The sequence below is a fragment of the Hemitrygon akajei genome, chromosome 11, assembly GCF_048418815.1.
Source record: "Hemitrygon akajei chromosome 11, sHemAka1.3, whole genome shotgun sequence".
Taxonomy (NCBI): Eukaryota; Metazoa; Chordata; class Chondrichthyes; order Myliobatiformes; family Dasyatidae; genus Hemitrygon; species Hemitrygon akajei.
This window is the reverse complement of record NC_133134.1, coordinates 71,980,344-72,052,432: the sequence shown is the minus strand read 5'-3', so window position 1 is coordinate 72,052,432 and position 72,089 is coordinate 71,980,344. Positions and strand designations below refer to the sequence as shown.

At 45.9% G+C, this 72,089-nt stretch overlaps 1 protein-coding gene across 1 annotated transcript; it reads left to right on the top strand.

Annotated features, from left to right (window-relative positions):
- The first annotated feature begins 26,803 nt into the window (after nt 1-26,803).
- On the top strand, nt 26,804-70,439 carry selenbp1 (selenium binding protein 1). The gene is made up of 12 exons (XM_073061084.1): nt 26,804-26,921; nt 35,238-35,294; nt 38,014-38,126; nt 43,656-43,841; nt 44,933-45,053; nt 47,641-47,823; nt 49,989-50,170; nt 51,259-51,337; nt 59,824-59,945; nt 62,261-62,353; nt 64,440-64,558; nt 69,910-70,439. Exons 1-12 carry the CDS (start codon nt 26,918-26,920, stop codon nt 70,070-70,072), a joined length of 1,422 nt encoding a protein of 473 aa, XP_072917185.1. The 5' UTR covers nt 26,804-26,917; the 3' UTR covers nt 70,073-70,439.
- Nucleotides 70,440-72,089: the final 1,650 nt, after the last annotated feature.

Sequence of the window (72,089 nt, the reverse complement as noted above, 5' to 3'; positions counted from 1 at the left end):
CCAGAAGTCACAATGCTGAACACCACTGGGATAGTTGAGAGATCCTGGCAATTAAGAAATGAGCATGCTTGCTTATCTCCATAACTCAGGATTTACCAGCTTGAGCTGAGGAAAAAATAAATAATAATAATTATTACAAACAACACACACAAAATGCTGGTGGAACACAGCAGGGCCAGGCAGCATCTATAAGGAGAAGCGCTGTCAAAAATAAATTACAAAAAAAAAGAAGCACTGTTGATGTTTCGGGCTGAGACCCTTCGTCAAGACTAACTGAAAGGAGAGATAGTAAGAGATTTGAAAGTAGTTGGGGGAGGGGGAAATGCAAAATGATAGGAGAAGACCGGAGGGGGTGGGATGAAGCTAAGAGCTGGAAAGGTGATTGGCGAAAGTGATACAGAGCTAGAGAAGGGAAAGGATCATGGGATGGGAGGCTGGGAGAAAGAAAGGAGTGGGGGGGGGAGCACCAGAGGGAGATGGAGAACAGGCAAACAACTAAATATGTCAGGGATGGGGTAAGAAGTGGAGGAGGGGCATTAACGGAAGTTAGAGAAGTCAATGTTCATGCCATCAGGTTGGAGGCTACCCAGCCGGTATATAAGGTGTTGTTCTTCCAACCTGAGTTTGGATTCATCTTGACAGTAGAGGAGGCCATGGATAGACATATCAGAATGGGAATGGGACGTGGAATTAAAATGTGTGGCCACTGGGAGATCCTGCTTTCTCTGGCGGACCGAGCATAGGTGTTCAGTGAAACGGTCTCCCAGTCTGCGTCGGGTCTCACCAATATATAAAAGGCCACACTGGGAGCACCGGACGCAGTATACCACACCAGCCGACTCACAGGTGAAGTGTCGCCTCACCTGGAAGGACTGTCTGGGGCCCTGAATGGTGGTGAGGGAGGAAGTGTAAGGGCAGGTGTAGCACTTGTTCCGCTTACAAGGATAAGTGCCAGGAGGGAGATCGGTGAAAAAGGATGGGGGGGGGGGGGATGAGTGGACAAGGGAGTCGCGTAGGGAGTGATCCCTGTGGAAAGCAGAAAGAGTGGGGGAGGGAAAGGTGTACTTGGTAGTGGGATCCCGTTGGAGGTGGCGGAAGTTACGGAGAATTATCCATTGGACCCGGAGGCTGGTGGGGTGGTAGGTGAGCACAAGGGGAACCCTATCCCGAGTGGGGTGGTGGGCGGATGGGGTGAGGGCAGATCTGCGGGAAATGGGAGAAATGCGTTTGAGAGCAGAGTTGATTATTCCTCAAATATTGAGGGAACTCGGAATCTCTAACACACAAAATGCTGAGGGAACTCGGCGTCTCTAACACACAAAATACTGAGGGAACTCGGCGTCTCCAACACACAAAATGCTGAGGGAACTTGGTGTCTCTAACACACAAAATGCTGAGAGATGCCGAGTTCCCTCAGTACTTTGTGTGTTAGAGACGCCGAGTTCCCTCGGTATTTTTTGTGTTAGAGACGCCGAGTCTCCTGAGCATTTTGTGTATTAGAGATGCTGAGTTACCCAGGGACGTATCTACGGAAAATAACGCCTATGGCAATCACCGAAATTGCGCCCCTGTCCAAACATCTGACACCCGTCTTTTAGATAACTTTACCATAAGAGCAGCTCAAAGATACATCAAGCTCGTTAATCTTTTAATTAACAAATTGTGGCTCTACATGAAAATTATAACTGCACCTTCCTTGCTTTCGCTGACGCAAATTGGTCTATGATGTGATCAATGTCAGTTTTTTTCAGTTTCTTCTCTTTCTACACTCAGCAGAGCAAGATCACAGAGTCTTGACCCATGGAGGCTCTCGGATCCGAACGTATTGGTCTTAATTTGCTGAATGATCTCTCACAGCTGGGGATGGGAAGTGCGATGGTTAGCATGATCTGAATAGTAATGTGAAGATTGGGGAAGACGCTGTCGTCTCCATACTGAACAATAAATTCAAGAAGCTCTTCAGGTCGTGTTGACCCACCTTGATAGCAACATTCTGCAATCCAAAATTTCTTCATACAGCTTCTGTCCATCAACATCAGAGCTGAACAATTTGCCCAAATTTTCGCACTTCTTCTTTAGGTCGTTACGGTCGGCGCCGTAACACAGTCCCCCGACATCGGGAAAGAACCCAAACTGGGCGTCAGTGTTGTGCAAGCGTGCGAACCTTTTGTCCATTTCTCTGTGAAGTCAGTCGAGTGTTCCCTTCATGACTCTTTCCATTTCTTCCTTAGCTGTTAACCCAGCGTCTCTCCAGCTCTCATCAGCCATTCGTTTCTTTCGTCTCTGACGTCTTCAACTTCAATATTCCATTCTTGACAGAGACTGACTCCTTCTTCGAGTGACTCACTGACCAACACTTCTCTTTCATCATAAAAACGATCTCGGAGGGCTTCCAAATCCATCGTGGAAGTTCACGCTAGGATCCTGCAGTCTCTTTTGAGTACGGTCAATGGGAATGAGTACTTTGTTCCAAAATCCTAGCAAGATCAGAAAATGGTAACTCAGCATGTAGGTGTGCAGCTGCCTTGAGTCACTTCTTGATTCACTGGTCTCGTTTTCATTGTCTATCATGTCCTGGAGGTACTTGTTGACGGGCTTCACTGCTTCTGTCCGTGCACTGCACCTGCTCCCGGACTCCAACAACCACAGGCACGGCGTTTTCGAGTTTTTCCCAGTGCTGTGTTGAACGAGGGCTTCAGTGGTTGGGAAAAAACGTGACCATCATTGTGTCCCGCTCGGCTGCATGCCCACCCACCAGGTTGAGTGAGCGATTGCCGCGATTCACAAACACTGCCAGGTTGTTTTTCTCACTTATTTCTTTGATGAACACCACTTCTGTGTCCAGCCATCACAGCAGCGTTATCACAGCACTGTGACCGACAATCTTGTAGCTCCATTTCGTCCTTCTCTCGCTGTTTCAAGATGTCTTCAACCAAGCTCTCAGCATCCTTCTGGCTTCTCTGGATAAAACCAAGGAAGGACTCTCTAACACGGATGTTTTCCTCTCAAAATCAACTTCCACGTACCTCACTGCTTCTGCACTACATCTGCTCACAGTGTGCCTGATCAGGAGTCACATGAGACCATAGTACTTGGCTTTACGAATGCTTCCCAGTAAACTCTGGTGAACAGTGGATGCCATCATGTGGATGAATTCATTCTGGACTCCCAGTGAAAGATAAGACGTGGATCCAGGATGACTTTCCAAATGAGTGCGGTGTTCTTTTATGACAGGGTCAAAGATGGCCAGTGATTTCAGTAAGCTAAGGAAATTTCCCACTTTGGAGTCATCGTCTAGCTGAAGTGATTCCCCATGTCCTGGCAAAGTCAGGTTCTGAGTCACAAGGAATTTTATGCAGTGAAGGATTCTCCTCAAGATATCACGCCACTTCTGCGTTTCCTTCTCAGTCTGTGACTGAAATACCACGTTGCTGGAAAAGAGAGAGAGCTAACGTAACATAACTAATGCAAACTGGGAAATACAAGGTAAAATTATCTTAAAGTGGAATTACAGGTCATTCACAAGTGAGACACGTGAGTGCACCCTTAGAAGTTAGAATAGGAGACATAGCACTAGAACATTCCATAGTGCTAGTTGAATTACCCCGGGAGCAGGTACATATACTGGGGAGTGATTACATGGCCAAAGCGGGACTTTGTTTTGATCCAGTTGACTGTATGATTTGGCGAATGCCAACTGGTATGAATGATACATGTCACAGACAAATTCCAGTAGGTGAATATCAGGATAGAATCTGCACCATGGGGGAAATGTGGATAAAACCAGAGGAGATGAGCAATGATCACATGGTAAAGCGAATCGTTACACAAAACTTAGGGGCATTTGCACGGTACAAGCATGACTGCAGAAAGATGGCTGGCAGTGTGTGCATACAAGGTCCAGACCCCAAACCACAGAAGCAATATGGATTTCCAAAGGAAGCTGAGGAAGATGTGGGTAAGGTAATACAGAGTTTGGTACAACAAGGGGTGCTGAGGCCCGTAGCATCAACTAATAACTCACCCATATGGCCAGTGAGGAAACCAGATGGTAGTTGGAGATTGACAATAGACTATCAAGAGCTGAATAAAGTAACCCCTTTAACAGCCCCAACTGTAGCAACTAACCCAGAAACAGTAGTCAAACAGAATGAAAAAGTGCAATGGTTTACAGTTTTGGATATAAACAATGGATTTTGGTCTATCCCATTAGAAAGGGAGTGTTGTTACGAACCCCGTAACTGGGTGTCTTACCAGCAAATATAGAAGTGTCCATTGGAGTCTGGTGATACTATTTTCAACAATATTTATTAGCAAAAATATACAAAATAATATCAATGCGAATATACAGAGAATATACGTTAGCAATACTAAACCTAAAAGTGTGGGTATAATAATAACCACTAATGAAACAAGCTCTATCGTTGTCTAGGGGATAATGAATTGTCCGATGGAAATATAAAGTTCAGTTCAGTTCATGCAGGCTGCGGTAGTTGTTGGTCACTGTGTTGCAATTGTTGGAGAGAGAGAGAGAGAGAGAGAGAAACAGCTATTGACTTGCCAACTTTCCTTTATGATCTTGATCCGTCGATGCATTGTTGTTGTGGCCATTCACGTATGACCCCTCCGTCCTTTAGCTAGACCATTCTTCCGTGGTGGACTCGTCACCCAGGCAAGGGTGGACACACACACAAGCCCCCACCAGTCTCGCTATAAACACTGTGAGTAAAAATTTACCGACCCTTCGTTCGGTCTTCGATGTCCCACCCTGTCTCGTGGGTTTCTGATGCTCACTAGCGTTTCTCCTAGTGCGTCTGAGGGGTGTTACCCCAGACCTCACTTTTATCCCCACTCACGGGGTCTCAGGTGTCAATCAGGTTGGGATGATGTAACCCATCAAACCAGCCCACTCTGGTTGCCCCCTGAGGGGTTTCAATGAATAGAACAGTACCAAGTAAACAATCCTTCTCCAAGAGACAATAGCAGTAATCAATGGTTCCGCTCCTTTTTTGTTAGTAGGAGCCGTTCCACCTTGGGGTACCTCTTAGCTGTGTCTCTCTCTCATTCTCTTTCATGAGCTGTTATCAATAACAACTGCCCTGGCAGATTTCCTTTTGTCTCTCTTACTTCCTTGATAGCAGCATCGAAATAGTAGCGATTTGCGATTCTCCAAAAAAGGGGGGGGCATGGGCCACTCTGCACCTTTCTGCCCATCAGAGCTGTTCATCCTTCTAGGAATTTTCACCAAGGGGGAAAATTAACTAATACAGAGTCGTACAGAATTACAGAATCTAACAAAATACAGAAGAATTTTTTAACTACAGAGCAATACAGATATACATTCAACTTAGCATCTAGATAAGCAGTCAGCGAGTACATGATCACTTACTTTAATATGCTGTATCTTAATATCAAATTCTTGCAGCATCAGACTCCAACTTAATAACCTCCTGTTTTTATTCCTTTTCTTCAGCAAAACAAAACTAAAGGTTTGTGATCTTAGCTTAAGTGTATATTACAAAATGTGAACCAATACATGTGTGATTATTCTGTAGTACATTACAAAAGTTTATGCAAATACTAATCTATATTTTACTTTTAAACTCAACAGTCAATCTTCCATGGTGTTGTCTTTATTATTTCCATGCTTTGTCGAAATCCCTCAAAACCAGATCCTGATATTTTAAAGTGGCATTTTGTCAACCTTTGCCTCTTTTCCATTTAACTCTCACGTGGTTAGCTTGCTCACCAGTGTGGAATAGGCTTTCACATACTCCTTTCATAGGAGTTATTTTAGCAACAATGTTTTCCAAACTTAGCCCATCTTCTGAACTTCCACACAATTCCTTATTTTTAAGCAAGTCATTAGTTTTATCTTCAGGACCCTTCATTCTATTAGTTTTCAGTTTAACATCTGCAAGTTGTTTACCTTTAAATTCCAAAACAAACTGTAATTGATTCACAGGCACCTTGTTAACAAGCCATTGTTCCTTCAGCCTGGTTACTGCTTCTGAAACCAATCCAGACTTTAAATTTTCTTTATTCAATTTAGGAACTACATTTTTCCCTTCTCCTTCAATAATAATATTCACATCACCAGCTCCCATCTCCTCACTAACTTTTAATACACCTTCTAACACAAACAACTGAGAATTCTCACTTCCCACTGATACCAAGGTTAACCCTTTCTTCACTGAACCAAGTCCATCTGACCCAAAAGGACTGCATTCCTTTTCAACTAAATCAGATACCTCAGACTTTTCCTGAGTTTCATTACTAGGTTCAGTACCATGTGCATCCATATCTTGAACACACTCAAATGGGACATCTACCTCTTCCAGGCTTTCCATACCCGTCCCTTTTTCAAATTCTAAGTTCCCCTGATCCTCCCAGTTACTCTCTGGGCAACTCCCTTCCAGAGTAAACTCAACCCTGTGGGTTAAAACAATTTCATCTGCTAACCCAGCAGACTCCTTCAAGGTAACGGCATCCTTTTCATCTAGGACTGCCCTTATATCATTATCGGGAACACATTTCAATTTTTCAACTTCTTCAAACAGTTCCGTCAAGCCAGACAGATCGTGCATGTCCAACCCTGGACCTTCTAACTGCCTTATCTGTTTCTCATCTTTACTCCGTGCCTCTATAAATTCCCTCTTGGCTAAGGGTAGGTCTACCTCCTCTCCTTTACTCTCTTTCACCTCCCTATTCTCCGTTTTACCATCCCCTAACCCCTCTTGGTACAGGGTCGGTAAAAACGTCTCAGCCAAATCGATACTGGCCGGATTTAAACTGGTCTCTTTCTCAGCCGCCTTTCTCGACATGCTGCGAGTGATCGCGCATGCGGGATAGATCTTGGAATCTAGGGGCGGGTCCTCAACACTTACAGGCTTGCTCGTCAGCTTCACGGCTGAACACACCTCACCCCCTGCTAAATCATTACCAAGAAGGACGTCCACGCCGTCTCTCGGTAATTCTGACCGTACCCCTATTTCAACTGGTCCAGATACCAGGTCACAATTTATAATGATCCCATGCAAAGGCACAGCTTCTGTCCCTTTTCCTATACCTCTTAAAACTACCTCTCCAGTCTCAGGACCAAAATCTAGTACCTTACTGAGAATCAATGACTGCTCAGCTCCAGTATCTCTCCAGATCCGCACTGGAACTGGGGCTTCTCCCTCTTTCACAGACACGGTCCCTTCTGAAATAAATTTCTCACGCCCCTCTCGTATTCTATCTACCTGGGGCTTTCTCGTCAATTTTCTGATCGACACAATACATCCTGTAGGGACTGCTGCGTTCCCTTTTCCTGTCTCCTTCCTCGGAGCAAAGCACTTAGATGCAATATGACCAACCTTTCCACAATTAAAACAGGTCAAGCCAGGAACCCTCCTGCCAGCTTGTCTTTCTTCCTCCTTATTTTTACCACTAGCTCCCAGCTGAATTTCTACCTCAGCCGGCGGGCTTTCTCTACCGTTCCCACGGTCTTTCTGGTAACTCTTATTCGAGGAAAACTTTGTCTTGTGGGTTAGGGCATATTCATCTGCGAACCTGGCAAATTCTGATATGGACTTATTCGGCTTCTCGTTCAAATACATCCGGATATCATCCGAAACACAACCTTTAAATTCCTCAATCAGAATTAACTCTCTGAAACGCCGGAAATCCTCCTCCACCTTTTCTGCTGCACACCAGCGATCCAAGAGCACACCCTTCTCATAAGCAAACTCTGCATACGTCTGATTCCACACTTTCTTTAAATCTCTGAACTTCTGTCTATATGCCTCAGGGATTAACTCATAGGTCCGTAGGATGGCCCGCTTTATTTCTTCATAATCCGCAGACATGTCCATGGACAACGCCGCATATGCCCGTTGAGCCTTCCCTTTTAACACACTTTGTAACAACGCCACCCACTGATCTCTGGGCCACTTCTGATTCACTGCCACCTTTTCAAAATGCAAGAAATAACTATCAACATCTGTCTCCTCGAACGGAGGTACTGACCTAAACTCCCTACTAACATTAAACCTCTTCTCTCGGTCTGCCCCTGGGACTCTTCTCTCTTGCTTTAACTTCTCCATTTCCAGCTCATGCTGCCTCTGTTTCTCCTTCTCCTTTTCAGCTCTTTCCTTCTCCTTTTCCTCTGCTTCCAGCTGTTTTAACCTAAGCTCATGCTCCCTCTGTTTCTCTTTCTCCTGTAACTGGAGCTCATACTCCCTTTTCTTCTGTTCCTCCCTCTCCTTTTCAGCTCTTTCCTTCTTCCTTTCAGCTCTTCAGCTCTTTCCTTCTCCCTTTCCTCTGCTTCCAGCTGTTTTAACCTAAATTCATGCTCCCTTTTCTTCTCTTCCACGTCCAGCCTCAATTTTTCCAACTCTACCTGAACTGTCCCAATAGCTGGTACCTTTTTAGGGATATGTTCCAATACCTCAGCCGAAAACACGTCCTTCTCAATATAATACTGAGCTATGGCCCTCTGCATCTCCCACTTTTTCATTGACGACTTCACCTCTGTGAGATTTAATCCTTTCGCAATATTTACCAAGTCCGACTTTGTGGCATCCTCTAGCGTCTTCAAAGTCGGGTTTTGTCTAAATTCGTCTACATCCATCTTTGCTGGTTTCCCGTCTGGTTACCCGCGCAACCAGATCAAAGTCTGGACTTATAGCCCGATTTACTGGCCCTCCAATTTGGTATCAAATCTCGAGACGAGGCCCCAATTTGTTACGAACCCCGTAACTGGGTGTCTTACCAGCAAAGATAGAAGTGTCCGTTGGAGTCTGGTGATACTATTTTCAACAATATTGATTAGCAAAAATATACAAAATAATATCAATGCAAATATACAGAGAATATACGTTAGCAATACTAAACCTAAAAGTGCGGGTATAATAATAATCAATAAGAAATAAGCTCTATCGTTGTCTAGGGGATAATGAATTGTCCGATGGAAATATAAAGTTCAGTTCAGTTCATGCAGGCTGCGGTAGTTGTTGGTCGCTGTGTTGCAATTGTTTGAGAGAGAGAGAGAGAGAGAGAGAAACAGCTATTGACTTGCCAACTTTCCTTTACGATTTTGATCCGTCGATGCGTTGTTGTTGTGGCCATTCACGTATGACCCCTCCATCCCTTAGCTAGACCATTCCTCCATGGTGGACTCATCACCCAGGCAAGGGTGGACACACACACAAGCCCCCACCAGTCTCGCTATAAACACTATGAGTTAAAATTTACCGACACTTCGTTCGGTCTCCGATCTCCCACCCTGTCTCGTGGGTTTCTGATGCTCACTAGCGTTTCTCCTGGTGCGTCTGAGGGGTGTTACCCCAGACCTCACTTTTATCCCCACTCACGGGGTCTCAGGTGTCAATCAGGTTGGGATGATGTAACCCATCAAACCAGCCCACTCTGGTTGCCCCTGAGGGGTTTCAATGAATAGAACAGTACCAAGTAAACAATCCTTCTCCAAAAGACAATAGCAGTAATCAATGGTTCCGCACCTCTTTTGTTAGTAGGAGACATTCCACCATAGCTGTGCCTCTCTCTCATTAACTTTCATGAGCTGTTATCAATAACAACTGCCCTGGCAGATTTCCTTTTGTCTCTCTTACTTCCTTGATAGCAGCATCGAAATAGTAGCGATTTGCGATTCTCCAAAAAAAGTGGGGGGGGGGCATGGACCACTCTGCACCCTTCTGCCCATCAGAGCTGTTCATCCTTCGTAACAGTGTCAGTACAAGTTTGCATTTACCTTTCAGGGACAGCAGTATACATGGACTGCCCTACCACAGGGGTTCCATAATTTCCCGTCTATATTTCACCAGCATTTAAAGGAAGGCTTAAAGAGGTTCTCAAAGCCTGAATGCTTGGTCCAATATGTAGATGATTTACTCCCGCAGACGGAAACTAAGCAGGAACATTATCAGCTATTGACAGAACTGTTGCAATTATTGCATGCATTGGGACTAAAGGTAAATCCCAAAAAAGCACAGGTGATGAAACAAGAAGTTCGTTATTTGGGAATGACCTTGACACCGGGAAAAAAGAGAAATTGATAAACGAAGAGTAGAGTCAGTTATGAAACTGCCTATTCCTCAAGATGTGAAAGGGCTGAGGTCCTTTCTGGGGCTAACAGACTACTGTAGGGATCACATTGATGGATTTTCCACTAAGCCAGCTCCTCTAATGGAGTTACTGAAAAAGAATGTGGCATGGGAATGGAAATCAGAACACAGCCAGGCCATCGCAGACCTGAAGCAAGCACTGGCCATGCTGCCTGCTTTGAAAACCCCAAATCCGAATGAACCATTCTCATTGGAGGCGGCTACGACTGGTACCACCCTCTCAGCAGTCCTATCACAGGAGACGCATGGGAAGTTAAGACCAGTAGCGTATGCATCACGCACGCTCTCACCAGTAGAACAGGGGTATACTGTATGTGAAAAACATTTGCTAGCGGTTTTCTGGGCGGCACAACATTCCAACTACATAGTGGGACTTAATCCACTTACGATATTGACAGAACATACCCCCATACATTTACTGTTAGATGGAAGGATTAAAGATGGCTCAGTAAGCCAAAACAGAATTGCCAGGTAGACATTGCTGTTGCAAGAGAGAAATATAACTGTAAAACGAGTAAGTGCCGCCACTATGTTGGCTGACAACCTGGTGTACCAGGGTGGTGAACATGAGTGTCAGGTTCTGATAGCAAATGATCCCAAGGGACCATTTGTATCAAAACAAACAGGAGGGCGTAGAGACAAATCAGACAAAATAATGCTTGAGACCAAAGACACAAAGGAAAAGGGAAAACCGTACTTTAAAATTTTTGTGGATGGCTCCTCATCAGTACAGGATGGTGAGAGCAGAACTGGGTGTGTGTGGCATTTACGTAGAGGATGAACAAGGACAGGAAAGGTATAGTATAGCTTTAAAGCTACCCAAAACCATGAGCGCACAAGCAGCAGAATTGGCAGCTGTAGCATACCTGGTTAACCACCCAGAATATTTTCCACCTGGATCAGTCATACACTCTGATAGTATGCATGTTTGTAACAGCCTTACAGAACATTTGCCTCTGTGGGAAGCAAGAGGGTTTGTTTCAGCTGACGGAAAGCCCCATCCATCTGCTGCTCTGCTGCAATATATATTTGAAGAAGCAAAGGGGAAAGAATACGGAGTTGTAAAGGTGAAAGCTCACTCTAAATTGTCCCCTGAGGGGAATAAGAAGGCTGATGAGTTAGCAAAGCAAGGTGCTTTAAATGGGCAGGAATGGCAACCACAGGTTGGGGAGATGGGAAGGCAGAAGGAACAACAGATTAAAGTTATGGATTTATCCGAGGAGCAGAAGAAGGATAAAGAATTAAAAAAATAATAGGAGTAAGGTCAGAAATGTATGAAGAATACAAGGATGTACATGTTAAAGATCAAGTAGTCCTATATGAAGGAAAGTTTGTGGTTCCAGAGTTACGAAGAAATCAAATGATCCACTGGTACCATGATTTATGGGGACACCTGAGAGCTGAAAGAACCCTGGAAAAAATCATGGAGGTGTGTTGGTGGCCTAGGATGAAGGAGGATATGGAACACTATGTCAAGAATTGTTTGATTTGTGCGCAATATAATCCTGACAGAAATGTAAAGAAAGGAGCCCTCCGACATACCAGACCAGTGGAAGGACCTTGGACTAATTTGCAGATAGATTATGTTGGACCCTTGCCACCAACCACAGGAGGGTACAAATATATTCTTGTGGTAGTAGACACTGTTACGAACCCCGTAACTGGGTCACTTACCAGCAAAGATAGAGAGGTCCGTTGAAGTCTGATGGTACTATTTTTAACAGCATTTATTGGTAAAAATACACAAAAATAATATCAATGCCAATATACAGATAATATACGTCATCAATACTAAATCTAAAAGTGCGGGTATAATAATAATCAATAAGAAATAAGCTCTATCGTTGTCTAAGGGATAATGTATTGTCCGATGGAAATATAAAAGTCACTCAGTTCATGCAGGCTGCAGCCTTTGTTGGAGAGAGGGAGAGATTTTTAGAAACTTGCCGGCTTTCCTTTTTATGATTTTGATCCGTCGGAGTCTCGTTGGTGTGGCCTTTCACTTGTGGCTAAGCCGTTCTTCCGTGATGAGCCCGCTACCCTGGCAAGGGAGGACGCACACAGGCCCTCACCGGCGTTCGCTATAAAACGCTGTCACTGGATTTCCAGCGTTTCTCCTGGTGCGTCTAAAGGGGTTGTTCCCCAGACCCTCTTTTATCCTTACCCACGGGGTCTCAGATGTCAATCAGGTTGGGATGATGCAATCCCTCAACCAGCCCACTCTGGTCATCCCCTGAGGGGCTTCAATGAATAGAACAGTACTCAATACACAATTCCGTCTCCAAGAGACAATAGCCGTTATCAGGGGGTTTTGTTTCACTGAGGCCAGGACACATTCCAAACCTTGAGGATTCTGCGTGTCTCTCTCTCATTTCCTGGGTCCCAGACCCAAATTAATAGCGATCTTGCGATTCTCAAAAAGAAGGGGGGGCGACGTTGTACCCTTCGGCCCCTCAGAGTTGTGGCACATTCGTAACACCCCCTTCCTTCAAAGATTTTTACCATCGGTAAAAATGAATTAATACAGAGTCTTACAGGATTTTAGAATCTAACACAATACAAAAGAGTTTTTTTGCACTATAGAGTAATACAGTTATACATTCAATTCAGCATCTAAACAGTTAGCGATTACCTTGTCACTTCCTTTAATATCTTAACATCTTGTACCTTAACAAATTCTTGTAGCATCAGACTTCAATTTAATAACCACCTATTTTTATTCCTTTCCTTCAGCAAACAAAAACTAAAGAGTTGTGATCTTAGCTTACGTGTATACTATAAAAGTTCATGCAAATACTAATCTTTATGTTACTTTCAAACTTAACAGTCAATCTTCCATGGGGGTTGTCTTTATTATTCACATGCTTTGTCGAAATCCCTTAAAACCGGATCCTGCTATATAAAATGGCATCCCGTCAACCCTCGCCCCTTTTCCAGTTAACTCCCACGTGGTGAGCTTGTGCACCATGGTGAAATAGGCTTTCGCATGCTCCTTTCATAGGAGTTATTTTATCCACAATGTGTTCCAAACTTAGACCATTTTCCGAATTTCCACACAATTCTTTAATTTTAAGCAAGTTGTTAGTTTTCTCTTCAGGACCCTTCATGCTGTTAGTTTTCAGTTTAAAATCTGCAAGCGATCTCTCTTTGTTCAAACAGCATTTCAAATTCTGCCTTTTCACAGCACACTCTTGAATAACAATAGCGTGTGGGGCACCTTTACATTCCAAATCAACCTGTAATTGATTCGCAGGCACTGCGTTACCAAGCCATTGTCTCTGCAGCCTGGTTGCTGCTTCTGACATCAATCCAGACTTTAAATTTTCTTCATTCAATTTAGGAACTACACTTTTCCCTTTTCCTTCAATAATAAGATTCACCTCACCACCTTTTATCTCCTCACTAACTTTTAACACACCTTCGAACACAAACAACTGGGAATTCTCACTTCCCACTATTACCAAGGTTAACCCTTTCTTCACTGAACCAAGTCCATCTGACCCACAAGGACTGCATTCCTTTTCAACTGAATCAAATACCTCAGACTTTTTCTGAGCTCCATTACTAGGTTCAGTACCACGTGCATCCACATCTTGAACACACTCCCACGGGACATCTGCCTCTTCCAGGCTTTCAATACCCGTACCCTTTTCAAATTCTAAATTCCCCTGATCCTTCCAGTTACTCTCTGGGCAACTCCCTTCCGGAGTAAACTCAACCCCGTGGGCTGAAACAACCTCATCTGCTAACCCAGCAGACTTCTTCAAGGTAATGGCATCCTTTTCATCTAGGACTGCCCTCATCTCATTATCGTGAACACCTTTAGAATTTTCAACTTCTTCAAACAGTTCTGCCAAACCAGACAGATCATCCATGTCCAACCCTGGACCTTTTAACAGCCTTATCTGTTTCTCATCTTTACTCCATGCCTCTATAAATTTCCTCCTGGCTAAGGGCAGGACTACCTCCTCTCCCTTACTCTCTTTCACTTTCCTATTCTCCATTTTACCACCCTCTAAACCCTCTTGGTACAGGGTCGGAAAAAACGTCTCGGCCAAATCGATACTGGCCGGATTTAAACTACTCTCGTTCTCAGCTGCCTTTCTCGACATGCTGCGAGTGATCACGCATGCGGGATACATCTTGGAATCTAGGGGCGGGTCCTCAACACTTACAGGCTGGCTCGTCAGCTCCATGGCCGACCAAACCTTACCACCGGCTAAATCGTTACCCAGAAGGACGTCCACGTCAGTTCTCGGGAATTCTGATCGCACCCCTATTTCAACTGGTTCAGATACCAGATCACAATTCAGAATGATCCTATGCAAGGGCACCACTTCGGTCCCTTTTCCTATGCCTCTCAAAGCTACCATACCAGTCTTGCGACCAAAATCCAGTACTTTACTGCTAATCAGTGACAGCTCAGATCCTGTGTCTCTCCAGATCTGCACTGGAACTGGTGTGTCTCCCTCTCTCACAGACACGGTTCCTTCTGAAATACATTTCTCAGACCCTTCTCGTACTCTGTCTACCTGGGGCTCTCTCGTCGATTTACTGATCACCACAGCACATCCTATAGGGACTGCTGCTTTCCATTTTCCTGTCTCCTTCCTCGGAGCAAGGAACTTAGATGGAATATGACCCACCTTTCCACAATTAAAACAGGTCAAGCCAGGACCTCTCCTGCCATCTTGCCTTTCCTCCTCAATTTTACCGCTAGCTCCCGGCGGGATCTCTGCCTCAGCCGGCGGGCTTTCTCTACTGTTCCCACGGTCTCTCTGGTAACTCTTATTCGAGGAAAACTTTGTCTTGTGGGTTAGGGCATATTCATCTGCGAATCTAGCAAATTTGGAGATGGACTTATTCGGCTTCTCATTCAAATACATCCGGATATCATCCGAAACACAACCTTTAATTCCTCAATCAGAATTAACTCCCTGAGACGCCAAAAATCTTCTTCCACTATTTCTGCTGCACACCAATGACCCAAGAGCACACCCTTCTCATAGGCAAACTCGGTATACGTCTGATTCCACTCTTTCTTTAAATTTCTGAACTTCTGTCTGTAGGCCTCCGGTATCAATTCGTAGGTCCGAAGAATGGCCTCCTTTACTTTCTCATAATTCTCCGACTCTTCCTCCCCCATGGATAACGCCGCATATGCCTGTTGTGCCTTCCCTTTTAACACACTTTGTAACAACTCCACCCATTGCTCTTTGGGCCACTTCTGACTCACTGCCACCTTTTCAAAATGCAAGAAATAACTATCAACATCCGTCTCCTCGAACGGAGGTACTAACCTAAACTCCCGACTAACATTAAACCGCTCCTCTCGGTCTGACCCTTGAGCTCTTCGCTCTTGCCTTAACTTCTCCATGTCCAAGTCATGTTGCCTCTGTTTCTCTTTCTCCCTTTGGTTCTCAGTTCTTTCCCTCTCCTTTTCAGCTCTCTCCTTCTCTTTTTCGGCCCTTTCTTTTTCCTTTTCAGCTGCTTTCAGCTGTTTTAACTTAATTTCATGTTCCAACCTTAATTTCTCCAACTCTAACTGAGCCGTCCCACTAGCTGGTACCTTTTCAGGGATATTTTCCAATACTTCAGCTGAAAACACATTCTTCCCAATATAATACTGAGTTATGGCCCTCCGCACCTCCCGCTTTTTCACTGACAACCTCACCTCTGCGAGGTTTAGTCCTTTCACAATATTTATCAAGTCCGACTTTGTGGCAGCCTCTAGCGCCTCCAGAGTCGGGTTTTCTATAAATTCATCCACGTCCATCTTTGCTGGTTTCACGTCTGGCTACCCGCACAACCAGATCCAAGTTTGGACTTAAAAGCCCGATTCACTGGCCCTCCAATTTGGTATCAAATCTCAAGACGAGGCCCCCACTTTGTTACGAACCCCGTAACTGGGTCACTTACCAGCAAAGATAGAGAGGTCCTTTGAAGTCTGATGATAGTATTTTTAACAGCATTTATTGGTAAAAATACACAAAAATAATATCAATGCCAATATACAGATAATATACGTTGTCAATACTAAATCTAAAAGTGCGGGTATAATAATAATCAATAAGAAATAGCTCTATCGTTGTCTAGGGGATAATGTATTGTCCGATGGAAATATAAAAGTCACTCAGTTCATGCAGGCTGCAGCCTTTGTTGGAGAGAGAGAGATTTTTAGAAACTTGCTGGCTTTCCTTTTTATGATTTCGATCCGTCAGAGTCTCGTTGGTGTGGCCGTTCACTTGTGGCCTCTCCTTTAGCTAAGCCGTTCTTCCGTGATGAGCCCGCTACCCTGGCAAGGGAGGACGCACACGAGCCCTCACCGGCGTTCGCTATAAAACGCTGTCACTGGCTTTCCAGCGTTTCTCCTGATGCGTCTGAAGGGGTTGTTCCCCAGACCCTCTTTTATCCTTACTCACGGGGTCTCAGATGTCAGTCAGGTTGGGATGATGCAATCCCTCAACCAGCCCACTCTGGTCATCCCCTGAGGGGCTTCAATGAATAGTACAGTACTCAATACACAATTCCGTCTCCAAGAGACAATAGCCGTTATCAGGGGTTTTTGTTTCGCTGAGGCCAGGACACATTCCAAACCTTGAGGATTCTGCGTGTCTCTCTCTCATTTCCTGGGTCCCAGACCCGAATTAATAGCGATCTTGCGATTCTCAAAAAGGAGGGGGCGACTTTGTACCCTTCGGCCCCTCAGAGTTGTGGCACATTCATAACAACACTTTCACCAAATGGGTGGAAGCTTTCCCAGCTAAGACTAACACAGCCAAAGCTACTGCAAAAATCTTATTGGAAAGGGTTTTTACTCGTTGGGGATTACCTTGGAGTACAGAGTCGGATAGAGGCACACATTTTACAGCCCAGATAATGCAAGATGCCATGGCACTTTTAGGAATTAAGCAGAGATTTCATATACCCTATAGACCACAGTCTAATGGAATTGTGGAAAGAATGAACCGAACTTTAAAAAACATGATGGCCAAAATGGTACAACAACATCGAACAACATGGCAAGCAGTTCTGCCTTATGTGTTGATGATCATAAGGAATACAGTGGCATCTTCAACAGGTTACACCTCTTATAAACTCATGACTGGAAGAAACATGAGAGGGTTAGAGGAGTTGTTTGGGTTAGATTTGTCAGAACCTGAAGTAGATGGGATTGTGTCAGAAAAGTGGGTACAACAGTTGGTAGAGACAGTGAAAGAGGCCAATTATGTGGCGGCTCATCAAATAGGAAAGAAGAAGCAGCAGAGTAAAGCCTACTTTGGCTCAAAAGTCAGTCCCATAGAATTAAGCCCAGGTCAAAGAGTGATGATTAGAATACACCAACCCACTTCATTTTTAAATCCAAGGTTTGCAGGGCCCTATGAAATCATAGACAAAGCAAGTCCATCAGCATACAGGGTGCTAACTTCTCCAGATAAAAATGGATGGTACCACATCAACCAGTTGGAATTGATGGGGGAAAAACAGGAAAATTATCATCATCAACATGTAACAATTGATGTACATGATAGTCCCAATTTTGGAGACTTGACAATCGATGTACACAATAGTTCTGATTTGGAAGATCTGAATTTGGAACAGTTATTCCAAGAAGATGGCAACAGATCTGACCAAGGAGGAGATTTTCCATTTTCTCAGTTTGAAAAACAGGGGAGATGTGTAAATAAAATAAGGAGGAGAAATACATTGGTTGCTGCCTCCCCTGTCTTGAAACGAAATTGGGTGAGAAAAGATGGACCACTTGAGTCCAAAGATGATTGGGAGCTTAGATTGCATGGGTTGGAAAACCAGATAGTAAACACGGATTTAAAGTAATTCAAGATTGGAACTGGAAATAAGAGCAGATATTATCCTTTGTGTATTTACAGATTTAATTCAATATGAAGAGAATAATGCATTTTATGGTGATGGAATTGACCATGATTGGGATCATGATTGGTTGTGCTTCCAAAACATTACTGCTGATGAACTTGTCAACAACAATGTCGTTATATGAAGACTATTCGGTGATCAAAAGAAACTGTTCTCAACGGATACGGGTAATACGGGCGCATGTGGAAGAAATGGAAGAATCAAATTTGTATTATGCTGGGGTAGATGGTTTGATGTGTGTGGATAAAACATTAAATATTCCAGAGGGTACTGGGTACTTGTGATGATGATAAAGGGAGGTTTTATGTGGGTGACATCAGCTATGAGTTATACCAAAGGATGGAAAGAGTGTCCTTTGGAAAGTCACAATGTGGCAATTGTGGATGTGACTTTAAATTTGACTATTGGAGGACAAACTTTGCCAAAACCAGCAGTGGAGAAGGTAGTGGAGGAAAGTCTTTCAATCCAACGAACTGATAGGGATCGATATTTGTGGGACTATGTTGTAACTGAGTTGCCATCGAGTCCTCATTTGACTGCAGACTGGACACGAGTGGTGGAGGAGGCAAAGGAAATAATTTATCAGTGGGCTGAACATTCAAAAGTTATTAAGACACATGCTGAGAAGGCAAATGAAATGTTGAGTGACTTAGACTTTTGGGGTAAATTTTGGAATTGGGGATCAAATGTTCAAATACATCCATGGGTGAGAATAATCTCACCTGCTGCAGTAATATTATTTTTTTGTACACTGATGATTGTATTATTTAATGTGTATCAACTCAGAAGATGGAAGGCTGATATTATGCAAAAGGTAGAGGGGAATGATTTTGCACTACTGAAAAAACGATGGCCAGTATAAAAATTGTATGAATTTAGTAAGTAAAAGTTATAATGTAAGTGCAGCACACCTGCTGGGGATCCATGGCAATCCAATGGATGGTCAATAGAATAGAGGAGGCCAGAAGGAATGGAGGCCAGATAAATCTTTGGATCAAGAGGAGGCCAGAAAGAATGACAATCTTCAAATCAGTGAATTCAAATGAATCAAGGACAATGGAAGCAGTCTTTGTTCTTGCCGTGTGCTTGGGGGATGGAGGCTGCCATTTTGTGAAGACACTCGATTCTTCATTTTGTGAGCTTGACATGCTGGACTTGATTAGTGTTTTAAAGAAGACACAAAGACTCTTCAGGTAATCTGCTGGACTGGAGGTCATTTCCAAATAAGGAGTTATTTGTCAGGTGTTCTTTGGTTGGCTGTAACATGCAGGAGTGTGAATGCCTGAGGTGATTCGAGCTCATTGCTGACTGAAAACAAAGAGCCATGAGTCAGCAACTATCCCTTGATGGGAAGAGGACAATAGATGGATGCTGGCTTGGACCAAAGCCAATGACCAGGTGTTAAAGGCCAGACACATGACCTGCGGCCAATGACACGGGAATGCGACATTTGAATTGATAAGCAATGGATATAAAAGTGGATGCTTTGTGTGTGTCGGAGGCGGTAATTTCGAAGAATAACCATCGCAGATACAAGCGAGAAGAACCCTGCGTGAAGCACGTGGAGGGTGAATCGGGATCACGAGGAACAAGGTGCACCTGACCAGCGTAAATTCCTCCACCCGGGTAATACCTTTGCTATTCTTTGACTATCCAGGAGAGTCAGGGATACTTAGCAGGTGTGCGCACAAGGTATTTAGTGTATGAATTCACATACTTGTTAGTTTGAACAATAAAGGTAATTGTCAGTAAATACAGATCTCTCTGTGCCTCACTCAGAATCGTTGGAAGAGGTAGAAGTGGTAGCTCTCTCTCTCTCCCTCTCTTTCTTTTCCAACAGCGTCAGTAACTCCTCTGTTTCCAGCTAAATTTCTTTCCATTTCTTTCCACTGTGTGAAGCATTCCCGATGATTCTTGGCATTTTCATGAACACTAATCGTTTCAGGTGCTTTCCACTGGTTGAATCCACTTTCCTGCTCCAGTGAGGACTGGGAATAGAGAAGGCAACAGATACAAAATGCAGACTTCTTAGAAATGGAATAGACCAGCCATGAGCGAGTCACTTCCTTACCATGACCATTTCTCAATTTCCTCTTGAACCAAGTTTTGTTCATTGAACGGTTATCTGTTGGTAGGAAAGGCCCCTCACTGTTCTGGAAATACTTTGAACCCAGCTTTATTATTTCTGTTCTCAACACGTCAGGCAGAATTGCTTTTCCAGTATCCTTGTCGAACTTCAGAAGTCCAATGTCATGCTGTTCAATCACTTCTGGTATGACAGTTCAAGGCTCTTTGACATCATCCAGTTCACTAGGTTCAGTGTCGTCAGGTTCAATCTCGTCAGGTAAAATCTCGCCAATAAACTCAACATCACCACCACCACCATCATCTTCCCCTCCTGTCATGTCCACGTTCTCTGTAGCAGCCTCACTCTTAATCTCATCGTACTTGGATTTATCTGACTTGACTTCCTCCTTGGCTTGTGACGCATTTGTATTTGATCCTCCTTCGGATTCTAACAAACTTGTAGTAGGTGCAGGTGACTCCATGGAACTACTTGTTCCGGGCTTTTCAAAGAAGGGCTTGAAGAATTGCTCAACTTCTTGGCCTCCTCCGCCTCCAACTTTTGTCTCTTCCGTCCTTCAGCTCCACTTTCCTTCTTCTTCGTGAAGAAACGTTTCATGGTCTTCTTACAGAATGCTCTGAAATAAGGCCATCCTAGTGCTTCTCACCCATGATAATCAAAGACAGATCATACATCTGAAGAAAATTCTTTTTTCACTATCTGAGGACAGTTTGTCTAACTTTAATAGAAACTGCTCAGTGGCGCCCCCCTTCAAGTGGTGCCCAGGGCACATGCCATACCTGCCATACCTTAGATATGCCACAGTGAGTTCCCTCAGCGTTTTGTGTGTTAGAGACGCCCAGTTCCCTCAGCATTTTGTGTGTTGGAGACGCCGAGTTCCCTCAGCATTTTGTGTGTTGGAGACGCCGAGTTCCCTCAGCATTTTGTGTGTTGGAGACGCCGAGTTCCCTCAGCATTTTGTGTGTTGGAGACGCCGAGTTCCCTCAGCATTTTGTGTGTTGGAGACGCCGAGTTCCCTCAGCATTTTGTGTGTGTTGGAGACGCCGAGTTCCCTCAGCATTTTGTGTGTTAGAGACGCCCAGTTCCCTCAGCATTTTGTGTGTTAGAGACGCCCAGTTCCCTCAGCATTTTGTGTGTTGGAGACGCCGAGTTCCCTCAGCATTTTGTGTGTTAGAGACGCCCAGTTCCCTCAGCATTTTGTGTGTTGGAGACGCCGAGTTCCCTCAGCATTTTGTGTGTTGGAGACGCCGAGTTCCCTCAGCATTTTGTGTGTTAGAGACGCCGAGTTCCCTCAGCATTTTGTGTGTGTTGGAGACGCCGAGTTCCCTCAGCATTTTGTGTGTTGGAGACGCCGAGTTCCCTCAGCATTGTGTGTGTTGGAGACGCCGAGTTCCCTCAGCATTTTGTGTGTTGGAGACACTGAGTTCCCTCAGCATTTTGTGTGTTAGAGACGCCGAGTTCCCTCAGCATTTTGTGTGTTGGAGACGCCGAGTTCCCTCAGCATTGTGTGTGTTAGAGACGCCGAGTTCCCTCAGCATTTTGTGTGTTGGAGACGCCGAGTTCCCTCAGTATTGTGTGTGTTAGAGACGCCGAGTTCCCTCAGCATTTTCTGTGTTGGAGACGCCGAGTTCCCTCAGCATTTTGTGTGTTGGAGACGCCGAGTTCCCTCAGCATGCTCCCTTCGACCATTGCAATACATGGTGGAGTAGACCCTTCTGGCCCCAACAACCCTAACCTAATCACGGGACAATTAAAATGACCAATTAACTTGCTCTGTATGACTTTGAAAGGCCTCGATCGAGTAGATGTGGAGAATGTTTCCTATGGCGAGTCTAAGACCAGAGGACACAGCCTCAGAATAGAGGGACATCCATTTAGAACAGAGGTGAGAAGGAAATTCTTTGGCCAGAGAGTGGGGAATCTCTGGAATTCATTGCCACGGGCAGCTGTGGAGGCCAGGTCGTTGGGTATACTTAAGGCAAAGCTTGATAAGGAGCTCTGAAACAAAGGCTCCTTCCCTTAGCCTGTGGTATGTCGAATTACAGATGAACGAGTAGCAAGTCTGTCATTGATGTTTTGTTGCCTGCTGAGTGCTCGCAGACAGGTGCCGATGCTTTTTTTGGGTGGTGGGGGGAGGGGAATTGTTGCTTGCTGCTGCTTATTGTGGGAGGGAGGGGAGCTGGGGGGGGGACTTTGGGGTTCTAACATTTAACTGTCATTCACTCTTTGAGGGCACTCCTCTGCTTTCGTGGATGGTTGTGAAGAAAAAGCATTTCAGGATGTACGTTTCTCTGACATTATTGGAGTATAAAAGTTGCATTGTTTGCTGTGTAACCAAAACTATGTAGTCAGCTTTGAACTTGCTATTTGCTATGCATGTATCCAATTTAGTAGGAGAATGAAATCTTAAGAATGTAGAAGACAATGGTGTGTTAATGAGAGGTAGCTAAGAGATGTAGATTAGAACATGATTAAGTCAATGGGTAGAAACAATAGTGGCGGATGTACTGGTGATACGCAACTGTAGACCGATTGGATATGCTAATGCAACTAAACCAGGAGATTGCTATAAAAATGCTATGTACAAGGATCGGTGGGCAATCAGCGACTAGCTCAATGACCGTCTCAGCTTTGATTTGCAAATTAAAGTTTAATACTTCTTGAAGAATCTTCTGCGTCTCCTGGTCGTTCGTGGGGCACGAGAAACCACGACAACATTAGAATCACCCTTGAAACCTTTGAAGCCTTTGATAGATTCCTGATTGGTCAGGGCATGGCAGGATACGGGAAGAAGCCAGGAGACCAGGGCTGAGAGGCAAAATGGATCAGCCATGATGAAATGACGGATCAGAGTGGATGGGCCAAATGGCCTCATTCTGCTCCTATATCTTATGGAATTGGTTTAATTGTTGTCACATGTACTGAGATACAGTGAAAGTCTTGTCTTGCACACAGTTCAGATCATCACACAGTGAGCTGGGATAGAATAAGGGAAAACAGTAACAAAGAAGATTACAGTGTAATGTGGCGGTGTATTGTGGAGAGAATTTTAACATCACCACTCTGCAGGGTCAGAAACAAGCTCTTCAATAAACGTGATAATCGAAGTATTTCATATTGCGATCTATTTTTATTAAAATGTGTTGCAATGTACAACAAATTTCATGCTGGTGATATTAAACCTGGCCCTGAGCTGCAGTGCAAATCAACAACAAGGTGGAAGAACACGAGATAGACTGTGAGGTCAAGAGTCCAAGACTTGACAATAAAATTCTACTTTAACTTTTGACTTTCACAACACCTGGTTTGGCATTGCTGGGATTTAAGATGTTTAAGACACTTAAGATATTTAATGGATTGTCCAAAGGAAGAAGAAGAGGGCTTCAGAACAAATGACTATTAAAAGATTTATAACTTCACATTTCTTTATAATTTTAATAAAATTTAATTAAATTTATAATAAAAACATTTTAATAAAAACAATAGATCGCAATATGAAATTCAGAACCTAATCGGTTGAATAGAGTTGGATGATTAACAGCAGACACAAAATGGCTGGAGGAACTCAGCAGGCCAGGCAGCATCAATGGAAGTGAAGTACAGTCGATGTTTGGGGGTGAAAGGACTCCTGTACGTCAACTGTACCTTCTTCCATAGATGAACATAGGGACTGAACATCCGTGGTAAATATGAGGCGATCAGGGCCCTGGAACTTAAAGTGATTGAAGTGATCAAAAATTGCGTGAAAAGTCACAGGTATAAGTAGAAAAGGACAAAATCTAGGAGGACGAAATGCAGACATGAGTGCAGTGGAGCAGGACAAGCAGAATCCCCATCAATCCCCATCCCCTTGAGTTCCTCAAGGATTTTGTGTGTGTTGCTTGGATTTCCAGCGTCTTGTTTGTAAATGATTAACAAACTGGGTGGTTGTACCAGCTGAAAGATTTGAAATGGATTTTCAAGTTGTAGTGTCGGTGGGAAATGGCTTGATGGGGATTAATGGGGATTCTGCTTGTCCTGCTCCACTGCACTCTGCATTTCGTCCTCCTAGATTTTGTCCTTTTCTACTTATACCTGTGACTTTTCACACAATTTTTGATCACTTCAATCTCTTTAAGTTCCAGGGCCCTGATCGCCTCATATTTACCACGGATGTCCAGTCCCTATACGCATCCATCCCCTCTCAGGAAGGCCTTAAAACTCTGTGCTTCTTAATGGACGACTGACTTAACCAGCCCTGCTCCCCCTTCCACCATTTCCCATATCTCCTTGCCTGCCCGTCACCTTCCTCTGGTGCTCCTCCCCCTTTTTTTCCTTCCATGGCCTTCTTGACTTTCCTATTAGATCCCCCCCCTCTCCATTCACCAATCAACTTCCCAGCTCTTTACTTCACCCCTCCCCTTCCCCACCTTTTAACGCTATTGCTCATCTTGTTTTTCCAGTCCTGCCAAAGGGTCTCGGCCTGAAAGTTGGACTGCACTCTTTTCCATCAATGCTGCCTGGCCTGCTGAGTTCCTTCAGCATTTTGTGTGTGTTGCTCTTTATTAACACCCTCCTCTGTCTGGCAAAACTGGTTTTCATCCTCAACAATTTCTCTTTTGCCTCCTCCCACTTTGACCAAGCCCAAGGTGAAGTCTTGAGGAACAACATTGGCTTGTTCCATACACGCCCCAACTCCTCCTGCGCTGCGTTGACGCAGCCGGATTGGTGCCTCTTCCTGCACCCCTGCTACCTTTACCACCACCCCTGGCAGGGCATTCCAGGCACTGACCAATCCCTGTGACTTCCCAAAATTTACCCCTCACCTGCATATCAGGGGCAACTTACAGCAGCTAAGGGGCAAACTTTGAGGTGTGGGAGGAAACTGGAGGTGGTGATGGTGGGGGGGGGGAGAGGTGGTGGTGAAATCCACCTGGCCACAGGGAATTTGCCAGCTGTGCAGAAGGCACAGCCTCAGAATTGAGGGAAGTCCCATTACAACAGAGATGAGGAGAAATTTCTTTACACAGATGAAGAATCTGTGGAATTCATTGCTCCAGAAGGCTGTGGAGGCCGTGACGGAGGTTGATAGGTTCTTGATTAGTCAGGGTGTCAAAGGTTTCAGGGAGAAGGTAGCAGAAAGGGGTTGGAGAGGCATAATATGATCAAGAATGGTCAGCATGGCTTTGTCAAAGTGACTTACGAGCCTGATTGAATTTTTTGAGGATGTGACTAAACACGTTGATGAAGGAAGAGCAGTAGATGTAGTGTATATGGATTTCAGCAAGGCATTTGATAAGGTACCCCATGCAAGGCTTATTGAGAAAGTAAGGAGGCATGGGATCCAAGGGGAAATTACTTTGTGGATCCAGAACTGGCTTGCCACAGAAAGCAAAGAGTGGTTGTAGACGGGTCATATTCTGCATGGAGGTCGGTCACCAGTGGTGTGCCTCAGGGATCTGTTCTGGGACCCCTTCTCTTCGTGATTTTTATAAATGACCTGGATGAGGAAATGGTTAGTAAATTTGCTGATGACACAAAGGTTGGAGGTGTTGTGGATAGTGTGGAGGGCTGCCAAATGTTACAGCGGGACATTGATAGGATGTAAAACTGGGCTGAGAGTGGCAGATGGAGTTCAACCCAGATAAGTGTGAAGTGGTTCATTTTGGTAGGTCAAGTATGATGGCAGAATTTAGCATTAATGGTAAGACTCTTGGCAGTGTGGAGGATCAGAGGGATCTTGGGGTCCGAGTCCATAGGATGCTCAAAGCAGCTGCGCAGGTTGACTCTGTGGTTAAGAAGGCGTTCAGTGTATTGGCCTTCATCAATCGTGGAATTGAGTTCAAGGGCCAAGAGGTAATGTTGCATCTATGTAGGACCCTGGTCAGACCCCACTTGGAGAACTGTGCTCAGTTCTGGTCACCTCACTACAGAAAGAATGTGGAAACTATAGAAAGGGTGTAGAGGAGATTTACAAGGATGTTGCCTGGATTGGGGAGCATGCCTTATGAGAACAGGTTGAGTGAACTCGGCCTTTTCTCCTTGAAGTGACGGAGAATGAGAAGTGACCTGACAGAGGTGTTTAAGATGATGAGAGACATTGAACATGTGGATAGTCAGAGGCTTTTTCCCCAGGGCTGAAATGGCTAGCACGAGAGCGCATAGTTTTAAGGTGCTTGGAAGTAGGTACAGAGGAGATGTCAGGGGTAAGTTTTTTTATGCAGAGAGTGGTGAGTGCGTGGAATGGGTTGCTGGCGATGGTGGTGGAGGCAGATACAATAGGATCTTTTAAGTGGCTCCTGGATAGGTACATGGAGCTTAGAAAAATAGAGGGCTATGGGGTAACCCTAGGTAAATTCTAAAGAAAGTACATGTTTGGCACAGCTTTGTGGGCTGAAGGGCCTGAACTGTGCTGTAGGTTTTCAATGTTTCTATGTAAATCCGCCATGATAGAATAGCATAACAGACTCGATGGGCCAAATGGCCTGATTCTGCTCCTATGTCTTGTGGTCTTGTACACACACACACACACACACACACACACACACACACACACACACACGCACGCAGCTGCTGTAGTCGCTGTACTGTAAATTATCTGTAAATTACAGGCAATTATGATGGGCGGGGAAAGGTTTTATTGGGTTACAGCAGCTTGGACTGCAAAGAGTTAACAATTCGGTATGTTTCTTGGCAAATAAGCTCATACTCCCTCCCCCCAATGTAAACTTTTCAGACTGACCTTAGTCGAGTTTCCAGTCTCTTGGTGCCAGTTGCTGTGTCGTTCTGCTCTCTCGCTCAACTTATTGCTGGCCGCCTGTGTCCGGAGAGAATGGGTAAGATGCAGGAACTCTGTCTGACTTGTTCTTATCTTAAAGACATTTTGATGAATGCATCTCCTTCTGAAGACTTTCAACAGAGCGTGAAAGCTCCTGAACTTTGAAACTGAATTATAAATAGATCTTTTTGTGTGGTGGATCAAGTGTAGTGTCAGGTATTCAGAGCTTCTATCTGTGAGTAGCTTGAAACACAACAGCTTTAATATTTACTTGGACTCTTATACAACAAACTGTCTCAGCTTCATAGGAGTAAAAAGATGTGCGTTGTGAGCCTCATTTGGAGGGACGAGGGACAAACAGAATTCACCGAAGGAGGCTGGGTGGCGCAACTTATCACAGCCTTAACTTCGTCCTTAAGTAAATAATACAGGAGTCGTAGAGAGAGATAAAGCAGTGAGCAGATCCTTCAGCTGTCAAGCACCCTAGTGCTGAGGAGGGGTCTTGGCCTGAGAAGTCAACCTTTCAGTCCTCTCCATAGATCCTGAGTTCCTCCGGCATTTTGTATGCATCAATCCAATTCTGACCCATTTTGCTTTCTCCATTTTCTCATTAACTCCTCTCCGCCTCTCTCCTTGGGTTCTGCCTGTCACCCACACACTCTTCTCTCAGGCTCACATACCCACTCTGTCCATCTGGCCTCCCCACCTCTCTCCCTCGATTCTGGGCTCCTATCGCAATCTCCCGCTTTCCACCTTGTGCCTCTTCCCTCCCAGCTTCTGGTGGATTCGCACTCTCCCCTCCCCTATTTGCCTACACCCTCTCCTTACCTGGATCCACCCGTCACCCATCACCCTTCCCTCCACCACTGTATACGGGCTGCCCCCAATCTATCTTTCAGCCCAGATGAAGCATCTCGACCCAAAAGATCAACCATAAGACCACAAGACATAGGAGCAGAATTAGGCCATTCAGCCCATCGAGTCTGCTCCATCATGGCTGATCTATTGCTCTTCTTAACCCCATTCTCTTGCCTTTGCCCTTTAGCCTTTGATGCTCTGACTAATCAAGAACCTATCAGCCTCCACATTAAATATACTCATTTTCTTGACCTCCACAGCCACCTGTGGCAATGAATTCCACAGACTCTCGACCGTCCAACTGAGAAAAGAGTTGAGAGGGAAAGTAAATCAGACGTGATGGAATGGCAGAGCGGAATCGATGAGCTAAATGGCTTAACTCTGGTCCTATGTCCTACAGTCTGAAAATATCCATTTGAAATGTTCAGTAGGAACTCTTAGACAGGCACAGGGATGAAAGAAAAATGGAGATTATGTGGGAGGGAAGGGTTAGATTGATCTTGGAGCTGGTTAAAAGAAGCACAGCATTGTGGGCTGAATAGCCTGTACTGTTCTATGTTTTGAAGTACAGTGCAGTCCCTGAAAAGTTTAATTATCATTCAACATGAAGATAGCCAACTGAAACAGCGTTCCTCCTGGGCCAAGGTGTAAAACACTTTACTAACAGCACACCGCACATGTGGTTACAAATTCATGTACAGTCGGCCCTCCTTATCCGCGGGTTCTGCATGCACAGATTCAACCAACCGCGGATCGGGAAAACCCGGAAGTTCTCTCTCCAGCACTCGCTGCTCGAGCATGTACAGACTTTTTCTCTTGTCATTATTCCCTAAACAATGCACTATAACAACTAATTACATTGCATTTACTTTGCATTAGGTATTATAAGTGAGTCGGAACAGGTACATCTGGTCTTATTTAGCATCAGTCAGTCAATCATTTGTCTTAGTATGTAGTATATATTTTCAATAATTAAACCACTGCGTTGCTTAGTAATAATTGTAGCTTTCTTCGGGATAGGGCCTTTCATACACTCCATTATTCTCACTTTATCCTTTAAAATTGTTCTGATCGTTGACCGACTGTCGCCTAACACTTTTCCAGTGACCGATGGTGTTTCACCTCTTTCTGATTGCTTTATTATTTCCACTTTATTTGCAATCGTGATCATTTTCCAGAACAGAAACACTGCGGGTGGCGAGTCCCGAGCTCCGCCGGGTCCCAAAGTCCACCGCATTGAGACAGGTTAAATTAGGTCCCGAGCTCCGCCGGGTCCCAAAGTCCACCGCATTGAGACAGGTTAAATTAGGTCCCGAGTTCCGCCGGGTCCCAAAGTCCACCACATTGAGACAGGTTAAATTAGGTCCCGAGTTCCGCCGGGTCCCAAAGTCCACCACATTGAGACAGGTTAAATTAGGTCCTGAGCTCTGCCGGGTCCCAAAGTCCACCGCATTGAGACAGGTTAAATTAGGTCCCGAGCTCTGCCGGGTCCCAAAGTCCACCACACTGAGACAGGTTAAAAAAAGGACTTGTGCATCCGCGGGGGTGGTGGGTTCCCAGAACTAAACCCTGTGGATAAGGAGGGCCGACTGTACAGTTACAAAGAGAACAAAATAGCCCGTGTCTTGTTCAGCCTGTTCTTCCTCCGAGGAACGCCGGAAAGCAGCACCGAGTGAACAGTGGAGGGCAGTGGCGATTGAACAGGCCAGGCCCCCCACCCCCCGAACCCAGTCTGGGTTCCACTGGTCTCAACAGGAACCCCTGCTCTCACCCACATCGCCTCAGCTCTCCTCCCCCGGACGGCTGCACTGCGGCCTGGGCGTAGTTCTCACCACAATCAAGGTGATTTCATATTAGAAATGTAGCAGGTCTTTTATTTACAGAAAATATCCCATAGAAATCAAATTTATAAGTTGGTTGGACTAGTACATGGATAGGAAAGGTTCAGAGGACATAGGCCAAAGATAGATTGCTATGTTTTAACTTCAAAACATCAAAATAATTCAAAGAATGATATAGCAATGTGGGAATATGGGTCTAACTTCTTTTATTTTCTTTTAGACTAGCCCAGGTGAGAATTTTATTTGGCACAGAGCCATTGAACCCATTGTATGATTTGTCTCTCTAAAGCTATTTAATAATACGGTAATATATCCTTGCAGAATAAGTACCATAGATTCCGGACTACAGAGCGCACCTGATTAAAAGCCGCTGGCTCTAATTTTAGAAATAAAATCAATTTTTTACTTGTACAGGCCGCACCGGATTTTCGGCCGCAGGTGTCCCACGTTGTAATATGAGATATTTACACAGAAAGATATTACACGTGAGGATTTTTTAACTTTTAATTAAATCCATATGGTAACAAAAACAAATACATATTGCAAATGCTTTTTTTCGAACCGTGCCCGTACGCGGCTACTTTTAAATATACGTTGCGTATACTTCTTTACTGAACAACATTCCAATATCTCCTAACGACTGGTAAAAAAATATATATATTGCAGCCTACCAGGAAAAGTTATTGATCACCTTTAACTTAAAAGCAAAGTTCGCTCAGATCCAAAGCCGCTCGCGTAATGCGCTCCCCCCCTCCTTTCCGTTTATCGCAAACCGGCATTTTCCCACAAGACACTGCGAAACCGGGTGTGATGTCATAGCATCCCGCGATGTAGTACAGAAAACAAATATAGTTTAAACTAAGTAGGCAGCACAATGCTTTGAGTGTTTTCCATGTTGATGAGGGTGAGTACAAATGACTGATTTACAATAATTTAATTGTGAAAGTGCGCTTGATTTATCGTACAATTTCATTGGACCTCTGTGAACTACTCATCAATTTTATTGGTCTACTGTTATGAGGCAAAATGTTTACGAGGCGGCATGAAAAAATCATGCATTAGCCGCTTCGGATTATTGGCCGCAACGTTCAAAGCTGTTCAAAATGTGGGAAAAAAGTAGCGGCTTAAAATCCGGAATCTACGGTATTTGTCCCTCACAGCAGTGGGGAGAGCCACCGCACTATTGTTCATAGGCTTAGTCAGGTTGGTGAGGGGCTCCTCCCTCTCTACCCTCCCCCCTCTCTACCCTCACCCCCTACCCTCTCCCCCTCTACCCCTTACCCCCTCTACTCTCACCCCCTACCCTCTCCCCCTCACCCCCTCTACCCTCATCCCCTCTACCCCCTCCCCCACCCTCTCCTCCTTCACCCTCTCTCTACCCTCTTCCCTCTCTACACTTATTCTCTCTACACCCTCTCACTACCTTCACTCTACCCTCTCTACCCTCCCCCCTCTACCCTCTCCCTCTCTCTCTACTCTCTCCCCCCTCTGCACTCTCACTCACTGTACACCCTCTCACTACCTTCTCTCTACCCTCCCACTGGCCTATCACTGGCTGCACCCAAAACCACGAGTCCACACAACAACAAGGGAAGATGAATGATTATTTAGGAGGTTGGAGTTCATTGGCTGCCGTGACTGTTGTTTAGATTTGGAAGGAGCAGCATTTCCTGCCCATCCTCCTCCTACGAAGTGAGAGTCTTCACTCTCGGCGCTTCACTTTGAACTCTGTAAGGAACTCAAAGGGAGATTGGGTCCTTGGCCCCTGTGATGGGGCAACAGGGTAAATGTTTTGCATCAATAGTCCTGAGGGCAAAATGGCTTCCTCCTTTGCCCTTACTTCTACATGATAGGAGCAGATAGGGAAACAGATCCTGGAAAGGCATGATAATAACAGAGTGATGGGGACTTTAATTTCCCAACTATCGATTGGCTACTCCCTAGAGTGTTGGGGTGGAGTTCGTTAGGTGTGTTCAGGAAGGTTTCTTGACACAATATGTAGGTAAGTCTACAAGAAGAGAGGCTGTACTTGATCTGGTATCGGGAAATGAACCTGGTCAGGTGTCAGATCTCTCAGTGGGAGAGCATTTTGGAGACAGTGATCACAATTCTATCTCCTTTACAATAGCATTGGAGAGAGGGACAGACAAGTTAGAAAAGCGTTTAACTGGAGTAAGGGGAGTTATGAGGAAATTGGAAGCTTAAATTGGAAATAGATGTTCTCAGGGAAAAGTACAGAAAAAATGTGGCAAATGTTCAGGGGATATTTGTGTGGAGTTCTGTATAGGTACATTCCAATGAGACAGGGGAGTTATGATAGAGTACAGGAACCATGGTGTACAAAGGCTGTAATAAATCTAGTCAAGAAGAAAAGAAAAGCTTACAAGAGGTTCAGAGAGTTAGGTAATGATCTAGAAGAGTATAAGGCTAATAGGAAGGAGCTTAAGAAGGAAATTAGGAGAGCCAGAAGGGGCCATGAGAAGGGATTAAAGAAAACGCCAAGTCATTCTACAAATATGTGAAGACCACGAGGATAAGACGTGAAAGAATAGGACCTATCAACTGTGACAGTGGGAAAGTGTGTATGGAATCGGAGGAAATAACAGAGGTACTAAATGAATAATTTACTTCAGTATTCACTATGGAAATACTTGGCGATTGTAGTGATGACCTGCAGCAGACTGAAAAGCTTGAGCACGTAGATATTAAGGAAGAGGATGTGTTGGAGCTTTTGGAAAGCATCAAGTTGGACAAGTCGCTGGGACCGGATTAGATGTACCCCAGGCTACAGTGGGGGTGGGGGGCAAGGAGATTGCTGAGCCTCTGGTGATGATCTTTGAATCATCAATGGGGACGGGAGAGGTTCCTGAGGATTGGAGGGTTGTGGATGTTGTTCCCTTATTCAAGAAAAGGAGTAGAGATAGCCCAGGAAATATTAGTCCAGTGATGCTTACCTCAGTGGTTGGTAAGTTGATGGAGAAGATCCCGAGAGGCAGGATTTATGAACATTTGGAGAGGTATAATATGATTGGGAATAGTCAGCATGGCTTTGTTAAGGGCAGGTTGTGCCTCACGAGCCTAACTGAATTTTTTGAGGATGTGACTAAACACATTGATGAAGGAAGAGCAGTGGATGTGGTGTATATGAATTGAAGCAAAGCGTTTAATAAGGTACCTCATGCAAGGCTTATTGAGAAAGTAAGGAGGCATGGGATCCAAGGGGACATTGCTTTGTGGATCCAGAACTGGCTTGCCCACAGAAGGCAAAGAGTGGTTGTAGACAGGTCATATTCTGCATGGAGGTCGGTGACCAGTGGAGTGCCTCAGGGATCTGTTCTGGGACCCTTACTCTTCGTGATTTTTATAAATGACCTGGATGACGAAGTGGAGGGATGGGTTAGTAAATTTGCTGATGAAACAAAGGTTGGGGGTGTTGTGGATAGTGTGGAGGGCTGTCAGAGGTTACAGCGGGACATTGATAGGATAAAAAAACTGGGCTGAGGAGTGGCAGATGGAGTTCAACCCAGATAAGTGTGGTGGTTCATTTTGGTAGGTCAAATATGATGGCAGAATATAGTATTAATGGTAAGACTCTTGGCAGTGTGGAGGATCAGAGGGATCTTGGGGTCCAGGTCCATAGGACACTCAAAGCCGCTGCGCAGGTTGACTCTGTGGTTAAGAAGGTGTATGGTGTATTGGCCTTCATCAATCGTGAATTGAATTTAGGAGCCAAGAGGTAATGTTGCGGCTATATAGAACCCTGGTCACTTGGAGTACTGTGCTCAGTTCTGGTCGCCTCACTACAGGAAGGATGTGGAAGCCATAGAAAGGGTGCAGAGGAGATTTACAAGGATGCTGCCTGGATTGGGGAGCATGCCTTATGAAAACAGGTTGAGTGAACTCGGCCTTTTCTCCTTGGAGCGACGGAGGATGAGAGGTGACCTGATAGAGGTGTATAAGATGATGAGAGGCATTGATTGTGATGATAGTCAGAGGCTTTTTCCCAGGGCTGAAATGGTTGCCACAAGAGGACACAGGTTTAAGGTGCTGTGGAGTAGGTACAGAGGAGATGTCAGGGGTAAGTTTTTTACTCGGAGGGTGGTGAGTGCGTGGAATGGGCTGCCGGCCACGGTGGTGGAGGCGGATACGATAGGGTCTTTTAAGAGACTTTTGGATAGGTACATGGAACTTAGAAAAATAGAGGGCTATGGGTAAGCCTAGTAATTTCTAAGGTAGAGACAAGCTCGGGCCAACTTTGTGGGCTGAAGGGCCGTATTGTGCTGTAGGTTTTCTATGTTTCTATGGTTCAGTTCCCGCCGTGGTCTGTAAGGACCACGTTCTCCCCGCGACCGTGTGGGTTTCCACTCCGATTTCCTCCCACGTTCCAAGGGCGTGCGAGTTAGGGTTAGTGAGGTGTGGGAATGAGACTGGAAGCCCGGCTGTCCCAGTACACTCTTGGACTGTGTTGGTCACTGACGCAAACAACAGTTTTCACTTTGAAGTACATGTGACAAATAATCTAATTTTAATTTAATATTTAATATTTTATCTTGTTTCTACACTGGCACCATTCTCGCGAAGCCCATCGGAACCCATGGGGAAATTTTGTGCCAACAACCAACACAGTCCTGGGGGCAGCCCGCAAGGGTTGCCATGTCTATGGAGCAAGCCCACAACCTCGTAACCCTAACCGCTACATCTTTGGAATGTGGGAGGGAACCCACGCGCTCACGGGGACAGTCTACAAACCCCATACAGACAGCAGCAGAAATTGCACTGGGGTTGCTACCTTGCCACCCATAAAATGATGGCCAGTTTCCACCCAGTTTCGAATGAGGGACGTTAACACGTGAGAGATGAACTGTACGACAGAAGGTGCTGCACATACTCCAAAACCACAGTGTCGGTCCACAAGCGAAGCACAGACTGGTACCAGGGACGGCAAGAGAGAGAGCCTGAAGAATGCTTGCCTATGTGATAGAATGGTCTTGTTGGGCCAAATGGCCTAATTCTGCTCCTGGGTGTAGTAGTTGGTGTGACGCTATGACAGCTTGGGGGTTTCTGGGGTTCAGAGTTCAATTCTGGCACCGTCTGTAAGGAGTTTTTACATTCTCCCCGTGGGTTTCCTCCAGGTGCTCCTCCCACAGTCCAAAGACGTACTGGTTAGTAAGTTAATTGTCCTGTGATTAGGCTGGGGTTAAATCAGGGGGGCACTGCTGGGTGGTGTGGCTTGTTGGGCTAGAAGGGCCCATTCCACACTCCATCTGTAAGTAAATAGATAGATGCATAGATAAATAGATAGATAGATGGCTGAATAGATTTTACAGTCTTATAAGGCATAGGAGCAGAATTAGGCCATCGAGACGAGACTGCTTTGCCATCCCATCATGCCTGATTTATTAACCCTCTCGACCCCACTCTCCTGCCTTGTCCCCTAACCTCTGATGCCATTAATAGCCAGGAACCTGCTTTAAGTTTTAAGTACACTGTACCTCCACAGCCGCCTGTGGCAGTGAAGACCATAAGGCTCAGGAACAGAATGAGGCCATTCGGCTCCCTGTGTAAGAGGTTCATGAGTGAAAAGAGGAGGTGTTTCTGCATGAAGATGGGTGGTTCTCTCTCCAGGCAGCTGCAGGTGATGGGGACAAACTGACAGCTTGTTGTTTCCTCCACAGCCGGTAAGTGTGGACAGTGTGGCCCTGGGTTCAGCAGCCCCCTCAGCGCCATGAAAGGTGAGTTGTACAGATGGGATCACGTTAGCTGTTGTCATGTCGCAGCCGGGTTCCTTAAGGATGCTGTGGCCGGGGGTGGTAATGGGGGCAAACTCTCACTACCTATTAATGGTGTGCATCTTAAATAGCCTCTGACAACCAAGTCCAGCTCCTGGACTTTCTTGAGTTGCTTAGCAACTGAGCCTGACAGAACTGTTTCTACTGACAGGAGAAGGGGCAAAAGCAGGTCAATGGTGCCCTAAAACGTTGGGCAGATGGAGTTCCTCAACAGCTCATTTCAGAGAAGGAAAACTCTGATCTCAAACCTCCGCTGCCTTCCGATTATACCCACTTATGGGGAAGGCTTTGGGAGCAAACCCTGAGGAAATATCTGGAGCTGGCAAGCCAAAGGCAGTCCTACGTCGAGCTCGACGCTGATCGGCAACTCCTGCGACGCGGCTGGTGCTGAACTGTATCGGTCTCTGCCGTTCCTTTGGGTTCATCAGCTGTGTGGAGAGGGGGAGCCCGCTGCATGGGGAACGGCTGGAGGGGGAGCCCGCTGCACGGGGAACGGCTGGAGGGGGAGCCCGCTGCACGGGGAACGGCTGGAGGGGGAGCCCTCTGCACGGGGAACGGCTGGAGGGGGAGCCTTCTGCACGAGGAACGGCTGGAGGGGGAGCCCGCTGCACAGGGAACGGCTGGAGGGGGAGCCTTCTGCACGGGGATTGGCTGGAGGGGGAGCCTTCTGCACGGGGAACGGCTGGAGGGGGAGCCCGCTGCACAGGGAACGGCTGGAGGGGGAGCCTTCTGCACGGGGAACGGCTGGAGGGGGAGCCCTCTGCACGGGGAATGGCTGGAGGGGGAGCCCGCTGCACAGGGAACGGCTGGAGGGGGAGCCTTCTGCACGAGGAACGGCTGGAGGGGGAGCCCGCTGCACAGGGAACGGCTGGAGGGGGAGCCCTCTGCACGGGGATTGGCTGGAGGGGGAGCCCTCTGCACGGGGATTGGCTGGAGGGGGAGCCCGCTGCACGAGGAATGGCTGGAGGGGGAGCCCGCTGCACGGGGATTGGCTGGAGGGGGAGCCCGCTGCACGGGGAACGGCTGGAGGGGGAGCCCGCTGCACAGGGATTGGCTGGAGGGGGAGCCCGCTGCACGAGGAACGGCTGGAGGGGGAGCCCGCTGCACGGGGATTGGCTGGAGGGGGAGCCCGCTGCACGGGGATTGGCTGGAGGGGGAGCCCGCTGCACAGGGATTGGCTGGAGGGGGAGCCCGCTGCACGAGGAACGGCTGGAGGGGGAGCCCGCTGCACGGGGATTGGCTGGAGGGGGAGCCTTCTGCACGGGGATTGGCTGGAGGGGGAGCCCGCTGCACGGGGAACGGCTGGAGGGGGAGCCCTCTGCACGGGGAACGGCTGGAGGGGGAGCCCTCTGCACGGGGATTGGCTGGAGGGGGAGCCCGCTGCACAGGGATTGGCTGGAGGGGGAGCCCGCTGCACGAGGAACGGCTGGAGGGGGAGCCCGCTGCACGGGGATTGGCTGGAGGGGGAGCCCGCTGCACGGGGAACGGCTGGAGGGGGAGCCCGCTGCACGGGGATTGGCTGGAGGGGGAGCCTTCTGCACGGGGATTGGCTGGAGGGGGAGCCCGCTGCACGAGGAACGGCTGGAGGGGGAGCCCTCTGCACGAGGAACGGCTGGAGGGGGAGCCCTCTGCACGGGGAACGGCTGGAGGGGGAGCCCGCTGCACGGGGATTGGCTGGAGGGGGAGCCCGCTGCACGGGGATTGGCTGGAGGGGGAGCCCTCTGCACGGGGATTGGCTGGAGGGGGAGCCCTCTGCACGAGGAACGGCTGGAGGGGGAGCCCTCTGCACGGGGATTGGCTGGAGGGGGAGCCTTCTGCACGAGGAACGGCTGGAGGGGGAGCCCTCTGCACGAGGAACGGCTTGCTCTCCGTATCGTACTGTCCCAGCCTGCGTGTCACATAGACAGTTTGGACACAATGTCCATGGTCAACCCTGGCCAACGAAGGGCCTCAAATGTGGCCAATTTGAGAATGTCAACATCCTGCGATGAACGGACAATGTAACAGTGACTGAAACAGGAACGCCTCCGGTTAGTAACCTGGGTAATGAATGGGTCCTGTTTGGCAATTGCTGATTGGGCGCAATGGTAGCGTAGAGGTTTGCACAACGCTGGTTACAGCTCGGGCTGTCAGAGCTCAGAGTTCAGTCCTGGCGTCCTCTGTAAGATGTCTGCCTTTCCTCCCAGTGGAGTCTGGGGGGGTTTTCCCCAGGTCCTCTGATTTCCTCCCACAGTCCAAACCGGGAGGTTAATTGGTCAATGTAAACTGTCCCGCGATTAGGTTAGGTCAGGCTTTGGCGGGGTGGCACAGCTCTAGGGGCCAGAAGGGCCTACGCCGTGCAGTATCGCGAGATTAACAAACAGTTTGCAAAAGTACTGTGGTGCGGTGAAAAACTTTGTTTTCCTTGCTGCCCGTGCAGACCACTTCAGCACGTCTGTACATTGAGGAAAACCCTCGCGGTCGCAGGGAGAACGTACCAACAGTGATGGGAATTGAACCCCAATGTTATACTCGGCGCTGTGACGTGTTCCGCTAGCCATGGCGATACCGTTCCTCCAGCATTGTGTACGCGTTGCCCTGGATTCCCAGCATCCGCGCAACCTCCCGTGTTTCTGAACAAACGTAAGGTTTGGGATTGAAACGCTCTTCTTTCTTCAATAAGGGCCAAGGGAAGAAATTGTCTACGTGCCCTGTGTCTACAGGAACACGGCGATCAACAAGCCAGACTACCTCGCCACAGTGGATGTGAACCCCACGTCCCCCACGTACTCCCAGGTGGGTAACCAAGGCCGATTGATATGGGGTTTCAGAGGTGGGATGGTGAGATGACGGAGAGCCCTGGGGCATGGTGTCAAGACAAGAACCTCTCCTTCAGTGTCAGCAAAATGAAGGGGCTGGTCTTTGATTTCAGGAAATGGGATGGAGTCCAAACCCTCGTCCGTATCAATGGAGGTGAGGTGGAGATTTACTTATTTATTTAGAGATACAGCATGGGCCTGACTCTTCTAGCCCAAAGAGCCCAGCAACCCACCTATTTAACCCTGGCCTAATCACTTACAATGACCAATTAACCTACCGACCAGTGGAATATGGGAGGAAACCAGAGTACCCGGAGGAAACCCACACACTCACACACAGAACATTGAAACTCCTTACAAACGGCGCCAATAGCCTGTCCTGTTTCACCCCCATAGGCCAAGATCGCTCACCTCAAGTACAAGCTCAATTTATTGTCATTCATTTTACACATGTATATCGCCAAACGAAACATCGTTCCTCAGGACCAAGGTGCACAACACAGTACATACAACTCATTCATATAACACATGAAGTAAAATGACCACAAATACATTCACATATAATAAGGTGCATTTACAACTCAAGTTAAAAAGTAAACGGTATTAACGCTACTGGCACTTTATCCGTGATGAGCCCACATGAAGAGATTTATACGCAGTGGCAGGGAGTTCTGTAATCTCACAGCCTGGGGGAAGGAGTCATTTCCCATCCTAACAGTTCCTGTCCTAGTGCTACGATATCTCCTGCCTGGTTGTGGGGGGGGGGGGGGGGGGGGGGGAGGAGGGGTCAAAGAGATTGTTGGACAGATGGGAGGGATCATTGAAAAATGCCAAAGGCCCTACGTATACAGGAAGTGTACTGGGAGTCAATAGAGGGGAGGCTGGTTTGTGTGAAGGTCAGGGCCACAACCCAGACCTTGTGCGGTACAGTAAACATACTACAAACTAGAATAAGAAATAGATGCCTGTGTATATAAAAAAATTAAACTAGTGAAATAAGAGAGCAAGGATAGCGAAGTAGTGTGATGGGTTCACTGTCCATTCAGAAATCTGATGGCAGAGGGGAAGAAGCTGTTCCTGAAACGTTGAGTGTGGGTCTTCGGGCTCCTGTCCCTCCTCCCTGATGGTAGCAATGAAGGTCTTTGAGTGAGAGAGGGCTTTTGCCTTTGGAGTGAAGGAGGATGAGAGGTGACTTAGTAGAGGCGTATTAAATGACAGGAGACATATAAGCCAGAGATTCTGATAGTATCGATGAGAAGAGGGCATGTCCTGGGTGATGGGGGTCCTTAATGATCAATTGCTCTGTCCAAGACCCACAAAAAAAAACCAGAGTTGTGAATGTGGCCCAGACCATCACATAAACCAACTTCTTCTCCGTTGACTCCATCTTCCCGCTGCCTCCAGAAAGCAGCCAACGTAACCAAGGACCTCTGGCACCCCGGGCATTCTCTCTTCTCCCCTGTCCCATCGGGCGGAAGGTACAATATTCCTGCCGCCGTTTGTGAGGAGTTTGTATGTCCTCCCAGTGACCGCGTGGGTTTCCACTGGGTGCTCCCGCAGGCCAAAGATGTATCAACTGGTCATTGTAAATTGTCCTGTAATTAGGCGAGGATTGAATCGGGGGAATTGCGGGGCGGTGTGGCTCGAAGGGTCGAAAGGGCCAGTTCCACACTGAATCTCAATAAATAACTAAGCCTGAGGCCACAGGCTCACGGACGATGTCGTTCATGGTGCTTTACAGGGGGATGAGGTGCAAATATGAAAATAAAAGGCAATGAGTTAAAAGCAAGGTTAAATGAGCTGCCGTTTAAAAAGGTCTGAGCCTGAGCTTTAGGTATTGAATTCCAGGGTTTAGGAGCGTAGATCAAAAGAGCTGATCTGCCAATTATCTTCTGCTTGGTACTGAACAAGCACTGCCGGACGGCGTGAGAGTTAAATTGTAAAGGAGGGAGGTAGGTAGTATAAATTTACGAGACCGTTGGAAGAAGACCTGAGAGAGCTCAATTAGGATTATAAAACAATTCTGTGATGTACTCTGATCCCAGAGCTTTAAAAGGAAGAGAACTTTAAAATCAATTCTGAAAGAGACAGGAAGCCAGCGCAGAGTCGTTAGTCCAGGAGTGATCTGTTCTCTCCTCCTGGTTTTGGTTAACATCCAGCAGTGGCGTTCAGAATGAGTTGGAGCTTAGCAATAGATTGCTTTGGAAGTTCAGTAAAAAGTGCATTGGTGCTGCCCTCTCCCTGTCACCGCTGCGCTCTATCCTGCTTTCCCGGTACGCTTACTACCTTGATGTAATTATGTATGAAATGCTCTGCCAGAAGGTATGCAAACACAAGGGTTTTCGATGTACTCCCATGATCAAACAGCTCCAATAAACCACTCCTCAGCAACACAGAACATCAAAGGGCTCAGTATATTTTTCAGGGCCGTAAAGTCTTATTGGTGGTGGACTCGAGGGCAATTGGGATCATCTTACATTCAGAGCCAAGCCTTTCAGGAAAGAATGATCGTTCAGTACCTAATAAAGTGGCCACTGAGTGTATGTCCATCGTCTCCTGGTGAGGAAGGAAGGAGGGAGGGAGGGAGAGAGAGAGAGAGAGAGAGTTTCAGTTAATTAAGCAGTGCAAGAAGAGAGCAAAAAAAATACGCAGGTAAAAATAAATTCAGAATCTGGCGAACAGGGGAAGGAGCTGTTCCTGAATCATTGTGTCTTCAGGCTTCTGTACCATCTTCTTAGATAGATAGATAGATACTTTATTCATCCCCATGGGGAAATTCAACTTTTTTTCCAATGTCCCATACACTTGTTTTAGCAAAACTAATTACATACAATACTTAACTCAGTAAAAATATGATATGCATCTAAATCACTCTCTCAAAAAGCATTAATAATAGCTTTTAAAAAGTTCTTAAGTAGTTTACTTAGATACATTAAATACAATCAACCCCGGCACTTTAACATATCTTACTCCTGGCGGTTGAATTGTAAAGCCTAATGGCATTGGGGTGTATTGACCTCTTCATCCTGTCTGAGGAGCATTGCATCGATAGCAACCTGTCGCTGAAACTGCTTCTCTGTCTCTGGATGGTGCTATGTAGAGGATATTCAGGGTTTTCCATAATTGACCGTAGCCTACTCAGCGCCCTTCGCTCAGCTACCGATGTTATACTCTCCAGTACTTTGCCCATGACAGAGCCCGCCTTCCTTACCAGTTTATTAAGACGTGAGGCGTCCCTCTTCTTAATGCTGCCTCCCCAACACGCCACCACAAAGAAGAGGGCGCTCTCCACAACTGACCTATAGAACATCTTCAGCATCTCACTACAGACATTGAATGACGCCAACCTTCTAAGGAAGTACAGTCGACTCTGTGCCTTCCTGCACAAGGCATCTGTGTTGGCAGTCCAGTCTAGCTTCTCGTCTAACTGTACTCCCAGATACTTGTAGGTCTTAACCTGCTCCACACATTCTCCATTAATGATCACTGGCTCCATATGAGGCCTAGATCTCCTAAAGTCCACCACCATCTCCTTGGTCTTGGTGATATTGAGACGCAGGTAGTTTGAGTTGCACCATATCACAAAGTCCTGTATCAGTTTCCTATACTCCTCCTCCTGTCCATTCCTGACACACCCCACTATGGCCGTGTCGTCAGCGAACTTCTGCACATGGGACTCCGAGTTATATTGGAAGTCTGATGTGTACAGGGTGAACAGGACCGGAGAGAGCACGGTCCCCTGCGGCGCTCCTGTGCTGCTGACCACCGTGTCAGACCTACAGTCTCCCAACCGCACATATTGAGGTCTCTCTGTCAAGTAGTCCACTATCCAATCCACCATGTGAGAGTCTACTCCCATCTCCGTTAGTTTGTGCCTTAAGATCTTGGGCTGGATGGTGTTAAAGGCACTAGAGAAGTCCAGGAATGTAATCCTCACAGCACCACTGACCCCATCTAGGTGAGAGAGGGATTTGTGCAGCAAATACGTGATAGCATCCTCCACTCCCACCTTCTCCTTATACGCAAACTGAAGAGGATCCCGGGCGTGCCTGGTTTGTGGCCTCAGATTCTGTATTATCAGCCGCTCCATGGTCTTCATCACGTGTGACGTCAAGGCAACAGGTCTGAAGTCATTCAACTCCTTTGGTTGTGGTTTCTTCGGTACCGGGACAATACAGGATGTTTTCCACTGTCTGGGTACTCTTCTCTGCTCCAGGCTCATGTTGAAGATGCGCTGTAGTGGTTCTCCCAGCTCAGTCGCACAGGCCCTCAGTAATCGTGGGGAAACTCCATCTTCTACTTGACGGTAGAAATGAGAAGAGGGCATGTCCTGGGTGATGGGGGTCCTTAATGATGGACACAGTCTTTTTTTAGGCATCGCCTTTTTTAAAAACTTTTTTTATTGTTTTCAAATAGTTACAGAATAAATGTGTATGAAAAAAATGTGTTACCCAGCCCCCCTCCCCTTAACCCCTCCCCCCTAACATCCCTATTAAAAAAGTAAGAAAGAAAGAAAAAAAAAGGGAATGCCTGGATATTGGAAGATCCCCACATGCCCCACGGAGTTCGTAATAACTTTAGTATATATATTTATTTCTTTCCCCAAGTAACCAATTATTTCATCTTCGGAGCACCTATATATTTAATCCTGTCTTTTGTAAATAAGGGCGCCAAATTTTCAGGCATGGCCTTTTGACGGCGTCCTCAGTGCTGGGGGGTCTAGTGCTCATGATGGAGCTAGCAGAGTTTGCATCTTTCCACACCTTTTTCCAATCCTACACAGTGACCCCACGCACCACACCCGACTTTGATGCAGCCAGTTAGAATGCTCTGCACGGAACAGCTATAGAAATTAGTGAGTGTTGTTAGTGACATACCAAACCTCCTCAAACTCCTAATCAAATACAGCCGCTGTCATACCTTCTTAGTAACTGCACTGATACACTGGGTCCATGACAGATCCTCATAACTGTTGATGCCCTAGAAGCTGAAGCTGTTCACCCTTTCCACTGATGGACTGAAGGGCCTGTTTCAGTGCTGTAATGCTCTGTGACTCTAAGAAGAGGTAATATATTTCCGAGTGAGGGTAGTGTTTGACTTGGGGGTGTCCCTCGTTCTCCTCTGGGTGTGAATGGGTTAGGATAGATGGACTGAAGGGCCTGTTTCAGTGCTGTAATGCTCTGTGACTCTAAGAAGAGGTAATATATTTCCGAGTGAGGGTAGTGTTTGACTTGAGGGGTGTCCCTCGTTCTCCTCTGGGTGTGAATGGGTTAGGATAGATGGACTGAAGGGCCTCTTTCAGTGCTGTAATGCTGTATAACTCTGACTCTAAGTGATGCACCACCACGAAGCAGGGATAGTTTACCCATCCGAGGCAGGGCAACTGGGAGAATCTGGGCGCTCTGAGGCTGAGACTGGCGTATTCCCAGAGTCCAGGGGGAATCCGGGTGGAGCAGAGCAAACGGGAAAAGCAAGTGACTGACTGTCTCTCTTTTTCTCTCTTCAGGTCATCCATCGCTTGCCGATGCCGAACCTGAATGACGAGCTGCACCACTCTGGCTGGAATGCCTGCAGCAGTTGCTATGGGGACCCTTCCAAGAAGCGTGACCGCTTGATCCTGCCGGCTCTCATCTCATCCCGGATCTACGTGGTGGACGTGGGAACGGACTCCCGAGCACCCAGGTTGCATAAGGTGACACTGTCCAGTTCGACACCTCAATGTACGACCGTCAAACCCTGGGCGGACCTGTCTTGTTCACTTCTGGCCGCCTTATCATGGGAAGGATGTGGAAGCTTTAGAGAGGGTCCAGAGGAGATTTACCAGGATGCTGTCTACATTAAAGAGCATGTCTTCTGAGGAAAGGTTGAGTGAGCTAGGACTTTTCTCTTTCGATAGAAGGAGGGTGAGAGGTGACATGATGGAGGTGTAGAAGGTAAGAGGCATAGTTAGATTGGACAAGCAGTGCCTTTTTCCCGGGGTGTCAATTGCTAGTATAAGAACATATACTTTTACGGTGATTGGAAGAAAGTATGGGTTGGGGATGACAGATAGTTTTTTTTTACACAAAAAGTGGAACGCACTACCACGGGCTCTACATTCTACGTTGTCTTCCCTGGGCCTATGCTCAATGGAATTTAGAAGAATATGTAGGGGAGGGGGGAATATTATTGAAACCTACCGAATATTGAAAGAACTAGATTGTGTGAGGGTGGATTCCCTTGAGCCTGGTGGTTAGTGCTTTCAAACTTATATACCTCCTGCCCAAAGGAAGAGGGGGAGAAGAGAGAACGTCCGGGATGGGTAGGGTAACGCTGGCTGTTTTATCGAGGCAGTGAGAAGTGTAGATAAGGGGAGGCTGGTTTCCATGGTGGGCTGAGCTGGGTCCTTAACCCTCTGCGGTCTCGGGCTGAGCAATTTCTGCACCAAACGGGAGAGGGTGCTTCCCAAGGTCCGGCAATCAAACTTAACCGGGGTCAATGGGGATACGATGAACTGCTTTAGCCTTCTGGGAAAGTAGAGTGGCTGTTGTGCTTCCTTACACGCTTTGTGGTTTTCGCGTCTCTTGCCTGATAAGAGAGGGGAGAAAGGAAAATGACTGGGGTGGGGAGGGGTTCTTGATTATGTTGGTTGCCTTGTCAAAGCAGCAAGAAGTGTAGTTGGAAACAATCTCAGAGATTCGAGGTGAAGCACAGGATTTTCCCGTGACATAGAATGACGTACGTTTATTGATCTTGCAGAAATAACCAGCCCTCTTCTATTTAATTTTTCCCTGCTTTCTTCAGACTGTGGAGCCAACAGACATGTTCTGGAAGTGCAACCTGGCCAATCCGCACACGTCTCACTGCCTGGCCAGTGGGGAGGTGATGATCAGCACGATTGGTGACCCGTCTGGGAACGCCAAAGGTAATGTCTCAAAGGCAACAGCTCTTATAAAGAGAAGCTATGAAGAAATGTAGAATAGATCAGCTTTATCTGTCACCTGTACATCAAAACATACAGTGAAACGAGTCAGTTGCGTCAACGACCGGCTCAGTCCGAGGATGTGCTGGGGGGGCAGCCTGCAACTGACATTAACATAGCATAACTAACCCTAACTTGCACATCTTTGGAGTGTGGGGGATCCAGGGGAAACGCAGGCGGTTGTGAGAAGGCTGTACAAACTCCTTACGGGTGGCAGTGGGAATTGAACGCCATTCACTGGTGCTTTTCAGCACCACACTACCAAGCCACCCCTGACAGTGTGCCACCGTTTCCCAGAGAAGATGGAGTCATGTCAAGTTTTGTTTTATTTATTTAACGATACAACATGGAACAGGCTCTTCCGGCCCAAAGAGCCACATTGTCCAACAACCCTGGCCTAATCACAGGACAATTTACAATGACCGATTCACCTACTGACCCACACGCACTTGGACCGTGGGAGAACTGTCCGTGCTGACACGAGGTGAACGTACTAACTCCTTACAGACAGCGCAGGAATTGAACTCTGTACTCTCGCACCCCAAGTCGTAAAAGCTTTGCGCTAACCGCTACGCTACCATGCTGCCCTCCCAGAAAACAGTCTGGGTCATGATTTTCATAATGCGAAACTGCACCTTCTGGGCAAGAAGCAAGAAATATGTTTTGAACAAAGTCAGTTTTGCAGTGTGTCTGGTGCCCCCGGCGCAGCCTCCTCTACATCAGAGAGACCCTACACAGATCGGAGGATTCACTTCGTCAAGCACCTTTGCTCTGTCTGTCACAAAAGGCAGGATATGTCTGAAGTCTGTTCAAGGCTGGTTTACTATTGGCATGTGCACAGTAAAAAAAACTTTGTTGTGCCTGCTGGCCGTACAGATAAGCTCTTTGCAAGGGCGAACTGAGAGAGAGCTAGGAAAAGCAACAATAGAAACAGAATAAAGCGTGAAAGTACCAGAAATGTAGCGCAGGCAGGCAGTAAGGTGAAAGGTCATGAGAAGAAAGATGATGAGGTCAAGGGATGATTCAGGAGTGTGGTAACAGTGAGTTCAAAGCTGTCCTTGAGCCTGGTGGTAGAATCCGTCACAACCAACTGAAACTGAATTAACTTAGGAACCTTGACATTAACATAAGCTTTAAATTTGATACTTATTCTATCATCTTCACCCCAGTGGCCCTCCACTTGATCCATCCTAGAATTTGCCTTATGATACATACACTCAGACCCCAACTTCAACAAGTTCTTCAAATACCTCCTCCTGTTCTTAATGACAATATTAATTCTTATTACAGCAAACAACTATTCATCGGCTGAGAAGGTGTAGGTCCATCCCTCCTTATAGGCATTCCTTCTGCCCAATGCAGTTAGAATCATGTTTAATATCACCGGCAGGTGTCATGAAACTTGTTGTTTTGTGGCAGCAGGACATTGCAACACATAAGTAATGGCCTGGTTAAGATTTCTGCTGTGATGCTGTGAGAGCTTCACGGTTTTCTGTGAAAGCAGTGCGACCTGCTAGTAAGAACGTTTTGGCTTCAGCTGAAGATGAGGAGCCATATTGTCCAACTTTGGAATGTGCATCAGCCAATCAGGATTGAGGGATGTGCGAGAGAGCTGTGGGGAAGAGTTTTCTGAAGTACGGTAGTCTCGTTTCGGGTCTTTTGGACGAAGGAATTGGCTGCAGAATGCCGTTGGAAGGAGAGACCCCATTGCAAGAAGTGCTTTGTGCTGATGAATGGCTCCGGGGAGGGAGGGGCATACTCCTGAGAAAGAGACATTTCATTTGAGATCGTCTTCAAGAGAAGCTTGGAGTGTGGTGGGTGCCTTCATGTAGACCAGTGTGTGTGAGAAAAGAGACACCCCCTCACCATCTCCAGAACAAGCTCCAACGTTTATTTGCATCTTGGACTGATTTAACTCTAATGGGCCCATTCATTTTCCTTTTCTTTTTCTGTAACTGTTAAAGTTGAAAAATTTGTTAAATATACTTTCTTTATAATTTTATGTTGGTGCACGATCTGTCATATGTGGGCTGTGTATGGGCAGGATTTACACAGCAGTCGCTCAGATTGAAATTCCCTTAATCAGACCATCACGATGTTCCTGATTGGTTGAATCCCTAATGATACCGACCCGAGACGTATTGTTTATGAGAATTGGCCTTCTCACCGCTGAGTCCCGTGGCTGTTAGCTAACAAGCCACGTCTGTATATGAGCCCTGGTGAGAGAGTTACACACAATAATATGTATATGCAATAAAACGTGCCACTAGCAACCCACCGATTTAACACTAGTCTAATCACGCGACAGTTTACAATGAGCAATTAACCTACTAACCGGTACGTCTTTGGACTGTGGAAGGAAACCGGAGCACCCGGAGGAAACCCACACATTCCAGAGGGAGGATGCACAGGTTCCTTACAGAGGACGCTGGCATTGAACTCTGAACTCTGAGGCCCCGAGCTGTAATAGTGTCGCACTAACCGCTACGCTGGTGCCCCTTCTTAGATTCTCCTCTGCCTCGTCAAACAGGTGGCTTTGTGTTACTGGACGGCGAGACGTTTGAAGTGAAGGGGAACTGGGAACGCGAGGGTGACGCGGCTCCTTTCGGGTATGACTTCTGGTACCAGCCGCGGCACAACGTCATGATCAGCTCGGAGTGGGGCACACCCAAAGCCCTTGCCTACGGATTTAAATTGGAAGATGTCGAAGCTGGTGAGTGTGTGATAACGTAAAACCCTGCTCCAAACTTTCCTCCTTCTGGACTCAGAGATACGGAAATCTGAATCCATGCCAACAATCAAACAACCAATTCTACACAAACACGATACCTTGTCTCCATTCCACACACCCTCACCACATATACACACACAAACTTACACAGACACACTTACAGAAACTCACTCCTGCACACTTATATAGACACACTCACAAACACACACATTCCTCTCTTTCTCACACACACACACACACACACACACACACACACACACACTAATTTTTTGTGACACAGTGTGGAACAGGCCCCACTGGCCCACTGAGCTGCAATGCCAGCAACCCGTCGATTCAATCCTAGATAACTCATCAGTTAATAACTCATCAGGGGTGATTGATATGTTCTAAAGTAAGGAGGCATGGGATCCAAGGGGGCATTACTTTGTGGATCCAGAACTGGCTTGCCCCCAGAAGGCAAAGAGTGGTTGTAGATGGGTCATATTCTGCATGGAGGTTGATCACCAGTGGTGTGCCTCAGGGATCTGTTCTGGGACCCTTACTCTTCTTGATTTTTATAAATGACCTGGATGAGGAAGTGGAGGGATGGGTTAGTAAGTTTGCTGATGACACAAAGATTGGAGGTGTTGTGGATAGTGTGGAGGGCTGCCAGATGTTACAGCGGGACATTGATAGGATGCAAAACTGGGCTGAGAAGTGGCAGATGGAGTTCAACCCAGATAAGTGTGAAGTGGTTCATTTTGGTAGGCCAAATATGATGGCAGAATATAGTATTAATGGTAAGACTCTTGGCAGTGTGGAGGATCAGAGGGATCTTGGGGTCCGAGTCCAAAGGACGCTCAAAGCAGATGCGCAGGTTGACTCTGTGGTTAAGAAGGCGTATGGTGTATTGGCCTTCATCAATCGTGGAACTGAATTTAGGAGCCGAGAGGTAATGTGCAGCTATATAGGACCCTGGTCAGACCCCACTTGGAGTACTGTGCTCAGTTCTGGTTGCCTCACTACAAGAAGGATGTGGAAGCCATAGAAAGGGTGCAGAGGAAATTTACAAGGATGTTACCTGGATTGGGGAGCATGACTTATGAAAATAGGTTGAGTGAACTCGGCCTTTTTTCCTTGGAGCAAAGGAGGATGAGAGGTGACCTGATAGAGGTGTATAAGATGATGAGAGGCATTGATTGTGTGGAGAGTCAGAGGCTTTTTCCCTAGGTCTGAAATGGGTGCCATAAGAGGACACAGGTTTAAGGTGCTGGGGAGTAGGTACCGAGGAGATGTCAGGGGTAAGTATTTTACTCAGAGGGTGGTGAGTGCGTGGAATGGGCTGCCAGCAACAGTGGTGGAGGCAGATACAAAAGGGTCTTTCAAGAGACTTTTAGATAGGTACATGGAGCTTAGTAAAATAGAGGGCTATAGGTAAGCCTAGTAATTTCTAAGGTAGGGACGTGTTTGGCACAACTCTGTGGGCCGAAGGGCCTGTATTGTGCTGCAGGTTTTCTATGTTTCTATGTTTTGTGGCCTAAGGTAGAAGATGAGTTAACTTCAAACTTTCTGCATAATCACTCAGAGTTGAACTGCATGTATAATGAGAGCTGTATAACTCATCTCCTTCTACCTTAAGCCACAAACTTATCAATCACCTCTGCTGTGGACACTTCCTGGAGGTCCAAGATCCGTATGCTCCACGATTGCTGGACTAAGTGTGTAAATGTAGGAGGGGACTATGTTGAAAAATAATTGTGCTAGGTTTTCTAAAATTGCCTCCTTCTACCTTAGGCCATGAACTTATCAATCACCCCTCGTATTCACCCTGCATCCGTGAGATAAGAATACAAGAAATGACCTGACTTCCAAACATCGCGACCCTACAGAAACACTTCTGAACTAGAGGGGATACCTTCACTCTCCCCATCACTGAACTGTTCCAAAAGCAAATGTTAATGAGAGAGGCCAGACTGGTTAAAGGACACTTTGAACCTTGAAGTGGATGGGCTACAGGAGCAGAAGGCCATGAACATACCCTCAGTGGCCACGTTATTAGGCACAGGAGGCACCCGATGAAGTAGCCACTGAGTGTACGTGGTTTGAAAGTACTAAAAGTACTACTGTAGTAAAGGTTTTCATGGCAAGGTGGGATTTGCTTCTTGTAGGACACTACGGGCACAGCCTTCACGTTTGGGACTGGAATAAACACACGCGCATACAGACCATCGATCTCGGCAAGGACGGGTCCATTCCCCTGGAAATCCGCTTCCTCCACGAGCCCAGCGCCGCAGAGGGGATGGTCGGCTGTGCTTTGAGCAGTTGTGTCTTCCGCTTTTACAAGACAGAGGTAGGCCCACGCATTAGCACGACGTCTCGGTATTATTATGGGTTCAGTGTTATCGGGACAGTGAAATACAGTTGTGCATGGCACACCATGCCATAGATCAGTACACCGAGGTAGTAAAAGGCAAAGCAGAACGCAGAATAAAATAACGTGCAAGGGGCACCGCTCTCCCACTACAGGAAAGATGGCAAGACCATGGAAGAAAGGGAAGGGGGAGGAGACCAGAGGGAGGTGACGTGCAGGTAAGGAGATAAGGTGAGAGAGGCAAACGGATATGGAGAATGCTCTTTCTCACTGCTGCCATCAGGTAAAAGCACAAGAGCCTCAGGACTCACACCACCAGGTTTAAGATCAGTTACCACCTCTCAACCATCAGGCTCTTGAACCAAAGGAGATAACTACACCCACTTGCCCATCCATTGAGATACTCCCACAACCAATTATTCCACTTTAAGGATCCTTTACCTCATCATTTCATGCTCTAGTTATTTATTGCTATATATTTATATTTGCATTTGCACAGTTTGTTGTCCTCTCACTCCAGTTGATCTTTCATTGATCCCGTTACTATTCTATAGATTTGCTGAGTGTTCCCACAGGAAAATACGAGGTGATGTATATGTGCCTGACAATAAAATTTACTTTGAACTTTATTTAAACCTAAGGAGAATCTTCTTCAGACAGAGGCAGGTGAGAGTGTAGAATCAGCTGCCAGTGAAAGTGGTGGACGTGGCCATGATTGCAACATTTAAGAGAGTTTTGGATAGGTACATGGATGGTTGGGGTATGACCTGGGTATGAGTTGATGGGAGTAGGCAGAACGTGGGCTGATGCGGCTCTGGGTCTGCGCGTCCACTGGGAAAGTCAAAGGTCCAATATCTAGGAATCAGTGAGTCTGCTGGAGGCCGGAGGTGGCCTGTCCTGGGGTTGGGGGACTGTCTGCTCGTGTGGGTGGACGGGAGTGAGAGATGTATGTCTCGATGTCCATGTGATGAAGAAATGAATCTGAACCTTGATCTTACCTTAAATTTGCGGCATCTTGCAGATTCTCATTTTGATTTTTCACTCTGATTTCCCTCCCATTCCCACAGAAAGGAGGCTGGGATGCCAAGAAAGTCATCACTGTTCCTGGGAAGAAAGTCGAAGGCTGGATGTTGCCAGAAATGCCAGGCAAGTGGAAAAATTTCACATCAGTTGGGTAACAATTGTAGATAGAATTCACACGGAGTCTGGGGCTCACCTTCAGAACAAACCTATTCTTCATCACAAGCTGACATCAACAGGGGAGTTACTAATCCTAGAATTAATAGAATCATGGAGAAGTGGGTGGCAACATGAGTCTTGCGAGACCATGGATCTGCGTCCTCTCCAGGGAGCAGGCCTGGGCAAGGTTGTATGGAAGACCGGCAATTGCCCATGCAGCGTTTCCCCTCTCCACCACACCGATGTTGTCTGAGGGCAAGGGCCGATACAGCTTGGCCCCACTGTTGTTGCCGGAGTTGCCAGAACGAGGTTGAAGGCAACGTCGGACTGCCTTAGGGACTCCAGCTCTGGATTTGTCCTCAGGTTTACTCTTACAGCCTTTCCCATGAGTGAGTATGGCTGCAAGGCAGCGGAGGTTTGAAATCAGTTTTCCCCTTCCCAGGCTGACGAGCTCCATCTACCCGAAGCACTGGTTTTTTTTTTATTTTTTTATTTTTTTATTAGTTTTTCAAAACATTTTACAAAATTAAAAACCCCAAATCCCAATGAGGAGCATTAATACAGAGCAAGGTTAAGCATACAATAACAATATGCTACACAGGAAGAGAATTGAACAAAAAAGCACCTAAATTAAAGACAAGTGAGCTTAGTGTCCTCCCCAAACCCCACAACACAAGAAAAAAAACAACAATTCCAGACCAACCACCACACAATATAGAGAGTATAAGTCCGGACAGTCAAACTCCCAGACTGTGAATACACTTAGCAACAGAGGATAATAATGCCTACTACCAGAAAAGAAAGGGAGCTGAAAGCAAGGGACCGAAAAGAAAAAAAAACCCTAGTCAAGAGGAAGGTTATGACAGTACTCGATAAAAGGCCCCCAGATCTTATGGAACTTTAGATCCAAATTAAGAACTGAATAATGAATTTTTTCGAGGTCCAAGCAGGCCATAATGTCGTTAAGCCATTGCGCATGAGTGGGCGGGGCAACATCTCTCCATCTAAGGAGGATCAAGCGTCTCGCCAGGAGAGAGGCAAAGGATAGTATTCGGCATTTGGTCGGACCCAGACATAAATCTGTCTCGCCCCAAAAACCGAACAGAGCAATTAAGGGGTTAGGTTCTAGGTGCTGATTCAGAATACCCGTGTAGTGAAGACATCTTTCCAGAATTTCTCCAAGCTAGGACAGAACCAGTACATATGGATGAGAGAGGCCACGCCCCTCTTGCATTTATCACAGAGCGGACTAATGCCAGGGTAGAATCGAGATAGTTTAGATTTAGACATATGGGCTCTATGAACAATCTTAAACTGTAAGAGACAATGGCGAGCACAAAGAGAGGTTGAGTTAACCGATTTGAGAACTGAGTCCCAGCTCTCCTCGGATAAGGAGATATTTAAATCCTGCTCCCAGACCATCTTAATTTTACCACAGGGGCCCGTCGTAAGGCTGCTAGTTTATCTTGGATAATTGAAATTAAACCTTTACCTAGTGGATTAATGGAGAGAAATAGGTCCATAGCATTTTTCGCAGGCATTTCAGGAAAGTTGGGAATTAAAGGAGCAGTAAAGTGTCGGATTTGGAGATATCTGAAAAAGTGAGCGTTAGGCAGGTTGAACTTAACAGAGAGCTGTTGAAAAGAAGCGAAGCGGTTATCAATGAAGAGATCTTCAAAATGTCTAATGCCCTTCCTGTACCAAACATGGAATGCTGAATCGAACGTGGTAGGTAAAAAAAGGTGATTATGTGCGACAGGGCTAGAAATGGAAAACCCCTGGAAACCATAGCATTTCCTGAACTGAGCCCATATACGCAAAGTGTGTCTAACCAGAGGATTAGCTATTGATCTGGGCAGACTGCTAGGGAGTGCAGAGCCAAGAAGTGCAGATATAGATAATTCTTTAGTGGAGCTCAACTCCATTGCCACCCAGTTAGGGCACTCAGGTTGACTGTGGAAGAAAGACCAGAAGGCAGCACAACGTATATTAGCTGCCCAGTAATATAAGCGAAAGTTAGGTAAAGCCGTGCCACCCTCTTTTTTAGATTTTTGGAGATGAATTTTATTAATTCTAGAGCGCTTATTCTGCCACAGATATGACAAAATAATAGAGTCTAAGGAATCAAAAAAAGATTTAGGAATAAAAATTGGGATAGATTGAAATAAGTATAAGAATTTGGGGAGAACATACATTTTGACAACATTGATACGACCTACCAAGGACATAGATAGAGGTGACCATTGTACCAGACTCTGTTTTGTAGCATATGAAAGATTGACAAAGTTCTCATGAAAGAGATCTTTAAACTTCCTTGTGACTGTAATTCCAAGATAAATAAATTGATTATGGACTACTTTAAAAGGGAGATCTCGAAATATTAGTTCTTGTGCTTCTTTATTAATTGGGAAAAGTTCACTCTTATGTAAGTTGAGTTTATAGCCAGAGATCTGGCTAAACTGGTCAAGAAGTGAAAACATTAGAGGTAAGGATGTAGACGGATATGAGAGAAAGAGTAGTAAGTCATCAGCATAGAGAGAGACTTTATGCTCAACACCCCCTCTCCAAATCCCGGTCAGTTCAGGACATTTTCGAAATGCTATCGCCAGAGGGTCTATAGCCAAATCAAAGAGAAAGGGACTTAAGGGGCATCCCTGACGGGTGCCACGTTTGAGATTAAATACTTGGGATTTCTGAAAATTAGTTAGAACAGAAGCAGTAGGACACAGGTACAACAATTGGATCCAAGAGATGAAACTTTGGCCGAGGTCAAATTTTTCTAAGACTGCAAAAAGGTAGTTCCACTCTATACAATCAAATGCTTTCTCCGCATCAAGGGAGATAACACATTCTGGAGTCCCAGTTGGAACTGAGTATAAGATATTAAATAGACGCCGAATGTTAAAAAAAGGGAGACGGTTTTTAATAAAGCCTGTTTGGTCATCAGAGATAATGGAGGGAATAACGGTTTCTAATCTATGAGCCAACACTTTAGCTAAGATCTTTACATCAACATTGAGCAGAGAGATCGGCCTGTACGAGGAACACTCTGTTGGGTCTTTGCCCTTTTTTAAAAGAAGAATAATAGATGCCTCATTGAAAGAGGGTGGCAATTTGTCGTAGTTAAACGAATCAGATAATACTGAAAGTAACTGAGGAGAAAGAAGTGAGGAGAATGATTTATAAAATTCCACAGGGAACCCATCAGGAGCACTGGTTTTAAGGCCCCAGGACCCGCCTTTGTTCCTTCTCCTGTCAGTAGAACCAGTTCCACTGGGCTTAGAGGCTTTTTTTTAAAAAACAAAATATACTTTATTCAAAAATAAAAATAGGTACAATAAACCATTCAATGACTCTCAGTCCTTTACAAATGTTTCCATTACAGTCTTTACAGTCCCACACTTTTGTGCCACTCTGTTATTCCATATTTACATACAGTGGTTTCGGGGTATACACCCCGCAACCCACCCCTCAACTCCCACAGGAGAAGAACCCTAGACTGTGGTAACTTCCCCACCGGGCCCTTGCGGTGGCTGCACCGAGTTTGAGTGTGTCCCTCAGCACGTACTCCTGCAGCCGAGAATGTGCCAGTCGGCAGCATTCCCCCACGGACATCTCCGTGTGCTGGTAGACCATCAAGTTTCGGGCCGACGCAAGAAGGCCAGGAGTTTTTTCTCTCTCTTACTTTTTTATCATTACATTTATTCTTTGTAATTTTCTAAAAATTTGATTAATTTAAAAAAAAGGCCAGGAGTTGGACTTGGTTGTCAGAGGCTATTTGAGGCGCACGCCGTGAGGAGCACTTTTAGGCAGTGGGAGCTTGTCCCCACTACCACTCCTCGGCTTGACAGAAACAGGCCCTTTGGCCCATCTAGTCCATGTCGAAGCCTGAAACGCTTCCTGACCCGAAGTTTTCATTTGAGATGTTAAAGGCAGAGTTTTGTGGCATTTTTCTCTGGACTGAACAGTGACCAATCAGCAAGCAGCATTGCGTAAAAAGAGCTATCTTTCAGTCAGGTCTGAATTCAAGATGTAAAAAGCAGAGCTTCAAGCCAGTTTTCTCTGAGTCGGACAATCAAAGTCAGTGGTGTGTAAAAAGAACTACCTTTTAATCAGGACGGCAATTGAGATTTTAAAGGCAGAGTTTTGGGGCATTTTCTCTGAGTTGAGGAGGGACCAATCAGCAAGAAGGATTCATTAGAAAGGGACAGTGCAAACAGAGCAGCCAGTCATCTGGAATATGCCAGTGTTTAACGTGGCTTTGGCTCAACAGGCTTGGGTGAGGTACAGTATCTTGCAACTTTCTCTTTCCTCCTCTTCCCCCCCCCCCTCTTCTTTTTTTGTTCATCCTTATCTGTTAGGGCATAGATAGTGTCATGAGAATGGCTCCCAGGAAGTGTCCTGCACTGTGTGTGGGATATGGGAAGTCTGCGAGACCTCCATTCTCCCAGAAAAACACATCTGCACCAGCTGCACTGTGCTGCAACTCCTGAGAGAACGTATTAAGGAACTGGAGCTGCAGCTCGATGACCTTGGACATATGGGAGAATGAGGAGGCGATAGACAGGAGCTACAGGGAGGTAGTCACCCCTAGACTGCAGGAGACAGGTAAGTGGGTGACTGTCTGGAGAAGGGGAAATGCACAGCCAGTGCAGCGTACAGCTGTGATCCTTCTCCTCAATAATAAATATACAACTTCAGATGCTGTTGAGGGGGAGGATCTACAGAGAAAAGGCACAGTCTCTGGCACTGAGTCTGGTGCTGTGGCTCAGAAGAGCAGAGAGGTGAAGAGGACTGCAGAGTTGATGAGAGATTCCTTTGTCAGAGGAAGAGAGGGTGCAATGGAGACCCTCGGATGGAACGTTGCCTCCCTGGTACTAGGATCAGGGATATCTCGGGTCGGGTCCATGGCAGTGGGAGCAGCCAGAAGTCCTGGTGCATATTGGCATCAATGGCGTAGGTAGACAAGGTGAGGAAGTCCTGAAGAGAGATTTCAGGTAACTAGGTAGAACGATGGGAAACAAGATCTCCAGGGCAGTAAACTCTGGATTGCTTCCTGTGCCACATGTCAGCAAGGGTAAGAATAGGATGGTTTGGCAGTTGAATGTATGGCTGAGAAACTGGTGCAGGGGGCAGGGATTCAGAATTATGGATCATTAGGATTTCTTCTGGGGAAGCTGTGACCTGTACAAAAGGGACAGATTATACCTAAACCCAAGGGGGTCCAGTATCCTTGCGGACAGGTGGCTAGAGTTGATCAGGAGGGTTTGAACTAATCTGGCGGGGGATGGAAACAGGAGTGAGAGTGCTGAAGATGAGGTAGTTGGTTTGCAAACAGAGGCAGTGTATAGTAAGACTGGTAGCAAGGAGAGGCTGTGATAGGACAAAACTGCAGTCAACAGGATGATTTGCAATGCAAAAGGCAGACAAAATCAAAAAGGGTGAGTACGGTACGGAAGATGTTATATTTGAATGCGTGCAGTATACGGAATAAGGTAGATGAACTTGTAGCGCAGTTACAGATTGGCAAGTATGATGTTGGCTGAAAGAGGGTTATAGCTGGCAGCTTAATGTCCAAGGATACACATTGTATTGAAAGGATAGGTAGGAAGGCAGAGGGGGTGGCTTGGCTCTGTTGGCAAAAGAATCTAATCAATTCATTAGAAAGAGGTGACAGGGTCGGAAGGTGTTGAATCATTGTGGATAGAACTAAGGAACTGCAAGGGTAAAAAGCCCCTGATGGGAGTTGTTTACAGACCACCAAACAGTAGTAAGAATGTAGTCTACAAATTACAACAGGAAACAGGAAATGCATGCCAAAACGGCAATGGGAGAAGGTTCTTGGCAAACTGAAAGGTCTGAAGGTAGATAAGTCACCTGGACCAGATGGTGAACACCCCAGGGTTCTGAAAGAGATGGCAGAAGAGATTGTGGAGTCATTAGTAATGATCTTTCAAGTTTCTGGAACGGTTCTGGAAGATTGAAAAATTGCTCCATTCTTCAAGAAGGGAGAGAGGCAGAAGAAAGGAAACTATAGGCCAGTTCACCTGGCCTCAGAGGCTGGGAAGATGTTAGGGTTGATTGTTGAGGATGAGGTTTTGGGGTAATTGGAGGCAGATGATAAAATAGGCCATAGTCAGCATGGTTCCCTCAAGGGAAAATCTTGCCTGACAAGTTTATGAAGAAATAACAAGAAGGATAGACAAAGGAGAATCAGTTGATGTTGTGTGCTTGGATTTTCAGAAAGCCTTTGACAAGGTGCTACACGTGAGGCTGCTTAACAAGCTACGAGCCCATGGTATTGCAGGAAAGGTTCTAGCATTGATAAAGCAGTGGCTGATAGGCGGGAGGTAAAGAGAGAGAATAAAAGGAACCTTCTCTGATTGGCTGCAGGTGACTAGTGGTGTTCCACAGGGGTCTGTGTTGGGACTGATTCTTTTTATGTTAAAAGTCAATGATTTGGGTGATGAATTGATGGCTTTGTTTCAAATTTTGCAGATGGTACAAAGATAGATGGAGGGGCAGGTAATTTTGATGGAAGTAGAGGATCTACAGAAGGACTTAGATTAGGAGAATGGGCAATGAAATGGCAGATGGAATACAGTGTTGGGAAGTGTATGATTGTGCCCTTTGGTAGAAGAAATGAAAAGGTTGACTATTTTCTAAATGGAGAGAAAATACAAAAATCTGCAGCACAAAGGAACTGGTGAATCCTTGTGCAAGATTCCCAAGAGGTTAATTTGCTTGTTGAGTCTGTGGTGAGCAAGGCAAATGCGATGTTTGCATTCACTTCAAGAGGACTAGAATATAAAATCAAGGATGTAATGTTGAGACTTTATAAAGCACTGGTGAGGCCTCACTTGGAGTATTGTGAGCAGTTTTGGGCCCCTAATCTTAGAAAGGATGTGATGAAAGTGGAGCGGGTGTAAAGGAGGTTTACGAAAATTATTCCAGGATTAAATGGCTTGTTATATGAAGAGCATTTGATGGCTCTGGGCCTGTATTCGCTAGAATTCAGAAGAGTGAGGGGTGACCTCATTGAAACCTATCGAATGGTGAAAGGCCTTGGTAGAGTGGATGTGGAAAGGATGTTTCCTATGGTGGGACAGTCTAGGATCAGGGGAGACAATGTTAGAATGGAGATTATTTGCCACAGGCAGCTGTGAAGGCCAAGTCTTTATATATACTTACGGCAAAGAAGGCAAGAGATTGGGGCTGAGAGGGAAAATGGAGCAGCCATGATGAGATGGCAGAGCAGACTTGATGGGCCAAATAGCCTAATTCTACTCTTATATCTTATGGTCTTATTCCTACGCAATACAGTATTATTTGTGGCAGTATGGTGGGTATCCATTCTGCTCTCCAGTATTTGCTCGGTGGGAGTCAAGCTGGATTGCATTCATTTGCAGATACCTGTGAGCTCGTTCTTGCCAACAATATCCACAGAATCAGGAACTTGGGCTATATATTTTTTTTGTGTGTCTACATGTTTACTGCTATCTTAGATGTGCTGTATATGCCTTGTGCTGTATATGACCGTTTTGCACCTTGGCCCCAGAGGAACATTGTTTCGTTTGGCTGTATTCATAGATATTCATGTATGGTTGAATGACAATTGAACGTGAACATACCTACTCCCCCCCCCCCACCACAATCTCTACCCTGCATGTAGTGCGTATATAGACAGGAGGGTGGGGTCAGTTTCAGGACCAATGTTCTGCTTTAACCTGTCAATGTACAATGACAAGCTTCCGTCTTGGAACTTTATGAAGCCGCTGCTAGGCTAGTAACCAGGCATGGGTTTACTCTAGTTTGACATTTACATAATATTGAATATTTATATGATATGATTGAGGAATGATTGCAAGTTTTCAGAGCAATGCACACAAAACACTGGAGGAACTCGGCAGGTCAGGAAGCCTCCGTGGAAATGAACAAAGAGTCAACGTTTTGGGCTGAAACCCTTCTTCAGGACTGGGAAGGAAGGGGGGAAGAGGCCACAGTAAGGAAGGAGGACAAGCTGGAAGGTGATAGATGAATCCAGGTGGATGGGGGGTGGGGGTTAAATAAGTTGTTGGGAGGTGTTAGGTGGAAAAGGCAAAGGGCTGGAGAAGAAGGAATCTAATAGGAGAGGAAAGTGGACCATGGGAGAAAGGGAAGAGGGGCACAAGGGGTAGGTGATAGGCAGGTGAGGAGTGGGGCAAGTTTTCAGAGCCCAGTTAATTAACAACGGCCAGTTCCTCCAGCATTTTGTGTGTGTTGCTTCAGGTTTTACAATCTGCAGTCTCTGATGTCAGAGATCTGAAAATTCCAATAAGGCGCACTAGATATTGGAGTTTTATTGTGGTGGCGATCTCTCCTGTTCTGTGTGTGAACAGATCTACCGGAAAATTAGCGTGCTTGTTACCCTGATAGCCGGGAAGCTCTGTCACGTGAACTTGCCTTTGCTTTAGGTCTCATCACCGATATCCTCCTCTCCCTTGACGACCGCTTCCTGTACTTCAGTAACTGGCTGCATGGTGACATCCGTCAATACGACATCACGGACACCAGAAACCCCAAGCTGGTTGGGCAGGTGAGAGGGCATGGACAGATTCTGCTTTGGTTGGAGATCCAAATCATGAGAACTTCGTTCAGGGAAGTTTATCGTGGTGCGTGGTGAGGAGGAGGGGGTGAGAGGGAAGGCTATCCTTGACCTGATGTCAATGAGTTGATGAATAAGGCACAGTTGGGAAAACTGAGGCCTACATGAAGGCCAGACCAGGCCAGTCCAACCCAAACATGCCTTGGGAGGAGGGTCCAACTCAAACAAGCTAGATCCCAATGTTCATAACCAAGTTCGTTTATTACACGGTGGAGGTCTGAAGTCTTACACCCAGGTACAAGTTGATAAAATTGGCAGATGGAGTTCAATCCTGATAAGTAGGAGGTAATGCATTTTTGAAGTACGTAATGAGGCTGGGACATTTCTCCGTGAATGAAAGGAAACAGAGTGATCTTAGTGTGAATGTTTAAAAGATCCTTGACGGTGATTAAAGAGCCCTAAGGAGCACTGTCTCTTTGTTAGGACACTGAATGCAGGAGAAAGGAGATTATTTTATTTATTTAGAGAAACAGCCCTTCAGCCCAACGAGCCTGTGCTGCCCAATTCCACCCATGTGATCAATTAACCTATTAACCCGTAAGTCTTTGGATTGCGGGAGGAAACCAGAGCACCCAGAGGAAACCCGTGTGGTCAAAGGGAGAATGTTCAAACTCTCTACAGACAGTGGTGGGATTTGAACCTGGGGCTGTAACAGCATTACGCTAACCTCTATGCTACCGTGTCACCCTGATAACGTGACTAAGGAGGCAGAGGGGATTATGTTCTGTTCTTTTTCATTCAGGCACTGAATACAAAATGTTGGTCAGATCCCAGCTGGAGTTCTCCAGTTCCTGCACTATACGAAGGACGTGAGAGAGCAGAGGAGATTTGTCAAGGTGTTGCCTAGAATGGAGCAGCTCTGTTTGAGAAACTGGAGAGACGGGGTCATTTGATGTTGTTAGTTGTTCAGCGCAAGATTCAAAAATTCAAAGAACTAAAGTACATTTATTATCAAAGTATGTCTGCAGAATATACCCTGAGATTCACCCACGAAAGAAAGAAACACTATGGTACCCACCAAGAAAGCATCAGCACCCAATGCAGAAAATAAAAAGAACAAATTGCACAAATGGTAAATGAGCAACAGACAGAATATCAAACATCAGACCAGGAGTCCAGTCGTTCAGTTGTGGGCTGAATGGCCTGTTCTTTCTGTCCTATAAATAACTGTTCTTTATGTTGTACTCATAAAGAAACACGAACTAAGGAAAAGTGCGGACCTGTGGAGCAATCTGGGAAAAAGGCTTAGAGTGAGTTACTGCTGGACTTTGAGTCAGTGTAGGTCAACAACACATAGGATGGTGAACGGGCCGGGGTTTGGGAAGTGCGGACGAATCTGAGTGAGTTCAAGTTTGAGTTTGGGAGATCAGAAGTTGCCCATGTGTTGAAATCAAAGTTGAGTGTCTTGTCAGTCGCACAAGTCCAGGTGTGCACAGCTGCAATGAGAAACCTGCATGATGGAAAAGCAGCGGAACAATGGTGCGGTGGTTAGTGAGACACTATCATAACACCAGCCACCCGGGTTCGATTCTGTCACTGTCCGTAGTTTGTACATTCTCCCCTTGACCCCAAGTGCTCTGGTTTCCTCCCACATCCCAAAAGCATACAGGATAGTAGGTTAATTGGTCACATGGGTATAATCGAGAGGTGCCGCTTATAGGGCCAGGAGGGACTGTTCCTCTGAATAAAATAAAAGCATCATTCACAAGAACATCAAACATAAATTATACACAATTTTACAAGAAAGAGAAAACACAATTGTTGCTAAACTGTAGTGACTAGGGTCGTGCCGGTTGGTTCAAGAACCGAATGGTGGAAGGGAAGTCACTGCTCTTGAACCTGGTGGTGTGGGACTTCCTGATACTACACCTCCAGCCCAACGGCAGCTGTGAGAAGATGGCGTGGCCTGGATGGTGGAGTTCTTTAATGATAGATGTTGCCTTTTTGAGGCAACATTTCTTGGTGGTGGGGAGATTTCAATGATGGAGAAGGATGGAAGTAAGGAATTCTCGATGCAGGAAGGTTCAAATCTTACATTGTGCACCTTTCCCTTTAGCGCTTCAGGAAGCATAAATCTAACTTATTATCTGTGATAATAACACTTTATATGTTAGTTACATGTACTGTGTTGTGCACCTTGGTCCCGGGGAACATTGTTTCCTTTGGCGATATACATGTGTACAGTTGAATGACAATAAACTGAACCTGAAACAAAACTGTGGAGACCAACTGTGACTTCCTTTCAGGTGTTTATCGGAGGGTGCATCTTGAAGGACGGACCAGTAAAGGTTCTGGAAGACAAGGAATTGAACTCTCAGCCTGAGCCACGAATCGTTAAGGTAAGGTCAATTCATTGACTCTGCTCTTATCCTCCTCCATCCTCTGAGGTTCCAGGCTGAGGTCAGCTCTGATGAGTCCTGCTCAAAGTTCAAAGTAAGTTTATCATCAGTACGTTCATGTTCGCGTATACTATGTCGAGGTTCATTTGCTTGCGGGCGTTTACAGGGAAAAAGTAAAGAATACAACAGAGTATATGGAAAACGATCCATAAACAAAGACTGACAAACAACTAGTGTGCAAATTAAAATAATACTGAGAATGAGTTGAAAGGAGTCCTTGAAAGTGAGTCTGCAGGTTGTGGAATTGTGGTGAGTGAATTTATCGGCTGGTTCAGGAGGTTGATTGTTGCAGGGTCCTGTTGAAGTGCTTCGCACTGAAATATTGACTGTTTATTCCCCTCCATAGATGCTGCCTGACCCGCTGAGTTCCTCCAGCATTTTGGGTGTTCTGCTCTGGTTTCCCAGCCTCTGCAGTCGTTCCTATGTCTCCCAGGACTCGGCTTAGAGAATCTCTTTCTGGACGTTCTTCAATGCCGATATTTTCTTTCAAGTCAAGTTCAAGTTTATTAGCATGGGCAGACGTACCCAGGGGATATGTAAATACCATGAAAATTAGCACTTTGCAGCAGCAGCCTAGTACATTACAAACTTAAATCATATAAACATAAATTAACATAAATTATACAAAATGTACATGGCCAAATAACACAAATACCTATAATGACATTAGTGCAAGTTGAGGGAAATCTGGTCTAAATGGAATTAGGGTCAGTATTGTAGCCTAGTGGTTAGTAAGTGTTAGAGATTAGGGTTTAATTCTCAACACTCTCTGGAAGGAGCTTATACTTTCTCCCCATGACCATGTGGGTCTCGCCCAGGTGCTATCTGATTGTTGCTCAGTGACCACTTAGCGTAGAGTTTAGCATAACGCATTACAGCGCCACGAAGCCTCAAAAATGATTCGGGTTCAATTCCCACCATTGTCAGTTAGGAGTTTGTACATTCACCCCATAACCGTGTGGGTTTCCTCCAGGTGCCCAGGTTTCCGCCCACATTCCAAAGACGTAAGTGTTAGGGTGAGAATGCTATGTTGGTGCCAGAGGCAAGGCGACACTTTCAGGCAGTGGGGAAGAAGCATCCACCCTTACCTCCCCCACCTGACTGTTACACACCCCCACACCTCATCTGGATCCACCAATCATCTCCCATTCCCTCGCCCCCCTCTCCGGTCTGCCTCACGCCCTCCCTCACCTCGATCCACCTATCTCCTGCGAGCTCTTGCTCCACCCCTTTCTTTCACCTCTTCATACTGGCTCTGTCTCTTTCAGTCCTGATGAAGAGTCAGGATCTGAAATGCCGACTGTCCATTTCCCTCCACAGATGCCGCCTGACCTGCCGAGTTCCTTCAGGAACCCGTTTGTTGCTCCTCAATAACTGGAACACTGGTAAACTGTAATCTACTCTTAACTAATTCCACTGTCTACAGATTCACTTACAGGAACTCTTCACAACTAATATTCTCAGTATTGTTTTCATTTGCACGGTAGTATTCTATTTCGCTTTGATTGTTTGTCAGACTTGGTCTGTATATACAGATTTTCGTAAATCCTGCTGAATTGTTTCTTGTAAATGCAAATCAAGACCCAGGGTTGTATATGGTAATATATCTGTATGTACTTTGATAATAAATTTACTTTGAACTTTGAACTTACCATTTACATGCACATTTTCCACACTTCAGATTTATGCAAAGGCTTCAGAACTTTGTTTCAGTTGGTGTAAGAGTCCAAATGCTTTGTTTTCTTAAGAAGCATCTATGGACATGAGAGATGCTGGAAACCCTGAGCAACACATACAAAATGCGGAGGAAATCAGCAGATCAGATAGCATCTATGGAAAGAAATAAACAGTCGACATTTCGGGCCAAAACCCTTCATCTGTGATTTCCCCTCCGTAGATGCTGCCTGACCTGCTGAGTACCTCTGGCATTTTGTGCGTACTTGTTTACTGAATTGGCTTTTGGATGTGGGGTGTACACAAATGAAACTCCTTACATATCTCAAATAACATCCTTCTACCACAACAGGGAACAAGGATACGTGGTGGACCTCAAATGATTCAGCTAAGCTTGGACGGGAAACGTCTGTATGTCACCACGTCTCTGTACAGTGGGTGGGACAAACAATTCTACCCCGAACTTGTCAAGTAAGTCATACACACAATCACAGAGCCCTTCTTTTAAATCAAGGTGCCATTCCACCCAAAAAATAATGCCAGATCTTAAAAATCGTGTTAAATTTTATAGGAGAACACAAAAAGTAGAAACAGGAGTGGGCCATTCAGTCCATCGAGACTGTGCTTCCATTCGTTAATTTCCAATTCACTGCCAGTTCCCTGCACTCCCCCCCGCCCCCGTCTGAATCAGAATCAGGTTTAATATCACTGGCATATGTCATGAAATTTTTTGACTTTGTGGCAGCCGGCTGTCGTTATTAAACACTGTCATGGGATTTCTAGCATTTCTCTTGGTGTGTCTAAAGAGGTTGTTCCCCAGACCCTCTTTTATCCTTACTCACGGGGTCTCAGATGTCAATCAGGTTGGGATGATGCAATCCCTCAACCAGCCCACTCTGGTCATCCCCTGAGGGGCTTCAATGAATAGTACAGTACTCAATACACAATTCCTTCTCCAAGAGACAATGGCCGTTATCAATGGTTTTGTTTCGCTGAGGCCAGGACACATTCCAAACCTTGTGGATTCTCTCTCATTTCCTGGGTCCCAGACCTGAATTAATAGCGATCTTGCGATTCTCAAAAAGGAGGGGGCAACTTTGTACCCTTCGGCCCCTCAGAGTTGTGGCACATTCATAACACCCCCTTCCTTCAAAGATTTTTACAACCAGTAAAAATGAATTAATACAGAGTCTTACAGGATTTCAGAATCTAACACAATACAAAAGAGTTTTTTTGCACTACAGAGTAATACAGTTATACATTCAATTCAGCATCTAAACAGTTAGCGATTACATTGTCACTTCCTTTAATATCTTAACATCTTGTACCTTAATAAATTCTTTTAGCATCAGACTCCAATTTGATAACCACCTATTTTTATTCCTTTTCTTCAGCAAACAAAAACTAAAGAGTTGTGATCTTAGCTTACGTGTATACTATAAAAGTTCATGCAAATACTAATCTTTATTTTACTTTCAAACTTAACAGTCAATCTTCCATGGGGGTTGTCTTTATTATTCACATGCTTAGTCGAAATCCCTTAAAACCGGATCCTGCTATTTAAAATGGCATCCCGTCAACCCTCGCCCCGTTTCCAGTTAACTCCCACGTGGTGAGCTTGTGCACCAGTGTGGAATAGGCGTTCGCCTGCACCTTTCATAGGAGTTATTTTATCCACAATGTGTTCCAAACTTAGACCATTTTCCGAATTTCCACACAATTCTTTAATTTTAAGCAAGTAGTTGGTTTTATCTTCGGGACCATTCATGCTATTAGTTTTCAGTTTAAACTCTGCAAGCGATCCCTCTTTGTCCAAACAGCATTTCAAATTCTGCCTCTTCACAGCACACCCTTGAATAACAATAGCGTGTGGGGCACCTTTACATTCCAAATCAACCTGTAGTTGATTCGCAGGCACCGCGTTACCAAGCCATTGTCTCTGTAGCCTGGTTGCTGCTTCTGACATCAATCCAGACTTTAAAATTTCTTCATTCAATTTAGGAACTACACTTTTCCCTTTTCCTTCAATAATAAGATTCACCTCACCACCTTTTATCTCCTCACTAACTTTTAACACACCTTCGAACACAAACAACTGGGAATTCTCACTTCCCACTATTACCAAGGTTAACCCTTTCTTCACTGAACCAAGTCCATCTGACCCACAAGGACTGCATTCCTTTTCAACTGAATCAAATACCTCAGACTTTTTCTGAGCTCCGTTACTAGGTTCAGTACCACGTGCATCCACATCTTGAACACACTCAAACGGGACATTTGCCTCTTCCAGGCTTTCAATACCCGTACCCTTTTCAAATTCTAAATTCCCCTGATCCTCCCAGTTACTCTCTGGGCAACTCCCTTCCGGAGTAAACTCAACCCCGCATGCTGAAGCAACCTCATCTGCCAACCCAGCAGACTTCTTCAAGGTAATGGCATCCTTTTCATCTAGGACTGCCCTCATTTCATTATCGGGAACACCTTTAGAATTTTCAACTTCTTCAAACAGTTCTGCCAAACTAGACAGATCATCCATGTCCAACCCTGGACCTTTTAACAGCCTTATCTGTTTCTCATCTTTACTCCGTGCCTCTATAAATTTCCTCCTGGCTAAGGGCAGGACTACCTCCTCTCTCTTACTCTTTTTCACTTTCCTATTCTCCGTTTTACCACCCTCTAACCCCTCTTGGTACAGGGTCGGTAAAAACGTCTCGGCCAAATCGATACTGGCCGGATTTAAACTGGTCTCGTTCTCAGCTGCCTTTCTCGACATGCTACGAGTGGTCGCACATGCGGGATAGATCTTGGGATCTAGGGGCGGGTCCTCAACACTTACAGGCTGGCTCGTCAGCTCCATGGCCGACCAAACCTCACCACCAGCTAAATCGTTACCCAGAAGGAGGTCTACGTCAGTTCTCGGGAATTCTGATCGCATCCCTGTTTCAACTGGTCCAGATACCAGCTCACAATTTATAATGATCCTATGCAAGGGCACCGCTTCTGTCCCTTTTCCTATGCCTCTCAAAGCTACCTCTCCAGTCTGAGGACCAAAACCTAGTACCGTACTGCGAATCAATGACAGTTCAGCTCCCGTGTCTCTCCAGATCCGCACTGGAACTGGTGTGTCTCCCTCTTTCACAGACACGGTTCCTTCTGAAATACATTTCTCAGACCCTTCTCGTATTCTGTCTACCTGGGGCTTTCTCATCGATTTACTGATCACCACAATACATCCTATAGGGACTGCTGCTCTCCATTTTCTCGGAGCAAGGCACTTAGATGCAATATGACCCACCTTTCCACAATTAAAACAGGTCAAGCCAGGACCTCTCCTGCCATCTTGCCTTTCCTCCTCCTTAATTTTACCACTAGCTCCCGGCGGGATCTCTGCCTCAGCCGGCGGGCTTTCTCTACCGTTCCCACGGTCTCTCTGGTAACTTTTATTCGAGGAAAACTTTGTCTTGTGGGTTAGGGCATATTCATCTACAAACCTAGCAAATTCGGAGATGGACTTATTCGGCTTCTCATTCAAATACATCCAGATATCATCCAAAACACAACCTTTAAATTCCTCAATCAGAATTAACTCCCTGAGACACCAAAATCTTCTTTCACCAATTCTGCTGCACACCAACGATCCAAGAGCACACCCTTCTCATAGGCAAACTTTGCATACATCTGATTCCAACCTTTCTTTAAATTTCTGAACTTTTATCTATAGGCCTCAGGTACCAATTCATAGGTCTGAAGAATGGCCTCCTTTACTTTCTCATAATTCTCAGACTCCTCCTCCTCCATGGACAACGCCGCATATGCCCGTTGTGCCTTCCCTTTTAACACACTTTGTAACAACACCACCCACTGCTGTTTGGGCCACTTCTGATTCACTGCCACCTTTTCAAAATGCAAGAAATAACTATCAACATCCGTCTCCTCGAACGGAGGTACTAACCTAAACTCCCGACTAACATTAAACCGCTCCTCTCGGTCTGACCCTTGAGCTCTTCGCTCTTGCCTTAACTTCTCCATGTCCAAGTCATGTTGCCTCTGTTTCTCTTTCTCCTCATTCTCCCTCTCCTTCTCGGCTCGCCTTCTCTTTCTCAGCTACTTCCAGCTGCTTTAACTTAATTTCATGTTCCAACCTTAATTTCTCCAACTCTAACTGAGCCGTCCCACTGGCTCAGCCTTTTATCAGGGATATCACCTTTTCAGGGATATTTTCCAATACCTCAGCTGAAAACACGTTCTTCACAATATAATACTGAGTTATGGCCCTCCGCACCTCCCGCTTTTTCATTGACAACCTCACCTCTGCGAGGTTTAGTCCTTTCGCAATATTTATCAAGTCCGACTTTGTGGCAGCCTCTAGCGCCTCCAGAGTCGGGTTTTCTATAAATTCGTCAACGTCCATCTTTGCTGGTTTCCCGTCTGGTTACCCGCGCAACCAGACCACGTTTGGACTTAAAAGCCCGATTCACTGGCCCTCCAATTTGGTATCAAATCTCGAGATGAGACCCCCACTTTGTTACAAACCCCGTAACTGGGTCACTTACCAGCAAAGATAGAGAGGTCCGTTGAAGTCTGATGATACTATTTTTAACAGTATTTATTAGTAAAAATACACAAAAATAATATCAATGCAAATATACAGATAATATACATTGTCAATACTAAATCTAAAAGTGCAGGTATAATAATAATAAGAAATAAGCTTTATCGTTGTCTAGGGGATAATGTATTGTCCGATGGAAATATAAAAGTCACTCAGTTCATGCAGGCTGCAGCCTTTGGGGACCGCTGGGTTTGCAATGGTTGGAGAGAGGGAGAGTTTTAGAAACTTGCCGGCTTTCCTTTTATGATTTCGATCCGTCAGAGTCTCGTTGGTGTGGCTGTTCACTTGTGGCCTCTCCTTTAGCTAAGCCGTTCTTCCATGGTGAGTCCGCCAATCCCAGGCAAGGGAAGAATGCACACGGGCCCCCACCGGCTGTCGCTATTAAACGCTGTCATGGGATTTCTAGCATTTCTCCTGGTGTGTCTAAAGGGGTTGTTCCCCGGACCCTCTTTTATCCTTACTCACGGGGTCTCAGATGTCAATCAGGTTGGGATGATGCAATCTCTCAACAAGCCCACTCTGGTCATCCCCTGAGGGGCTTCAATGAATAGTACAGTACTCAATACACAATTCCGTCTCCAAGCGACAATAGCCGTTATCAATGGTTTTGTTTCGCTGAGGCCAGGACACATTCCAAACCTTGTGGATTCTGCGTGTCTCTCTCTCATTTCCTGGGTCCCAGACCCGAATTAATAGCGATCTTGCAATTCTCAAAAAGGAGGGGGCGACTTTGTACCCTTCGGCCCCTCAGAGTTGTGGCACATTCGTAACATTATATATACAGTGCCTATTAAAAGTATTCATCACCCCCCCCCCGGAGGTTTTCATGTTCTATTGTTTTACAATATTGAAACACAGTGGATTTAATTTGGCTTTTTTTGACACCAATTAAAAGAAAAAGACTTTTTCGTGTCAAAGTGAAAACAGTTCTCTACTAAGTGATCTAAATTAATTACAAGTGTAAAACACAGAACAATTGATTGCATAAGTATCCCCTCCCCCATTTCCCATTTAATAATGACACACCAAATTATCGCTGGTGTAGCCGAATGGTTTCAGAGTTCACATAACTAGTTAGACGGAGATCACCGTGTGCAGTCAAGGTGTTTCAATTGATTGCTTCCTGCCTTGTTGAGTTCCTCGGGCATTTTGTGCGCATTGATGCCAATGAATGGTGTCAGTTCAGTGCAGTGACCTGTTTTTCTTGCAGGGGAGGATCGGTGATGCTGCAGGTTGACGTGGACACAGTAAAGGGCGGCCTTTCGATTAATGAGAACTTCCTGGTGGACTTTGGGAAGGAACCCGATGGGCCAGTTCTTGCCCATGAAGTCCGATATCCTGGAGGGGACTGCAGCTCCGATATCTGGCTGTAGATGAACTTTGGGTGATATTGAAGGTGGGGGGGGGGGAAGAAAAGATCCTGGGGTGGGGGCGGTCAAGAACCATTAAGGGTTTTAGAAGCTCCTCTAATACTGTTCTCCTAATAACTAATATCGCCTGATAACTAATCAACTGAAGCAGCTGCTTTGATGCAAAGACTAAATTTTCTTATCTTCTAAATGTAAGTTCAAAGTAAAACCTCTTATCAGAGTGTATAAGCGTCACCACATACAACCCGGAAATTCTTTTTCCTGCGGGCATACACAGCAAATCTATAGATCAGTAACTGTAAACGGGATCAATGCATAACAAACTATGCAGATGCAAAAATATAAATAAATAATGAGCACGAAATAACAAGATGCACAGTCTCCAAAGTGGGATCATCGGTCGCGGGAACACGAGAAATGGAATGAATATAGTGTTCCCGAGCCTGATGGTTGAGGGGTGGTAACTGATCCTGAACCTGGTGGTGCGAGTCCTGAGGCTCCTGTACCTTCTACCTGATGGCAGCAGTGAGAAAAGGGCGTGGCCTAGGTGGTGAGGATCTTTGATGATGGATGTTGTGTCTCTATGGCAACGTTTCATGTTGATGTCTCAGTGGTTGGGACAGTTTTACCCGTGATGTACCGAGCCGTACGTGGAGCTCTTTTAAAGGGAGTACTTCATGTGTATCACTTCTGTTGTCTTAACACTTTGCTCGTGAACTTTTTGAGGAACTTAATGCAACTTTATACACCCCTCTCCTCTCAACTGTGTGTCAGTGAAATTGATGGCACAGAAGGAGGCTTCATTTTCTCTCTTTTTCTGAGTTGGAGTAGGTGAAAATACGACTGCCATCTTCTACTTGAGCAACGCACACAAAATGCTGGAGGAACTCAGCAGGGCAGGCAGCGTCTATAGAAATGAATAAACAGTTGGCCTTTTGGGCTGAGACCCATCTTCAGGACTGCAAAGGGAGAGGAAAGACATCAGAATAAAAAGGTGGGGGGGGAGGGGAAGGAGGACAAGCTAGAAGATGATGGGTGAAGCTGGGGGGTGGGGGGGGGAGGGTAAAGGGCTGGAGAGGAGGGAACCTGACAGGAGAGTCAACCATGGGAGAAGGGGAAGAAGGAGGGGCACCAAAGGGAGGTGATGGACAGGTGAGGAGGAGAGGTAAAAGGCCAGGAAGGGGAATAGAAGCAGGAAAGGGGAGAGAAAAGAAAAGAAGAAAATTACCAGAAGGAGAAAAATCAAATCAAGCCAAGTTTAATTACCATTCAAGCCATGCGCAGATTACAGCTGAACGAGACAGTGTTCCTCTGGGGGCCAAGGAGCAGAACTTCCAAAAATAACAAATAACAAATCCAAAGAAGCATATTCACTAAAAAAAAACACATAAATAGTCCAGGACCCGAGCCGCAATGTTTGGCAGTCAATGGTACAGTTTCCTGGCAGTGTCCAGACGCATTCAGTCCAGCCTGTCGTTCCACTGCTGGACTGACGCCTGGTCGAATTTGTGCCCCTCTCGATCTTGCAAGGTTGATAGCTAAATATACAAAGGCCGAGCATTCGGAGGACACACCACAAATGAACAGGGCACTGATGATGTTTCAGGCCAGGGCTGTTGTGCTTCGATGTTCACGACATTAGGTTGGAGGCTACCTTGTCAGAGTATGAAGTGTTGCTCCCCCACCCTGAGAGAGGTTTCAGTGTGGCAGAAGAGGAGGCCAGGGTATTTGATTATATGAGGTCCTCTGCCTATTCTTGGCTGATCTTAATTTCAACCCTCTCTCGCACACTTTGTGATGCACCATCAATAACTCTCAGAGATGGGAGGCGAACGATAGGCTTTTATTAGCTGAAAGAGACCACGATTAGCAGCAAGAGACCACCACACAACATCCTGGAGACTGAGGGTGGAGCAGTGGATCCAACCGCCTTTATACAGGGGTCTGTGGGAGGAGCGTGTCCAGACAGGTATATGTAGTTCACCACACTTTGTTTACACATTTCTTAATACTGTTACAA

Excerpts from the sequence above, each read along its gene's own strand:
- selenbp1 (XM_073061084.1), top strand. Across the intron at positions 43,842-44,932 it reads GAGCACCCAGGTTGCATAAG|ACTGTGGAGCCAACAGACAT; the intron begins GTGACACTGTCC and ends TGCTTTCTTCAG. Across the intron at positions 47,824-49,988 it reads ATTGGAAGATGTCGAAGCTG|GACACTACGGGCACAGCCTT; the intron begins GTGAGTGTGTGA and ends TGCTTCTTGTAG.